Here is a 59004-nt window from a genome sequence, read left to right as displayed (position 1 = left end):
TTGAAGAATATGCATGGAAGGAAATACGTGAATCGGCCTTTTATACCAAGTTGGGCTTAATTGCCCGTGTATCTGTAACATATTAGATCGCATCTTAGTTTAGAAGTTAGAATCTTACTCGTGCACGGTTTGGTGTACGCCCACATTAGAAAGTCCCCCTGGACTATAAATATGTACCTAGGGTTTATGGAATAAACAACAACCAACGTTCAACCACAAACAAATCTCGGCGCATCGCCAACTCCTTCGTCTCGAGGGTTTCTACCGGTAAGCATCATGCTGCCTAGATCGCATCTTGCGATCTAGGCAGCACAAGCTCTGCCTACGTTGTTCATGCGTTGCTCGTATCGAAGCCTTTTGATGGCGAGCAACGTAGTTATCTTAGACATGTTAGGGTTAGCATTGTTCTTCATGCTGCATGCTTTCGTAGTGCAACCCTTGCATGTCTAGCCGCCCTTACACCTATCTTAGGTGTAGGGGCGGCACCCCGCTTGATCATAGTTTAGTAGATCTGATCCGTTACGATTGCTCCTTGTTCTACAAGGATTAGTTTAATATCTGCAATAGTTAGGCCTTACAAAGGGTTGGAGGATCCAGCTGGCGTGTAGGGTGGCGTTTGCTAGTCCTAGAACGGATGTTCCGGGGATCAACCTCGTGTTGGCTTTTAGGCCCCGTCTAGGATCGGCTTACGGTCACCGTGCGCGAGCGCGAGGCCCAATCGTGAGTAGGATGATCCGATTATGCGGTGAAAACCCCAGATCGTCGTAGATCTAATCAGCTTTACCTTGATCAAGCAGGACCACCATATATTCGGACACCCCGTCTGAATCATGGGTGGATCGGCTCTTTGAGCCGATTCACGGGATAACCTGAGAGCCGATCGAGGCTCGTATTTAACGTTTACGTGTGTGCCCCGCCGGAAACTAAGCGAGGCATCATCCACACCTTCCCCGACCAGGTATAGGTCGGTGGCACGCCCTTGTGATAAACATCGGCGCGTGCGACCAGGAGGCTTTGCGGGCCGTCGCTCGCAGGGACCGGGGCCAGCCGCAGCCCTAGTTGTTCCCGGCTCTACCGTGTTGCCCGTCTCTGCCCGCCGGGGGTTTCGACGTCAACACATTCTCGGCACGCCCGGTGGGACCGTCCACGACATCCACGACATCGCCATCTACATCCGAGATGGCGGAAGACACTCCGGTCACGTACGCGGATCTGCCTGATGAGCTCAAGAAGAAGCATGACGAGATCAAGGCAACCCTCGAAGCCGAACTCATCGGCTCCTTCCACCGAACCCGCTCCCATGGCGTCAGGTGGAAGGGTTTCACACCTGAAGGCGCACTCGATGGAGTGGACTTGTCCGCCCCGTCGAAGAACGCACCAGGTCGCCGCGGCAGAGATCAACTACATGGTGGCTCATTCGCTGCACCGCCACTCTGAGAGCCTGGTGAACACCTTGGAGCGTGTCGCTCTGCGCGTCGTCCAGGAAATCATGAGCCACCAGTATTCTCCATCGGGACCAGCTCTGGGGACTTTCAAGGGAGAGATGTCGCTCCAGCCCCAGCCGTTCGCATGGGCAGCACCGGAACTGCCGAACTCAGCGGCATATGTCGTCTACAAGGTTGGTGGTGATCCTAGTGACTACCAATTCCTACCTGAGCCGCCTAAGGAGATCCCGCACGGATACACGTGCGCATACGTACCAGACTGCAACGCCCGGGCACCTCGAACCAGCTGCAATATCAGCGGCCTCTGGAACGGCAGGAGGAACGTCAGGAGCCGATCCTGAGAAGCAATCGTGGCTGGCTAAGTACGCCACCCCGACGAACCTCCAAGGCCCAGCTCCCTGCAGCTTGGCTTAGAACCGGAAAAGCAAGCATGGCTGGTTAAGTATGCCACCCCGGCGAATCTTCGGGGTTCGACACCTTCAGCCATCACAGCGGATCAGATTTGTACAATTCCGAAAGATCGGTTCGGTATGATGCCGAAAAGGAAGGCGTTCGGCTACACCAAGCCGTACCCCAACAGCTACGAACTGATCCCGCTGCCACCCAAATATCGGCTCCCGGACTTCACAAAGTTCAGTGGGTCATAGGGGTCCAGCTCCATCGAGCATGTGAGCCGATATTTGGCACAGTCGGGCACGATCTCAGCGTCGGATGAGTTGCGCGTGAGGTTCTTCTCACAGTCCCTCACAGGATCGGCTTTCGGGTGGTACACATCGCTACCACCGAACTCCATCCAAACTTGGAAGCAGCTTGGAAGAGCAGTTCCATGAGCGGTATCATTCAGAAGCTTCCGAGTCTAGCATTGCCGATCTAGCACAGCTACGTCAGAAGCGCGGAGAAACTGTGACAGAATACATCCAGCGCTTCAGGAATCTTAGGAACCGATGCTATTCGGTTCGTATAACTGAAAAGGAAGCAGTCGAGTTGGCAGTAGCGGGCCTTGCAACACAGCTCAAGGACATGGCCTCCCAAGCAGATTATCCCTCGCCGGCGCACGTGGTTCGGAAACTTTCAGCATATGAACAGCGCCACCCGGACCTGTACCAAGACAAGTTCAAGCGTGCGTAGCCCCGGTCGATGCGAGAGGAAGGCGAAGTTCCTGCGGGAGACCAAGAAGTAGCAATGGCTGAGTGGACTCGGGGAGGAACCCCCGTGTCCCGCAAGTGGGTAAAGCCACCGGGCCTGCCCAGGGGATTTGATTTTGACGTGACCAAGACCGAGCAAATCTTCGACCTCCTACTCAAGGAAAAGCAGTTGAAGATACCCGAAGGTCTCAAGTTCCCCACGGCGCAAGAGCTGAATGGAAAGCCATACTGCAAATGGCATAACTCGCTCTCCCATGCCACCAACGACTGCAGGGTGTGGCGTCAGCACATCCAAGCGGCGATAGAGAACGGGCGTCTAATTTTCAACCAGTATGCCATGAAGGACGATACCCAGCCCTTCCCCGCCGTAAACATGGTGGAGTATGCTTGCCATGCAGGGTGCCAGCCGGGTTTCCTGTGCAATATCAACATGGTAGATCTTGGACACCACGCTGGCAAGGATGGAGATGAGGGCAGCTGCTCTCATAGCAAAGAAACAGAGGAAGCCGCTCCACGCGATCGGCTCCGCCAAGATGGCAAGCGCTACGTAACAGAGGGAGAAGTGAAGAACATAAGATATCAGCGACCTCTCTCTGATCACCTCCTCAACAAGTATGTGAGTCGAGACGACCAACGACGACGGTCCAAGCAATGATGATGAAAGAGATCGTCCGGCTAGAGAAGCCGAAGACATCGTCGGCATAATCGCGATGAGGAGGAGCACGAGCGTTGTGCCAAGGGAAAGGCAAAGGAGCGAGACGACGAGGACAAGCGCCGGGATTGTCCCTTCTTCGAGCACTCGCTGGGATTCAGGAATGAGCCGATTGCCCACGATCGGCAATTGCCCAGAATGCAACCGGAAGAAGAAGGAGGCAGCCAACGTGTCCGTGTTCGAGCGCTTAGGACCTCTCCCGCCACAGAGCAAACGAGCTGATTCCCCTCGGTTGGAAGATCTCGAAGATTCAGAAGACGAGGGAGAAGAAGAAGACAGGTACCACCGGCCAAGGTGGTGCCCTGATGGACTCAGCCGTTCCCAGAAACGCAGGGTTCAACGATTGCGCGGCCCGGAAGAAGCCGAGAGGTTATACTTGCATACATTGAGGAAAGCAAGGCCTGATTCGGCTGCGAAGGTTCAGCGAACCCTCGGATGAAGAGGGTCGTCCACGGAAAATGGAGTGGCGCCCCAAGCAAAGGAAAGCCGATGATGAAACATCGGCCGGCACAAACATGGTGCTCGTTCTTCCGACGAAGCTCGGTGCTCCACGGTTACACGATACATCCAAGGTGGACGACGGCAAGCGCACCAACATGATAAAATCAGAGATTGGGCTGGTTCTCGTCTACCGGCCCGGACGAGTAGCAAGAACACGTCAATGAGCAAACATGGCGAGGCTGATCCTTGTGATCGGCCCCAAAAATTTATGAAGGGACATTACAAAACCTTTCATCAAACAAGCAACATGGAGGCCGATTCCAGCAATCGGCCAAAATTATCCTCACCCACCATTCTGCCTGGGTTCAACATGTTATCCAACAGAGCCGATACCATCAATTCTCTTGACAGAATCGGCTCGGGGGGGGCACCCAGGTGGATAAAACACGGGGATGTGCAGTAAAATGTCTCATTCTTTGGTAATGAGTATTGGAGTATGGGGGCCGATGCACAAGTCGGCCGTAAAATTCTGAAAATTCGAAAAAAAATGAAAAAATTTCGAGCACAGCCGATGCAGCAGACATCGACTTAAGGATATGGAAGCCGATGCAATGGCCATCGACTTAAGAGGAGTAACTGTTACGATCAGAGGGTCAATGGAGCACTAATGAAAGAGCTCCTCAATGGAGTAGTCTAAGGGCTTAGATCCTCTCTTCAAGAACAATGCCAGGAGCAGCCTGGACGTGCGGATCAGGTCGAGGAGGGATCGCATCAGATCCACCAAAGGAAAGGAGCCGATCTGGCCGGCAAGAACTGAAGAAGGCTCGGGGGGCAGCTCACCTTGAAGGCTCTCTCGCTTTGAGAAGCCGATTTATGTTCAAATCGGCTGGCTCTGCATAAGAAGTTCCCTCAGACATGATCAAGCCCAGATCCATACAGCTACTTGGCGTATCCTCGTCTCTGTCTTGCCTTGGCTGAGACTCGGGGGGCAACAGGCCTGGTAGATGCTCTTTTGAGGAACCGATCGGGGTACCATCGGCTGATCTTCGTTGCAACCTTCTTCACAAAATGATGAGCGCTCGCTAAAAAGGATCTCTGAAACCGGTGGGAGGAAGTTAAGGGCTCTCTTGGAAATCCCACAGTATCTACCGGAAAGAGAATCATCAGGTGAAGAATGTAAGGGTAAATATCGAGGGACCGATGCGTTGCTATCGGCTCGTTATGCATTGGCAAGGACGAATCGGCAAGACCAGTATGAGGAGAAATCGGCTAAGATAAGCTAAAGGAATCGGCAAATCAGATTGGGAAAAGTTCTTCATTGATAGATTTCTTACATAAGAAGCCGATAGCCCTCAAAAGGAAGTACTAGGGGATACATGGCCCCATCTACTGCTATCGGTCCTATGCTAGATGTCCTATCTACGGGCCGTCGCTGCCCTCATCATCGCCGTCATCGCCGGTGTCGGCGCTGCTCCCGGCCGGCTCGTCGTCGCTGCTCCAGCGGCCGCCGACAGGACCTTCATTGTCCTCATCTTCCTCGTCGTCGTCGTCGTCGTCGCTGTCGAAGTCACTCAGATTCCCCGGCCAGGGGCAATGGCGCTTGGCCGGTGGTTCGTCGGGGAAGCTTTCGTCGTCGTCGTCCTCCTCTTCCCCCTCCTTCACCTCCTCGGAGGTGGTGAAGTCGTCCCAGGAGAAGCGATCGTCATCGCTCTCCTCCTCCGATTCCCCGTCGGCGAGGAAGCGGAGGTCGCTCTCCCCGTCTGTCGAGGATTTATCGTCTTCCGACCAGAGGGAGAAGTCATGGCTAGACTCCTCCCCGGCCTCGATGGCGCGGCGGATGTTGGCCGCATGGATCTCCGCCGGGTTTGGCTCCGGCGTCGGCGCGCGAGACGAAGAGGACTGGGTGGAAAGAGCCGATGAAGCGGAGGAGGAAGAAGACATGGTGGCGCAGGACGACTTTTGGAATGCTAATGCGAAGGAGATGCAGGATTGAACTGTGCGGAACGGTTAAATAAAGGGGATATAGTGGGAATTCAATGCCACAGCAGTTTCCGAGGAAGTGGTGCTTGAAAGAAAGAGAAAAGACTGCCAAGTCACGCGGAGAAGTAGAGAAGGCAAGTTATCATGATGACGGATACTGCGACGGTTCTGCCACGACATGACCCGATGAAAGAAAGGCATAATGATTTTGGAAATGTCATTTCCAAAACCAGGGGGGCATGTGTTATCACCAGAATTTGACCGAGTCAGAGGTGGGCCGTGATCAAGATAGATTTGAAGAATATGCATGGAAGGAAATACGTGAATCGGCCTTTTATACCAAGTTGGGCTTAATTGCCCGTGTATCTCGTAACATATTAGATCGCATCTTAGTTTAGAAGTTAGAATCTTACTCGTGCACGGTTTGGTGTACGCCCACATTAGAAAGTCCCCTGGACTATAAATATGTACCTAGGGTTTATGGAATAAACAACAACCAACGTTCAACCACAAACAAATCTCAGCGCATCGCCAACTCCTTCGTCTCGAGGGTTTCTACCGGTAAGCATCATGCTGCCTAGATCGCATCTTGCGATCTAGGCAGCACAAGCCTCGCCTACGTTGTTCATGCGTTGCTCGTATCGAAGCCTTTTTGATGGCGAGCAACGTAGTTATCTTAGACATGTTAGGGTTAGCATTGTTCTTCATGCTGCATGCTTTCGTAGTGCAACCCTTGCATGTCTAGCCGCCCTTACACCTATCTTAGGTGTAGGGGCGGCACCCCGCTTGATCATAGTTTAGTAGATCTGATCCGTTACGATTGCTCCTTGTTCTACAAGGATTAGTTTAATATCTGCAATAGTTAGGCCTTACAAAGGGTTGGAGGATCCAGCGGCGTGTAGGGTGGCGTTTGCTAGTCCTAGAACGGATGTTCCGGGGATCAACCTCGTGTTGGTTTTTAGGCCCTGTCTAGGATCGGCTTACGGTCACCGTGCGCGAGCGCGAGGCCCAATCGTGAGTAGGATGATCCGATTATGCGGTGAAAACCCCGGATCGTCGTAGATCTAATCAGCTTTACCTTGATCAAGCAGGACCACCATATATTCGGACACCTCGTTCGAATCATGGGTGGATCGGCTCTTTGAGCCGATTCACGGGATAACCTCGAGAGCCGATCGAGGCTCGTATTTAACGTTTACGTGTGTGCCCCGCAGGAAACTAAGCGAGGCATCATCCACACCTTCCCGACCAGGTATAGGTCAGGTGGCACGCCCTTGTGATAAACATCGGCGCGTGCGACCAGGAGGCTTTGCGGGCCGTCGCTCAGAGGGACTGGGGCCAGCCGCAGCCCTAGTTGTTCCCGGCTCTACCGTGTTGCCCGTCTCTGCCCGCCAGGGGGTTTCTGACGTCAACATCATGACATGTATGTGCATTGTTATGCCCTCTCTATTTGTCAATTGCCCGACAGTAATTTGTTCACCCAACATGCTTTTATCTTATGGGAGAGACACCTCTAGTGAACTGTGGACCCCGGTCCATTCTTTTAATACTGAAATACAAATCTGCTCGCAATACTTGTTTTTACTCGTTTTCTCTGCAAACAATCATCTTCCACACAATACGGTTAATCCTTTGTTACAGCAAGCCGGTGAGATTGACAACCTCACTCGTTTCGTTGGGGCAAAGTACTTTGGTTGTGTTGTGCGGGTTCCACGTTGGCACCGGAATCCCCGGTGTTGCGCCGCACTACATCCCGCCGCCATCAACCTTCAACGTGCTTCTTGGCTCCTCCCGGTTCGATAAACCTTGGTTTCTTTCCGAGGGAAAACTTGCTGCCGTGCGCATCATACCTTCCTCTTGGGGTTCCCCAACGAACGTGTGAAATACACGCCATCAAGCATATTTTCCGGCGCCGTTGCCGGGGAACCGAAGAAAAGCTACACCACAAAGATTTCTAACTCCCACGTCAACTACACGCCAAAGATATTTTCACGGCGCCGTTGCCGGGGAGATCAAGACACGCCGCAAGGGGAGTCTCCACTTCTCAATCTCTTTACTTTGTTTTTGTCTTGCTTTATTTTATTTACTACTTTGTTTGCTGCATTATATCAAAACACAAAAAAATTAGTTGCTAGCTTTACTTTATTTACTGTCTTGTTTGCTATATCAAAAACACACAAAAAAATTAGTTACTTGCATTTACTTTATCTAGTTCGCTTTATTTACTGTCTTGCACTCTATATTAAAAATACAAAAAAATTAGTTACTTTTGTTACCATGTCTAGCTCTAACTCGTTACTTCTTCGCCTCGAAGAATTAGTCTTCACTTTTAAACAAGGGGATGGGGAGAGTTTTAAGGATGCTTGGTCTAGAATTTTTACTTCTTATCGTAAAACCGAACCTCAAATGACTCTAAGTTTGCTCCTTAGTAATTTTTATTTTGGTCTTATGATTCGCTATAGATATGCTTTGGATACTTTAGTGGGAGGAGATTTCCTTCATTGCAATGGGGATCAAGCTTTTGATGCCATAAAGAAGTTGGTTGCATCACATGATTCAGCTAATAACTTTGATTCAGCCCTTATTAGCATTTATAATAGATTAAACAATCTCAAGATAAGTACATCTCGCCTGGATGACAACTATCACCATGTTCGTAATCGTCTTGAACAAGTCTTAGTGAACTCTAAACCTTCATTATGGGATCCTACTCGTTAAAATTGTTATCGGTGATCAAACTCTTCGTGCCAACTGTGATATTATGTCTGAATTTTGCCTTATACCGGAGAGCATTTATAAATCTTTGAAACTTTGGGGAGTTGATGAAGGAGGAGAAGAGATAACTCTCATTGATAACTCCGTTATAATTCCTAAGGGAATAGCCGCAGGTGTGCATACAACCATTCTTGGAAGAACAATATCCATTGATTATCTTGTTATTGAATGTGTAGGGACAGGAAAAATCACACTCGGAAGATCCCTGCTAAAACTATTGGGAGCAGTCATAGATGTGGGAGAAGGCATCCTGGATTTCACCTCTATACCGGGGGGGAATCATACATTTCCTAAATCAAAGAGAAAGAAAAACAACAAGAAAGGTAAGGGTAAAGCCCAAGGTAAGGATGATGCACCACTCTTCGATAACACTTGAGTTACACTTTCTGCGCCTAGCTGAAAGGCGTTAAAGAAAAGCGCTTATGGGAGACAACCCATGTTTTTACTACAGTATTTTTGTTTTATATTTGAGTCTTGGAAGTTGTTTACTACTGTAGCAACCTCTCCTTATCTTAGTTTTGAGTTTTGTTGTGCCAAGTAAAGTCTTTGATAGTAAAGTAAGTACTAGATTTGGATTACTGCGCAGTTCCAGATTTCTTTGCTGTCACGAATCTGGGTCTACCTCCCTGTAGGTAGCTCAGAAAATTAAGCAAATTTACGTGCATGATCCTCAGATATGTACGCAACTTTCATTCAATTTGACCATTTTCATTTGAGCAAGTCTGGTGGCCTAATAAAATCCATCTTTACGGACTGTTCTGTTTTGACAGATTCTGCCTTTTTATTTCGCATTGCCTCTTTTGCTATGTTGGATGAATTTCTTTGATCCATTAATGTCCAGTAGCTTTATGCAATGTCCAGAAGTGTTAAGAATGATTGTGTCACCTCTGAACATGTTAATTTTTATTGTGCACTAACCCTCTAAAGAGTTGTTTCGAGTTTGGTGTGGAGGAAGTTTTCAAGGATCAAGAGAGGAGTATGATGCAATATGATCAAGGAGAGTGAAAGCTCTAAGCTTGGGGATGCCCCGGTGGTTCACCCCTGCATATTATAAGAAGACTCAAGCGTCTAAGCTTGGGGATGCCCAAGGCATCCCCTTCTTCATCGACAACATTATCAGGTTCCTCCCCGAAACTATATTTTTATTCCGTCACATCTTATGCACTCTCGCTTGGAGCGTCGGTTTGTTTTTGTTTTTTTGTTTTGTTTGAATAAAATGGATCCTAGCATTCACTTTGTGGGAGAGAGACACGCTCCGCTGTAGCATATGGACAAGTATGTCCTTAGGCTCTACTCATAGTATTCATGGCGAAGTTTCTTCTTCGTTAAATTGTTATATGGTTGGAATTGGAAAATACTACATGTAGTAACTCTAAAATGTCTTGGATAATTTGATACTTGGCAATTGTTGTGCTCATGTTTAAGCTCTTGCATCATATACTTTGCACCCATTAATGAAGAAACACTTAGAGCTTGCTAATTTGGTTTGCATATTTGGTTTCTCTAGAGTATAGATAATATCTAGTATTGAGTTTTGAACAACAAGGAAGACGGTGTAGAATCTTATAATGTTTACAATATGTCTTTTATGTGAGTTTTGCTGTACCGTTCATCCTTGTGTTTGTTTCAAATAACCTTGCTAGCCTAAACCTTGTATCGAGAGGGAATACTTCTCATGCATCCAAAATCCTTGAGCCAACCACTATGCCATTTGTGTCCACCATGCCTACCTACTACATGCTATTTATCCGCCATTCCAAAGTAAATTGCTTGAGTGCTACCTTTAAAATTCCATCATTCACCTTTGCAATATATAGCTCATGGGACAAATAGCTTAAAAACTATTGTGGTATTGAATATGTACTTATGCACTTTATCTCTTATTAAGTTGCTTGTTGTGCGATAACCATGTTTCGGGGACGCCATCAACTACTCTTTGTTGAATATCATGTGAGTTGCTATGCATGTCCGTCTTGTCTCGAAGTAAGAGAGATCTACCACCTCTATGGTTGGAGCATGCATATTGTTAGAGAAGAACATTGGGCCGCTAACTAAAGCCATGATTCATGGTGGAAGTTTGAGTTTTGGACACATATCCTCAATCTCATATGAGAATAATAATTGTTGCCACATGCTTATGCATTAAAGAGGAGTCCATTATCTGTTGTCCATGTTGTCCCGGTATGGATGTCTAAGTTGAGAATAATCAAAAGCGAGAAATCCAAAATGCGAGCTTTCTCCTTAGACCTTTGTACAGGCGGCATGGAGGTACCCCATTGTGACACTTGGTTAAAACATGTGTATTGCGATGATCCGGTAGTCCAAGCTAATTAGGACAAGGTGCGGGAACTATTAGTATACTATGCATGAGGCTTGCAACTTGTAAGATATAATTTACATAACTCATATGCTTTATTACTACCGTTGACAAAATTGTTTCATGTTTTCAAAATAAAAGCTCTAGCACAAATATAGCAATCGATGCTTTCCTCTTTGAAGGACCATTCTTTTTACTTTTATGTTGAGTCAGCTTCACCTATCTCTCTCTCCACCTCAAGAAGCAAACACTTGTGTGAACTCGTGCATTGATTCTTACATACTTGCATATTGCACTTGTTATATTACTCTATGTTGACAATTATCCATGAGATATACATGTTACAAGTTGAAAGCAACCGCTGCAACTTAATCTTCCTTTGTGTTGCTTCAATGCCTTTACTTTGATTTATTGCTTTATGAGTTAACTCTTATGCAAGACTTATTGATGCTTGTCTTGAAGTACTATTCATGAAAAGTCTTTGCTTTATGATTCACTTGTTTACTTATGTCATTACCATTGTTTTGATCGCTGCATTCACTACATATGTTTACAAATAGTATGATCAAGGTTATGATGGCATGTCACTTCAGAAATTATCTTTGTTATCGTTTTACTCGCTTCGGGACGAGCAGTAACTAAGCTTGGGGATGCTTGATACGTCTCCGACGTATCGATAATTTCTTATGATCCATGCCATATTATTGATGATACCTACATGTTTTATGCACACTTTATGTCATATTCGTGCATTTTCCGGAACTAACCTATTAACAAGATGCCGAAGTGCCGCTGTCGTTTTCTCGTGTTTTTGGTTTCAGAAATCCTTGTAACGAAATATTCTCAGAATTGGACGAAATCAAGACCCAGGGGCCTATTTTGCCACGAACCTTCCAGAAGACCGAAGAGCATACGAAGTGGGGCCACGAGGTGGCGACACCACAAGGCGGCGCGGCCAAGGGGGCCCGCGCTGCCCTATGGTGTGGGCCCCTCGTCGGCCCTCCGACTCGCCCTTCCGCCTACTTAAAGCCTCCGTCACGAAACCCCCGATGCGAAAAACCACGATACGGAAAACCTTCCGAGACGCCGCCGCCGCCAATCCCATCTCGGGGGATTCTCGGAGATCTCCTCCGCACTCCCGCCGGAGAGGGGATTCATCTCCCGGAGGACTCTACGCCGCCATGGTCGCCTCCGGAGTGATGAGTGAGTAGTTCACCCCCGGACTATGGGTCCATAGCAGTAGCTAGATGGTTGTCTTCTCCTCATTGTGCTTCATTGTTGGATCTTGTGAGCTGCCTAACATGATCAAGATCATCTATCTCGTAATACTCTATGTTGCGTTTGTCGGGATCCGATGGATAGAGAATACCATGTTATGTTAATTATCAAGTTATTACATATGTGTTGTTTATGATCTTGCATGCTCTCCGTTATTAGTAGAGGCTCTGCCAAGTTGATGCTAGTAACTCCAAGAGGGAGTATTTATGCTCGATAGTGGGTTCATGCCTCGCATTGACACTCGGGACAAGTGATGAAAGTTCTAAGGTTGTGTTGTGCCGTTGCCACTAGGGATAAAACATTGATGCTATGTCCGAGGATGTAGTTATTGATTACATTACGCACCATACTTAATGCAATTGTCTCGTTGCTTTGCAACTTAATACCGGAGGGGGTTCGGACGATAACCCGAAGGTGGACTTTTTAGGCATAGATGCAGTTGGATGGCGGTCTATGTACTTTGTCGTAATGCCCAATTAAATCTCACTATACTTATCATGACATGTATGTGCATTGTTATGCCCTCTCTATTTGTCAATTGCCCGACTGTAATTTGTTCACCCAACATGCTTTTATCTTATGGGAGAGACACCTCTAGTGAACCGTGGACCCCGGTCCATTCTTTTAATACCGAAATACAAATCTGCCGCAATACTTGTTTTTACCGTTTTCTCTCGCAAACAATCATCTTCCACACAATACGGTTAATCCTTTGTTACAGCAAGCCGGTGAGATTGACAACCTCACCGTTTCGTTGGGGCAAAGTACTTTGGTTGTGTTGTGCAGGTTCCACGTTGGCGCCGGAATCTCTGGTGTTGCGCCGCACTACATCCCGCCGCCATCAACCTTCAACGTGCTTCTTGGCTCCTCCTGGTTCGATAAACCGTGGTTTCTTTCTGAGGGAAAACTTGCTGCTGTGCGCATCATACCTTCCTCTTGGGGTTCCCCAACGAACGTGTGAAATACACGCCATCAAGATGATATTCAACTAGATCACAAAGCTCATGATCACATAAAGATCACATGGGAGAGAGAGATGAACCACATAGCTACGGTAGAGCCCTCAGCCTCGGGGGAGAACTACTCCCTCCTCATCATGGGAGACAGCAGCGTTGATGAAGATGGCGGTGGTGTCGATGGAGATGCCTTCCGGGGGCAATTCCCCGTCCCGGCGGCGTGCCGGAACAGAGACTTCTGTCCCCCAAAACGGAGTTTCGCGATGGCGTCGGCTCTGGAACTTTTCTCGTATCGTGGCTTATTCGTGTCGAAGTTTTAGGTCACGAAGGCTTATATGGGCGAAGAGGCGGAGTCGGAAGGGCCCTGGGGGACCCACACCATAGGGGGGCGCCCCCCCTTGGCCGCGCCACCTTGTGGGGTGGGGGCCCCCTGGCTCCTCTCTGGCCCCTCTTCGGTGCTCTAGAAGTTTCCGGGAAAAATAAGATATTGGGCGTTGATTTCGTCCAATTCCGAGAATATTTCCTTTGTAGGATTACTGAAACCAAAAACAGCAGAAAACAGGAACTGGCACTTCGGCATATCATCAATAGGTTAGTGCCGGAAATGCGTAAATATGACATAAAGTGTGTATAAAACATGTGAGTATCATCATAAAAGTAGCATGGAACATAAGAAATTATAGATACGTTTGAGACGTATCAAGCATCCCCAAGCTTAGTTCCTACTCGCCCTCGAGTAGGTAAACGATAACAAGGATAATTTCTGAAGTGACATGCTATCATAATCTTGATCAATACTATTGTAAAGCATATGAGATGAATGCAACGATTCGAAGCAATGGTAAAGACAATGAATAAACAACTGAATCATATAGCAAAGACTTTTCATGAATAGTACTTTCAAGACAAGCATCAATAAGTCTTGGATAAGAGTTGACTCATAAAGCAATAGATTCTTAGTAGAAGGTTTTGAAACAACACAAAGGATGATTAAGTTTCAGCAATTGCTTTCAACTTGTAACATGTATATCTCATGGATAGTTGTCATCATAAAACAATATAACAAGTGCAATAGGTAAACATGTAAGAATCAATGCACACAGTTGACACAAGTGTTTGCTTCTAAGATAGAAAGAAGTAGGTAAACTGACTCAACATAAAGTAAAAGAATGGCCCTTCGCAGAGGGAAGCATGGATTACTATTTTTGTGCTAGAGATTTTCATTTTGAAAACATAGAAACAATTTTGTCAACGGTAGTAATAAATCATATGTATTATGTATAAGACATCTTACAAGTTGCAAGCCTCATGCATAGATTACCAATAGTGCTCGCACCTTGTCCTAATTAGCTTGGATTTACATGGATTATCATTGCATAACATATGTTTCAACCAAGTGTCACAAAGGGGTACCTCTATGTCGCCTGTACAAAGGTCCAAGGAGATAGATCGCATTTGATTTCTCGTTTTTGATAGATCTCAACTAAGGACATCCATACCGGGACAACATAGACAACAGATAATGGACTCCTCTTTAATGCATAAGCATTCAACAACAGATAATATTCTCATAAGAGATTGAGGATTGGTGTCCAAACTGAAACTTCCACCATGATTCATGGTTTTAGTTAGCGGTCCAATGTTCTTCTCTAACAATATGCATACTCAAACCATTTGATCATGATAAATCACCCTTACTTCAGACAAGACGAACATGCATAGCAACTCACATGATATTCAACAAAGGTGTAATAGTTGGTGGCGTCCCCATAAACATGGTTACCGCTCAACAAGCAACTTATAAGAAATAAGATACATAAGCTACATATTCTTCACCACAATAGTTTTTAAGGCTATTTTCCCATGAGCTATATATTGCAAAGACAAACAATAGAATTTTAAAGGTAGCACTCAAGTAATTTACTTTGGAATGGCTGAGAAATACCATGTAGTAGGTAGGTATGGTGGACACAAATGGCATAGTTTTTGGCTCAAGGTTTTGGATGCACGAGAAGAATTCCTCTCAATACAAGGCTTAGGCTAGCAAGGTTGTTTGAAGCAAACTCAAGTATGAACCGGTACAGCAAAACTTACATAAGAACATATTGCAAGCATTATAAGACTCTACGTTGTCTCCTTGTTGTTCAAACACCTTAACCAGAAAATATCTAGACTCTAGAGAAACCAATCATGCAAACCAAATTTTAACAAGCTCTGTGTAGTTCTTCATTAATAGGTGCAAAGTACATGATGCAAGAGCTTAAACATGATCTATATGAGCACAAAAATTGCCAAGTATAAAATTATTCAAGACATTATACCAATTACCACATGAAGCATTTTTTGTTTCCAACCAAATAACAATGAATGAAGCAGTTTCAACCTTCGCCATGAACATTAAAAGTAAAGCTAAGAACACAAGTGTTCAAATGAAAAAGCGGAGCGTGTCTCTCTCCCACATAATCATGAATTTATTCAGAGAATGAAAATAACAAAACAAAAATAAAAGCACACAGACGCTCCAAGTAAAGCACATAAGATGTGATGGAATAAAAATATAGTTTCACTAGAGGTGACCTGATAAGTTGTTGATGAAGGGGATGCCTTGGGCATCCCCAAGCTTAGATGCTTGAGTCTTCTTGAAATATGCAGGGATGAACCATGGGGGCATCCCCAAGCTTAGACTTTTCACTCTTCTTGATCATATTGTATCATCCTCCTCTCTTGATCCTTGAAAACTTCCTCCACACCAAACTCAAAACAAACTCATTAGAAGGTTAGTACATAATCAAAAATTCACATATTCAGAGGTGACATAATCATTATTAACACTTCTGGACATTGCACAAAGCTACTGAAAGTTAATGGAACAAAGAAATCCATCAAACATAGCAAAACAGGCAATGCGAAATGAAAGGCAGAATCTGTCAAAACAGAACAGTCCGTAAAGACGAATTTTTCTGGGGCACTTAACTTGCTCAGATGAAAAAGCTCAAATTGAATGAAAGTTGCGTACATATATGAGGATCACGTACGTAAATTGGCAGATTTTTCTAAGTTACCTACAGAAGGGGCTGCTCAATTTCGTGACAGTAAGAAATCTGTTTCTGCACAGTAATCCAAATCTAGTATTGACTTTACTATCAAAGACTTTACATGGCACAACAATGCAATAAAATAAAGATAAGGAGAGGTTGCTACAGTAGTAACAACTTCCAAGACACAACAAAACAGTAGCAAAATAAAACATGGGTTATCTCCCAAGAAGTGCTTTCTTTATAGCCATTAAGATGGGCTCAACAATTTTAATGATGCACTCGCAAGAAATAAGAGTTGAAGCAAAAGAGAGCATCAAAAGCAAGTTCAAAACTCATTTATTTCTAACCCACTTCCTATGCATAGGAATCTTGTACACAAATAAATTCATGTAGAACAAAGTGACAAGCATAGGAAGATAAAACACAAGTAACTTCAAAATTTTCAGCATATAGAGAGGTGTTTTAGTACCATGAAAATTTCTACAACCATATTTTCCTCTCTCATAAAAATTTCCAGTAGCATCATGAACAAACTCAACAATATAACTATCACATAAAGCATTCTTATCATGAGTCTCATGCATAAAATAATTACTACTCCCAACATAAGCATAGTCATTCTTATTAATTGTAGTGGGAGCAAATTCAACAAAGTAGCTATCATTATTATTCTCATCATCAAATATAGGAGGCATAGTATATTCATAATAAAATTTATCCTCCATAGTAGGTGGCACCAAAATACCACTATCATTATAATCATCATAAATGGGAGGCAAAGTATCATCAAAGTAAATTTTCTCCTCCATGCTTGGGGGACTAAAAATATCATGCTCATCAAAACCAGCTTCCCCAAGCTTAAATTCTTCCATAGCATTAGCAATAATAGTATTCAAAGAGTTCATGCTAATAACATTGCTATTTTGCAAACAAAGTTCCATGGATTTTTTAATTCTCTCTTCAAACACATCATGTCCTAATTCAATATAAAGTTTATAAAGATCTCTAACTTTTTTGTTGTTTTCCATTAAGCCTAACTAGTGAAAACAAGAAACAAAAAGATGCAATTGCAGGATCTAAAGGAAATAGCTTCGAGCACTCACACACCGGCAACAGTGCTAAGAAATAGCTTAGTAGTCGGAGGATGTGAATACCTTTTACCTTACTCCTAGCTTGATGTCTACGCACGCTTCTATTCCTGTAGACAGTGTTGGGCCTCCAAGAGTAGAGGTTTGTAGAACAGCAGCAAGTTTCCCTTAAGTGAATCACCCAAGGTTTATCGAACTCAGGGAGGTAGAGGTCAAACATATCCCTCTCAAGCAACCCTGCAATTACGATACAAGAAGTCTCTTGTGTCCCCAACACACCTAATACACTTGTCAGATGTATAGGTGCACTAGTTCGGCGAAGAGATAGTAAAATGCAAGTGATATGGATGAATATGAGTGGTAATAACAATCTGAATAAAATATGGCAGCGAGTAAACATGCAGTAGAACAGTAAACAAACGGAGTTTCGATGCTTAGAAACAAGGCCTAGGGATCATACTTTCACTAGTGGACACTCTCAACATTGATCACATAACTGAATAGACAAATGCTACTTTCTCTACACTCTCTTGTTGGATGACAAACACCATTCATTGTGTAGGGCTACAAGAGCTCCCTCAAGCCGGAGTTAACAAGCTCCACAACATTCGGTGTTCATATTTAAGTAACCTTAGAGTGCATAATAGACCATTGCAATTATACTGAGTACTAACATAGCATGCACACTCGTCACCGTCGGGCTATGAAAGGGGGAATAGATTGCATCAATACTATCATAGTAATAGTTAACTCCATAATGTACAAGAGATTACAATCATAACCTATGCCAAGTACTACATGATGCACACACTGTCAACATTACATCATGGAGGAGGAATAGACTATTTTAATAACATCACTAGAGTAGCACATAGATGATATTCAACTAGATCACAAAGCTCATGATCACATAAAGATCACATGGGAGAGAGAGATGAACCACATAGCTACGGTAGAGCCCTCAGCCTCGGGGGAGAACTACTCCCTCCTCATCATGGGAGACAACAGCGTTGATGAAGATGGCGGTGGTGTCGATGGAGATGCCTTCCGGGGGCAATTCCCCATCCCGGCGGCGTGCCGGAACAGAGACTTCTGTCCCCCGAAACGAAGTTTCGTGATGGCGGCGGCTCTGGAACTTTTCTCGTATTGTGGCTTATTCGTGTCGAATTTTTAGGTCACGAAGGCTTATATGGGCGAAGAGGCGAAGTCGGAAGGGCCCTGGGGGACCCACACCATAGGGGGGCGCCCCCCCTTGGCCGCGCCGCCTTGTGGGGTGGGGCCCCCCTGGCTCCTCTCTGGCCCCTCTTCGGTGCTCTGGAAGCTTCCGGGAAAAATAAGATATTGGGCGTTGATTTGGTCCGATTCCGAGAATATTTCCTTTGTAGGATTTCGAAACCAAAAACAGCAGTAAAACGAGAATCGGCACTTCGGCATCTCGTCAATAGGTTAGTGCCGGAAAATGCGTAAATATGACATAAAGTGTGTATAAAACATGTGAGTATCATCATAAAAGTAGCATGGAACATAAGAAATTATAGATACGTTTGAGACGTATCAGGGCCCACTCTGGTTCATCATTCTGCGCTTGCGGTTCTCATTGGCCTGGTTGAGCTTTCCTTCCATCTGAATGGCTGAGTCAACTAAGGCTTCCAGGTCGGTAAACTGGATGTTCACCAGCACTGTCTGCATCTCATCATGCAGTCCATTCAGAAATCTTTCTTTCTTCTTCTCATTGGTGTCGGTCTCATCCGGGGCGCACCTAGACAGAGTAATGAATCTGTCACGGTATTCCACCACGGACATCCTTCCTTGCTTGAGTTCGCGGAACTCGTCTCTCATCTTCTTAATCAGACCCGGTGGCACATGGTATCTGCTGAACTTGAGCTTGAAGTCCGCCCAAGTCATCATTTGTCCTCCATTCATTGCACGGGCACTGTTCCACCAGGCTCTGGCAGGTCCTGACAGATAGTGGTTGGCAAACAGTACTTTCTCAGCAGCTTCAACTCCTGCAACTTCCAGGTTGTTCTCCATTGATTGGAGCCAGTCATCTGCATCTAGTGGCTCTTCAGTCTTGCTAAACATTGGAGGATTAGTATTCTGGAAGTTCTTCAACTTAGATCCAGGATAATCATGATGTCCATGTCCTTGGTTGTTCTGGGCTATCTGCTGCAGTACGGCAAGGTTGGCTTGTCGCTCAGCTCTCTCGACTTCTCTATCCGCCACCATCATTTGTAGCATCTGCATCAGCGCATCTGGATTGTTGTTGCGGGTTGGAGGGGCCATCTGAATATTGAGGTAGATCATAAGATAAGAGGGAATTTTCTATGGCTTGTTTGGGTAAAGTTCAAAAAGTTTAAAACTTGAGTACTTGACATGTTGAAATCAAACAACACTTTCATTCATTCCAAACAACATTACAAGCTAACACACCAATGATTTTAAGAACCATTTCTTCATTCTACGATACAAGGGGACAGATACAAACTCATACCTACGCAAGTGCTCTAGTGATACTACTCCTCATCTGAATCCATGGGCTCCTCGTCCACTTCTATCGGAATGAAGTCATCCACTCCGGCTTCCATGAACTCATAGCCCTCCACATCAGTGTGGAAGTCCAGGTCTTCATCTTCCTCAAAGTCATCATCATCGCTTAGGTAGGCTGCATCATTTCCCTGGATGTCTTCACTTTCTCCTTCCAGGTCCTTCAGTTGGGTCTCATGTGCCTTGACAGTCTCCTCCAGGGATGCTATCTTGGCGCGGAGGTGAGCAATGGTGTAGTCCTTCTTCACATGCTGACGGCGAAGAGTCTTGCGCTCCTTGGCAAGGATCTTGATGGTATCGGTCTGCTGCGACTGGTGCAGGTACGTCTGGTTGGCATAGGCGCGGGAGTTGTCCAGCTCCTTGCGAGTCTCGCACAGCATGAAGTCAAGGTGCTCCACATGGTACTTCACTTCTGGGTGAGGTGACAGATCCATTGGCGCTCCCATTGAGTCATGCCTTGCAAGGTGGGCGAAGCGGGTTCCCTTGATCTGGTTCACATTCTGCCCACACAGACGGGCAAGTGCTTCCTGCATGGCTCGAGCTAGTCCATCCAGCCAGTTGTTCTCCCTCAAGGAGAACTGGATCCTCTCGGACATAGGTGGCTCCAGCTTCCCTCTCAGGTCTGCAACTACGACCCACTGCAGTTGCCCTCCAGGCTGATCATTGACTTGTCCTCCAAAGAACTCCGGGTGCGGGAGCTCGAGATACTCAGCTAAGGCCTCCAAGTCCCTCTCAAAGATCAGGCTTCCTCCGTTGCCCAGCTGGTAAAACTTGGTGTGGTTGAGCTGCTCCATCTGTAGGTGAATTGGATGAGTAAGTTAGAGAAGTGCAAGTGTGTCAAAACTTTATGTAGAATTACAAGGAAAAGTAGAGCATGGATTTCCCTTTTTGAAAAGATCTCAAAGACAAGAGTGAGAATAAGTTTTCAGAAATATTCACTACATTTGTTTTGAAACTAAGTTTTTCAGACGTCCATTCTAACTATGGCCTCCTAAGGTCAAACAATGGCTCTGATACCAACTTGTCAACACCCGGATTTTTAATTCCACATGCCTATTATGCCGTACATCGCAATCCCAGGAAGATTGTTTTTGCGATACATAATAAGTTCATATCACAACACATCATTCATTACAAACCATAATAGTCTTACATCAAAGGATCACATGATCCAGTCTTAATACAACAATTGATCTAAAGATCAAATACATAACACATAGCGGAAGATACGGAGTAGTGGTCCATCTGTTCCACAGGCAACGCTTAACGTCGGGAGGTAGTCCTAGTTATCGTAGACATCCTGCTGTCCACCTTCTTGGTACTGGTTCTCCTCTTCATAGTCTGGCCATTTGAATAGCCAGGGACAAAGCCATGAGTACTTTTAAAGTACTCGCAAACTACACTAATAGAAATACTAATAGCTCTAACATGGGTTTTAATCTCTAGGTTCATTTGCACAAAGCCAATTTCATAAACACTTACTAGTCAAGACTCTTTATTTACCTAGACTTACTCAAGTGGGAACATTAGTGTCATTCCCACAACTCTGTTGTGATCAAGTCAAGTTCACCTTTCAAGTCACCATTCATTTTTGGAAAATATCTGACAACGGAACAGTATGGCCATCCAACTGTCCATGATTGCGGACGTGGCTATTCGAATAGTTTAACACTCTGCAGAGGTCGTACTCTTGTGCCACAACTTTTGATTACATCCGTCAGGGATAGCCCTGAATCATCATACTCAGTATGTGGATCATCAACCATTAACCTTTCACTTACATACCCTAGTATAGGCACCTCCCCTATGAGCTTGGCCTCCTAGTGATGGCAAACTGCCATCCTAGGAACTGCAAAGGGTTTGGGTAGGACATTCATCTCTTTTTCATGTCATTTTATTTTCAGTGGAGGCAGCCTCAGCATAACCTCTATGACACTTGTTCAGAGGGAACCCATACTAACATACATAAATTTCCAGCTAAAGCCTTACCCATAATCAGGTATTGTGGGGGTACTCTAAAATTGGAATGGTATCGCATCCGAACCCAACCATCAGTTTTTATGAAATACACATTGTCATTCAGGGGTCATATTTACCTTCAAAACTTTCAATAGAATGACTCATCATTCCAAGGTTTTCAAAGTCATTTGATTCACAAGTTCCCATCTAGAGTAGTCAATTTTAGCTTTAGCACTAGCAACTAATCATGAGGGGTGCTATCTAAAGTTTAGCTTGCTAGGCTAAGTTTGAAGCTCTTGTGGTACTCTACATTTAGACACCAGTTAACTACAACAAGTAAGCCTTGCTAACCAAAATAAAAGTTTGCAAGATAAAAACTTGGACTTGGAAGAATAAAACTTTAAACAAAAATACTAGTGCCATGGTATCTTGCACTAGTAACTTGGCATTAGTAGAGCTTGCCTTGGTTGGTACAGTGATCAAAGTGTTCCTCTTCTTCTTCGTAGAAGACCTCCTCCTCCTCGTAGTCTTCGGTACTAGCGTCTATAAACAGATACGAGGTAACAATCATCAATCAATACTTAAGGGGACTAGTTAGCCTTAATGGCTCACTCAAGATGATCTATCATCATCACAATCATCACTCAACATCATACTAGGGTTTTCTTTATTTAGTGTTGGGAAAATAATTTCCTCTCATTTAAAATTACTAAGATTTAATATCCTCAAATAACAAAATATGAGGCCATGTAACCAAGGTCATAACCTCACATCAAATTACTTGGGAAAGTGATTTAAATGAGATGCTACATCTCATAGATTTGAAATATTAATTTTGAAATCATTTAAATGAGCTAGAAATGACTACATAGCCATTATTTGAATCTAGCCCATGATCATATGAAGTAACTATGTCATATTTTTGCATAATCAAATAGAGTTTTTGAAATGTGAATTATGAGAATTGGAATCACCTCAAAATTCATTATGGTTGATTCTTAATAATTGTTTGAATTTTGAAAAGGTACTGCCTTGTTATTTTTGTTGCAATGTCTCTGCAATGAATTAGGGTTTGAGACCAGTGGGATTGGCTAGATCTTTTCATCTACTTTCACACAAAATTGGAATCACCCAAATTGGATTTGTAGATTTGCTTTTATTCAATTTTGAACACAACAGCAGTATTTGAATTTGAATAAACTAATTAAACAGAATTCAAATCAGTGGGCTTCGGCTAGAAACGCTAACGGGCCAGGGAGTAAAAGAAAAACGGGCCGGCCCAGCAGCGCATCTCGCACGCGCGGGCGGCCTGAGAGCGGACCCCACATGTCATTGGCTCATAATTCCCGAATCGGTATGTTTGAAAGAGATCCGTCGGATTAGAATCAAGATCTACGGCTGAGGTTCATCGTCGTCAACGATGAGATCCAACCCTACTAGCGGTGAACCTAGGGGGTCGGCGGCTCACCGGAGGTCCGGCGATCGTCGGCGAGGTGGTAGAGCGACGTTGTCGACGACGGCGAAGCTCCTGGTACCGGCGGAAACTCCTGGGGTGGTGCCAGTCTCCAGCTCCTTCTGCGACGGCTCCGCGGTACTCCGGCGATCGATTGGGGCGGTGTGTGTCAAATTGGGGTGTGGCAGTGCTCGAGGAGGCTCAGTGAGAGGAGAGGAAGCGATTGGTGTGAAGAATTTGGGCGGGGGAGTGCTCTATCGGGCGAGAGGTGCTGAGGCTCACAGACATGGCGATGGTGGCGACGGTGCTACAGCGGCTCAAAGGCGTGGGCGTCTCGGCACAGAAAATGGTGGTCGAACGCGATAGGGCGCGTGACATGTGCTGGCAGTACCGTGGCGGACGTCGGCGACGAGGACGACGGCGACAGGGCTCTCCGGCTCGAGTGTTCATGTCTGGGAGGTTGTTGTGGTCCTGGTGAGTGCGTGTGCGAGAGGAGAGGGCGAGGGGAGGTCAGTAACGACGAGGCGAGCTCGTGTTCTGGCGTGCCCGTGGCCGTGGGCGTGTTCGTGCGCGCGCTGGCGTCACAGAGCGTCGTGGGCACGTCCTGGCCAGGGCTTTGCTACGCTCTCCTTGGTCGATGGCTTGTACCAGCAGGGTCAGGGGATGAAGGGCAAGCTCCAGGACATGGTGATGTAGGCCAGAGGTGAGTGGAGAGAGGGGTTGGCATGAGGAGTGGCATGAGCTCATGGCATGGGCTTGGCATTGCCATGATCATTAGTGATCATTGGTGCTGGTGCTTGGCTTGGTCCAGGGGATGCAAGAGGGCACTGTGGTTGACAGAGGAGTGATGGTTTAGGCAAAAATCCAAAGGATAATAGAGTGTATGCACATAACCAATTCTTGCACATAAGGTGTTTGTAAAAATGGCCGCAAGAACTTTGAATTTGAATTTTGCCAAAATATTTTATGGGTGTGAATCAAATAATATTTGGCACCTACTGATGTCCTTGGTTTGAAAATTGGAGAAGGTTTGGTGAAAATCAAATTTGGGATGATCTATAATCTGTTTCAAAGTTGCCACTTTGAATGCCATTTAAATTCATTTGAATTTGAATCAGCAAGGTTGGTCAACACCAAGTTGTTCACCTTTATGAGTACTATAGATCTGTGCGAAAAGATGAGAAGGTTTAGTTTAGGAAATAATAACCACAGGGGTTCGAAGTGGGCATCATGTTAAAATTGTCACAAGTGACCATTATCATATGTGACTTGATTTTTGATTTTATTTTTATTTGTTTTGATTTTCTTTGACCAAAATGTATTCCTTTGGGTTTCTTGAGTGTTCGGTTGAGTTTATTTAGGGTTTCAAACCATTTAATCAAAGTGGATCATGGCATAGGCCAAGATTTGCAAATATGGCTATATGCCCATATGTGCTTCTCTTTTTATTTTATTTTTTTCTTTGTTTCTCTTTAATTTTGAAAAGGGGTAGGGTTTAGGGTTTGGAATCATGTCCAACACTTCAAACAAACAATCATGGCAAAAATCACAACATACATGCATGATCACTATGCACACTAAGTAATTCAATTCAAATTTTTTGTTGGCTCCAAAATTTGGGAAAGGGAATTGATCTTCTTTATTGATTTGAAAAGTTGTGATGTTACACTGAAGCACCCCAAAAGCACGCTCAACATCTTTGCGTGCTGCTTCCTGACATGTTGCAAAATAAGCGTCCATCACCAAAGCTAGAGCCGGGATTGTCTTCATAAATGTAGCGTACATCGGGTAGATACCATCATCTAGATAGTACCCCTTGTTGTATGCGTGGCCGTTTACCTCAAAGTTCACGGCATGAGCTTGTCCCTCAGCTAGCCTAGAAAACACTGGAGAGCGCTGCAACACGTTGATATCATTGTTTGTTCCTGCCATGCCAAAAAAGCATGTCAAATCCAGAGGTCATGGTCTGCCACCGCCTCGAGAATGACACTGCACTCACCAGTATGCCCCTTGTAGATCCCTTGCCAAGAAAAGGGCAATTCTTCCAGCACCAATGCATACAGTCAATGCTTCCGAGCATTCCAGGAAACCCTCGTGCTGCATTATGTTCCAGGATCCGAGTTTTATCATCTGCCTTTGGTGCTCACAAATAGTCTTTGACAAACACCGTTGTGACGACTCGGCAAAACATGTAGAGAGTTTGTGAACATGTCGACTTCGCTATCCGCATGTAGTCATTGGTTGTATCTGGAGGAGCTCCGTATGCAAGACAGTGCATTGCAGCAGTGCACTTCTGGATTAAGGTGAAGCCCCACAAACCTGTACAATCTTGCTTGATCATGAAATAGTCGTCGTACTCCCTAACGCCGAAGACAATCTTCATGAACAGATCCTTGTTCATCCTAAACCGGCACCAAAATTCCTTCGGCGAATGAGCCGCGTCGTCGGCGAAATAGTTAGCGTCAAACAGCATGGCGCCGGCTTGACGATGCCGGTTGATGTTCCTCCTCTTGCCTGGCTTTGAGCAGTCGCATTGACGCACGCCGAACAAAGGCTGGCGAACACGGAGCAAGCTCGTCAGAATCAGCTACTGCTGTTGCCGCCGGGCAACCTCAGCGTTCTGCTCCTCCATGAACACCTGCACCATCATCTCGGCATTGTTGTCCATCGCGGCAATCCGATGAACACCTTGCGGGTGGGGTGATTGTGCAGCAATGGTCGAAACAGCAGCCGCCGGTCGAGGGGGTACGGCCGTGTCGTATCTATTGCAAGCAGGGGGCACGACGGCGACGGTGGCGATCTAGAGGGGTGGCAGTCGAATCGGGTGTGGGTGGGAGGTGGGGAAAGCGGTGTGTCTGGCTGCCATGCGGAGCCCACACGCGGTTTTTGACGTGCCGCGAGGCGCGGCGCGACCGATCCGCGCCCTCCAAGAAGGGGCTGGCATGGGGTTACCAGCTCTTCTATTGGGCTCGAAAACTAGCTGACGTTTTTTGGGGCGCGCCGGTATGAGCTTATTTTGGCCACCGGCGCCCAAAACGTTGTCGGAGCCGCTATGGGGCGCCCAGTGGAGATGCTCTGAGCGAGCAGTTCTTCCTTACTCGCGGCGTGTGTGCTGTGTACATATGTGTATATCTTGATCCTTGTAGGATGTCTCCAGCTTGTACACCGTTGTAGAGATTCCTGGATGGCTGGATAGATCATCCCATGACATGATCATGCATGCGTGTGTGCTGAGAAATCTGTTCATGCATTGGTATATACTCCCTCCGTTCCTTTTTAATTGACTCGGATTTAGTACAAACTTGTACTAAATTCGAGTCAATTAAAAAAGAACGGAGGGAGTACTTAGATAGTGATAAGGTTCGCTTGGATATGGACGATGGACCGAGAGGAGTTGAGATGGATGGCACTCCGAATATCCCAGTCCTAGCTGTGTGATTGACTTTCTTGTACAAAGACACATATCTGGAAGCTCCACGTGTTCAATTCCGTGCTGGCGAGCTGGCGTATATATATATATATGGAAGCAAAATTGTAGCTAGGCTCCCAGGCGGTGTGGCCATTCCTTTTGCTAGATCTGCACGCAGGGTATAAATTGGATACATGCATAAATGCGCTCGCTGAGTTTAATACAGTATACCCTCCTTATTTTCCTTGACCAAGCTGATTAATGCCTTCGGGTGGCGTTTGAATGTCATCAATACTTGCTAGCTTCTTCTTAACCGATCCGATTGATATATTTCTAGGAGCCTCCAGGTAGAGAGAGTCACCAGATGGACAGCCCATTGTTGGAGATGGGGAAGAAGATGGAGATGATCAAGCTTTTTCTTGTGGGGCTTTCCATCCTCCTAGGGTGCACCCAGGCGGCCGCCCATGGGCACGAGAGCAGCGGTGGTAGGAGGAGGCTTGCGGCGGCACCCAACCTGCCGGTGCCTATCACCCTCCTCACATCGGCCGTCAACAAGGGAGCCGGTACGTACATCCATGTGTCCTTCGGTTTTCGTTTTGTGTTATGTCCATGTCCAATGACAAGTCGGCAGACCAAACCACTTCAGTTTGGAAGGATTATAGTTCCAAATATATGTCCAATCCGATCAGTATCCTCACGGTCCTATTACGATCGCTCGCGAGTACCTCGATCTAGTGCGGCTGGCATGCATGCTGCAGGCTCCAATCATACTCATACCTCAAACAGAAACAAATACAACAAAAATGAGAAAAATGAACATCGAAATGTCATCCTTTTTTCAAGCAACTGACAAGTGTTTTTCATTTTTCACCTAAAATAATATTGCGGCGTAATTAATAAAGAATTAGGTGAAAACCAGTATCAGAGATTCAACTTTTCCCGCTTTCAAATCTAACATGTCAAATTCCACTATCGACCATCTAAATTTGCACCGAATATAAATTCAAACATTCTAAATGGTTTTTGAAATGCATATCTATATCGATATCTATGAATAATAAAAGATACGGATTTTTTGGTTGAGTCTAGATTTTATATTAAACTCCAATGCAATATCTCATGGATTTGGTAGGATCCTTACCTATCCTGTCTTAATTGCATATTAACTCCCATAAGGCTGGTCATAGTGGTAAGTATTATGTAGTAGTATCATGCATATGATATTTGTGTATGATACTATCTTTATAGTGGGTAGTATCATAGTCATGCTATATTTATTGTTTTTTAAAATCTCAATGCAAATTTGTGTACAAGATTTGTTTGGCATTAAATTTTCTTGTGATATGTGCTATGATACAGTATCCACCTATGTTACTCTAATCTCCTCTCTCCTCCTTAATTAGGTACCACATCATCATTTTTGTGAGTACTAGCTATGATACTAGCACTATGGTCAGCCTAATATGTAGTAGTATGTCCTATCAATCCATAAAATTATTAACATTAATTTGGCGCTACTATGCTACCCCTGCTTTCCCAGTTTAGTCAAACTTAGTAACGTTTGAACAGATATATAATTATAAAAGATATACTGAACAGATATACTGAAAAGATATCAACATCTATAAAAAGCAATTTTGTTACAATAACTATAAAAAAATATATGCATATATTACATGCATTTGGTATTGTGGATGTTGATTTTTTTTTGTATAATTGATCATTTTCACTTCGACTAAGCTCAAAGGTGCAAAGGTAATTTGGAACAGGGGATCAGTAGGTTGCCAAGGAAGATTGATTAAATTCTTTTGCAACATTTCAAACCATTTATCTTGTATGTATGATTTCCTTGATTCTTAAGTTTTAAAGTACATAGTATTACATATTTTTAACCACGGCTTGTATTATCTTTCCTACGATTTCCACGATTTTATAACCACGCATAATTTTGTTTTCAGTTACTTGAAAACTTGAGTGTTTCCTCGTTAGGTCCAATTTTTTTTTTGTATTACTACTGTGTGCCAAAGGGAGTAGAATTACCATGGCAAAATATGCCTATATTGCACGTGTACGGCTGCAGCTAGTATCCACATATATGTAACGGCAACGTATTTGTAAATCGATGGATGCAGTGTGCATCGATGGGACACCACCGGCTTACCACATGGACCCGGGCTTCGGTGCAGGGAAGAACAGATGGATCATCGACCTAGAGGTACTTACTTATACGTGTGGTGTGTCCCAAATCTGATACGTGCCTACTCCTCCCTCTAAATATTAGCAACTCCATGGTAAATATTAGCAAATCTGATACGTGTCGTTGCTTTTTCAAATTTAAACTAAAACCTCGTTAAAAACTACAAAGAGGAGGAGTACATTTTAGCAACTCCATGGTAAAGCTGTACGTACGTGCGTTCGTGCAGGGAGGCGGCTGGTGCGACAGCGTGGCCGGATGCCTGTATCGCAAGGCGAGCCGCCTCGGGTCGTCAAATCTTATGGACAAGCAGATGTACTTCGCGGGCATCCTGAGCTCCAGCCCTGTCGACAACCCTGGTACCTACACTCACTCCAGTCTAACTAGCTAATACTCCATCCGAGAATTCCATAACTTTTGTCAAACTAACGTTTGCGCATATATATGCATGTTAATTAGATTTCTACAACTGGAACCGGGTGATGATCCGGTACTGCGACGGCGCGTCTTTCGCCGGCGAAGGCTATGACGCCCGCAACAGACTGTATTTCCGGGGCCAGCGCATCTTCAACGCCGCCATTCAGTACTTCCTCTCCATTGGGATGGCCTCCGCAGACAAAGTGCTGCTGACTGGTACCTCCGCTGGGGCGCTAGCGGTGATGCTGCATTGCGACCAGTTCAGCACCTTCTTCGCCGGCCGGAGAACCACCGTCAAGTGCCTCGCCGATGCAGGGCTCTTCCTCGACGCGTACATGCTCATGCTCCAATTTACAATGCTCATCCTACACCAATGATTTACTGTTTTTCACCTGCCATGTCGTATGCATGCTTGCAGCGTGGACGTCTCCGGCGGCCGTACCTTGAGATCCTACTATGGGCGCGTCATAGCCACCCATGGAGTGGCTCAGAACCTGCCCAAGAGTTGCACTGCTCGTCTCGACGCCACATCGGTGTGTATATATATACTGTAGATCATTTGCATGCGTGCATGCACATGTAGTATTTGAGATCCCTATGTATTTGCACATGCTGATTGTTGTCCCATCTCATCTTAACTTACCTCCCTACCTTCCTTCTTCATGAACCCATGCAGTGCTTCTTCCCACAAAATATAATCGGCAGCATAAATACCCCGATATTCCTGCTAAATGCGGCCTACGATACATGGCAGGTACAGCAAGTTTTCTCACCTGACATATATCATCCAAATCTAGCTACTACTATACTATCTCCTTCCAAAGTTCCAATACACCTACATATACAGGCAATACATTCTGACAAGGGCAAATGTAATTCAGATCCGGGAAAGCCTTGCACCAAACATGGCTGACCACAACGGCGCCTGGCGAGCCTGTAAGTCCAACCGCTTAGCCTGCGACGCATCCCAGATCACATTCTTGCAAGGTACATACATTGATACAGTTTAAAATTGGCAATGCATCGTCCCACACGATGATGCTTGCATATGCTGGTCAAAAAGATGATCTGAATTCGGGTGTCACGTGTCTCGGACTATACTATGGGTGTAGCTTTCAGGGGCCAGATGGTGGCGACTGTTCAAGGTTTCTCCGGTTCCAAGCACAGCAACGGGTTCTTCATAAACTCATGCTTCATTCACGGCCAGTCCGAGAACCATGCCACCTGGAACGCAAATGGCTCTCCTGCTATTCAAAACAAGGTACCTGCTAGCAACCAGCTGTGTTTGAACTCGCTTATATCAAGCACTGGTACGTCCATGTAAATTGTGTTGTTCTTGCGTTTGCAGGATATCGGGAAATCTGTGGGTGACTGGTACTTTGGGCGGGCGGAAGTGAAGGCCATCGATTGCCCCTACCCCTGCGACAATACATGCCATCACGACATGTGAGAAAAACTGATTTGATAAAAACAACAAGGAGCAGTACACTACAGCAGAGTGATTGCTCTTACCATGTCTTGTACCAAGCTCATTTACTTTTTCTGTCAACTCGTTCGGCACGAGGCAAACGTGCAGATCCATGCAATTCGCTGCTGCTGCCGAATAAACCAACTCTAAGAGCATCTCCAGCCGCGTCGCCCAAAGCGTCCCAAAACGCGTCGGATTGAGCGTTTGGGGGACGTCGCTCCCCAGTCGCATCCCCTAAACAAAATTTCGGAAATTTTAAACTTAACGAGATTCGATTAGATTCGTCCAAACTTACATAGACTCGAACGAAATTTGACTAAATTTAAACTAAACCTAATCTAGAACCACTTGCGGCGGCCGGAGGCGTCGTAGTACTGCTGGAAGTTGTACATCTCGTCGGTGACGACCTCCTGCTTGACGCGCTCGGGGACGGGCTCGTCCTTCACCAAGCCGCTTGGTCCTGCCTCGCCGTCGTCGGTGAGGTCCACGAGCGGCTTGCCGGAGTCGCGGATGGACATGGCGATCGTCGTCTCGACGTTGCCCCTCCAGGCGTCCTTGTCGTTGAACGACGCCAAGAACGCCGCCCGCAGACCTGGGCAGTCCTCGGGGTCGTCGCTGCTGGCGATGAGCCGCTGCTGCCGCTCGTACTCCGCCGGCGGCGCCGCGCTCGCGACGCTTCCTCCGGCTCCTCCTTCACCTCCGGCTTCGGGATGAGGAGGGCGCCGCCGCGCCTCCCTTGCTGCCGCCGGCTGCCGCTGCCGCCACGCCTCGTATTCACGGGCGTCGCCGGCTCCTCCTTCACCTCCCGTTTGGGGACGGTGTAGGGCGTCGAGCGGTACGACGAGGACGGCGTCGATCACGCCGGTTCTGAGGAAGAAGAGTGCGAGGAGGACGAGTACGGCGTCGATGCCGTCCCTCCATTGCTCCGTGCCCGGCTTCGGCGGCGGCGGGACGCCAATGCCGTTCACGGCCATCTTCTAGCCGCCGCTGCTTGGCAGCCGCATGTCCGGCGGGACTGGATATTGGGCGTGGTACAACGCCCACGCCTCCGGCACGGTTAGGCTGCCGCGGCCGAAGCCGTTCGCGGCGGCGATCTTGCGGGAGGACGAGGTCGACATTGTCTGGAGCGGCGAGGAGAAGATCTGGGAGGGGGGAGGCGACGGCGACGAGAAGGTTTGGGAGCGGTGAGAGATTGGGACGAACCGCATGGCGTCTTAATGTACAGCGGCGGCAGCAGGGTGGTTGCACGCAATAACGCCGGCGCGGACGGCCACACGGCCATGCACGACGAGACACGTCCCTGCGTCGCATGGGAAAACAGAGACGCCATTAACGTCGCTTGACCAAAGGTAGGCGACAGAGTTTTAGGCTTCCGAGCCGCTAACGCGTCGGGCCCGCGTCGGTTTGCCTCGCTTTTCGTTGTGTCCGGCATGCCCGGAGCGTCCCCTGTGGGACGGGGATGGGCTCGGGGCCGGACACCGTATCGGGGCGCGCCGAACAAAATGGTCTTTGGAGGACGCGACTGGAACGTTTTTTTGGTCCGGCGCCTCCCAAATTGCTTTGGGGATGCGGCTGGAGATGCTCTAAGATGCTGAGTTTTGCTAAAGTCTCGAATAAACTCGAGGACAACGCAACGCTCAAGATCAAGGAAGGTGAAATAGTCACTGTACTAGTAGATGAGCTCAAGCACATCCTGCAGTCACTTACCAAGACCAAGTAATTACAGCCAATGAGCACTAATTACATTAATACAAAACTGTGTGCTCAGGAACTCAAAATCTTAGCATTAACAAGCTTTGATTTTGTACAACCAGTAAAACTGATGCTACGCATACTTGAGATGCTAGATGCAGGAAGCTAACTAACGATTGGATCTGACAATCCAAGGAAAAATTTACATCTCATGGCTGTGTCCCAGAATGACGCTGGATTTTTCAGATTCAAATATGTAATGTTGTTCTCCCGCACTGTAAACCATGGTATAATGTAAAGGGACCTATACACCTGAGGATTCATGACACCAAACCGTAGCTACAAGGAAGAGCAGAAGAAAAAAAACCTCGCATCAAACTTAAGATGCAGCTTGGGCTGCACCGAGTTTCTTAGACGCCTTCTCTACTTTCTTTTTTGGATCTTTCTTTTCAGAATTTTCCTCATCTTGCTTTTTCATCACTGGTTTGAACTGTTCCAAAACAAAGGATAAAGTCACTAGAGCACTGGTCTGAAGCGCATTCAACAGCCACAAATGGTGATACAAGTGCTAGGCAGTCCAAATATAGACATGTGAAAGCTAAATGAGATATGACCATTGCTGTACAAAGAAGAAAGGAGAGGAAAACGGCCTAGAATCTAAGGCAAGTGAAGCACAGTTATGCAGAATTCAAGAAACACAATTAGCTACACAAGGCTACAACCTTAATTACTATATAGAAGTATAGTTGGTTTCACAATGACACTAGTAACAAGCTATGTTTTTGTTCAAAATTGCATAATGCTGCACAGGGGACTCATGTGTTGATTAAACCAAGAGAGTTAATCAGGTAGCAATCCCAGCCTCTTAAGTTATTCTTTGAAATGTTAGTTATAGGTAACAACAATGATAAAATAATTTAGCAAAAGAGAAAGGAGGAGAATTTTCGGACATTCGGAGTGAACAAACCTGATACACAGAATAAATAACATTTCTCCGGATTTGAGCCATCATATCCAAGAAAAGATTATATCCTTCAAGTTTATATTCGATAAGGGGGTCTCGTTGAGCATAGCCCCTCAATCCAACAGCTTGTTGCACAAACTTTAAAGCTTGCAAGTGTTCTTTCCAAAGCTTATCAATATTGCTTAGAATTAGGAATCGCTCGGCTTCCTTCATCAAGCCTGGAGCTTGCTTCTCCACGATTTCCTGCCAAAGTTGCTGAGTTAGGATACAAATAAGTAACAAATTACAATTATACTTTTGCCAAAGTTGCTGAGATAATTAGGTTTGGAATACACTAAGTCCATTGTTTTCTCATGTGTCATTTTGAAGAAAGCAACTCAGATCTTTGAATTGAAATCTGAAGTGAGGAAAGCTGCTGCTTAATTTCTCTGTTGAGATTTGGTTGACACCTTTTAATAGTAAGATATAGTGACCTGAACTGGTAGAATGATATAAATACCATAAAGTATAGTGAAACTTTATTCTTCTTCTCATCGGTTAAAATTATTCTGCATTACTCTAACCATTCTATAAACTTTCAGTGCCTATCATGCAAGAAACTATACTCATGGAACCAGAAAGAGGAACTAACAGATTTTTGGAAGTATGCTTCACGCCCTCGGGTACGAAGGTACTCCTGTAAATCCTCATAGCTTGAGCATTTACTCTCCAACACTTCTGGTGTCAAGTCATTTAGTAGGTAACAATACCTAGAGAAAAAATAGAAACATTACAAACGAATCACTCAATAGACCTCTGAAATATACATGGTATCGGAAAACTCACTGTTGAACTTTAGCTATCAGCTTGCCAAGGTCCCAACTTTCCCTTGGGGTATCAGGACCTATGTTTGCCTGCAAATAGGACAAAAAACTTGCATCAGCTCACGATAACATAATGGTTGCAAACTTTCAAATGAAGTTGTAAACTTTGACACAAATGTTTAGGAGAAATTACAAAAATAAATCTGTTATGAACATAGTGGTGTCTGGTAACTAACCTCTAGTATGTCGTCCATCGTTAACTCAGCATATTCCACAATAAGTGATTCCAGACTACCAGATGCAAGAGCACGTCTTCTTTCTGCGTATACCCGATCTCTCTGGCTATTTAATACCTCGTCATACTCAAATAACTGCTTCCTGATATCAAAAAGTAGTTCTCAACTTTCCGTTGAGCTTCATCTAGGGCCCTTGTTAGCATCTTTGATTCAATAGGAAGATCTTCAACTCTGAAGGCTTGCATCAGACCCTACATGAAATGGTTGGCAATGTTTTCAGAAAACTAAATGTACACCATGTTTTACTCTCATGGAGTGTCGAAATATAGTCTGAAATAATCCATATGTGCTGAATGGTGCAGTAATTCTTATTTCTGAGTGTACCTGATACACTCTTACAATCTTGCAGTATAAATATTTCATATTTTGGACGCAGGTTTGAAAGAATGTTCTTCTTTCTACACAAAAAGAGTCCCTTTGCTCCTAATTCACTAGTTTGTACAAAGGTACTGGACTTTTGGATTTTTATAAAGTTTCAGAAGATGACTAAAGTAGAGCGTGATTGGTCTTGTAAGTTCCAGTTTTACTACTGCCCTACATAAAGCTTGTGACTGATAGTGAAACAAATAATTTTATTACTCTTGGAGCCTTCGAGGTACTAGCTAAACAGGTTTGGATTGGAAGCGGATGTGCATAGCAAAAGAGTTACATGAGGTTCTGTTTGTTGGCTAAGAAGGGCATCCAGTTTATTGCAAGCAGAAACAACTGTTTGAACTCCATATGCACCACTAACTTCAATAACATTCTGATGTTTTATTCTGAACAATTTATGAGACCTAGTAGTTACGAAAGAGAGGTAGGTGCACTAGTTACAATTTACAAAGCCATGCGGTGCTTTAGTCACCCAATCACTGACATCAAGATGATCCAAGTGGGAGGACCGGAAAAGGAGGATTAACTAGCTTGAATTATACAAAGAATGGCCTTCTTTCAGTGAAATCAGCCTACCATTTAAAGATAAACATGAGAAACAAGGTGTGCATAAAGGGGTTAGTTCCAGTTTGTGCAGCATATATAAGGATTGGTTGGCACGGGATGTGAACCATTGCTAGTAAAACTAAGGTGCATGTGTGGAGGCTGGTGAATAATGACCTGGCTCTAGGTTCAGAACTGCAAAGGAGAAAGATTAAGGATGGCGTCCGGTTTGTTGCCTTTGGTCGAGGGGAAGATGCTACTAGCCGGTTCTGGTTGTGCCCGCATACATCCTGGACACGGAAACTGGTGAACGATAAAACAGGAACCAGTTTCACGTCTCCTCCTATGACTGTGTGAATGGCTCGTGACCTGAATTATTGGCTGCTGGAATGGTTTGGGGAGCAGAACAAACATGACCTGCAAGCAATCTTCATGGCCCTCTTATCAGTTGTGGCAGGCCAGGAACAACGCTAGGGAATCTGATGTACAAAGAGATAGTGTCTAACCTGAATGCTCTAAGAGCTGTGGCGGCTAGGTCAGGATGAAGGGAACGAGTCCCTTATAAAGCATCTTCAGAACACTCTCTAACATGGGCCACATGGGCCAAGTAGGTAAGTCACACAGCCAGGCCCAATACCTCTTCAACACTCCCCCTCAAGATGGGTGATAGATATCTATCATTCCCATCTTGTCACATGCCAGGTTGCATTCTCTGGTTCCCAAACCTTTGGTTAAGCAATCTGCAATTTGTTGCGCTGATCTGACATGCTCTATCTTAATGATCCCATCATCGAGTTTTTCTTTGATGAAGAATCTGTCTATCTCAATATGCTTTGTTCTGTCATGCTGCACTGGGTTATGTGCTAGGTTAATAGCAGACACATTGTCACACCATACATTTATGCAGCTATTCTTCAACACCTTTAGTTCACTTAACAGATTCCTTACCCACAACATTTCACTCAGCCCTTGAGACATGGCTCTATATTCTGCTTCAGCTGTTGATTTGGAAACCACTTGTTGTTTCTTGCTCCTCCATGACACCAAGTTTCCTCCAAGGAAAACACAATACCCCGAAGTTGATCTTCGGTCATCTAGGCAACTTGCCCAATCAGCATCACGAGTATCCATCGACATCAAGATGTCCGTTGCTCTTGAACCACAAGCCCTTTCCTGGAGTTCCTTTCAAGTATCGCAAGATTCCGCAGATCGCTTCAAGATGTTCACTTCTAGGCTCATGCATATATCTGCTCACTACACTCACTGCAAAGGCAATGTCTGGTCGTGTATGACATAAATACAACAGCCTCCCCACTAGTCTCTGATATCTCCCTTTATCCACATGATCCCCTGATTGTGCTGTCACTTTATGATTTTGATCAATTGGGGTTGAAGCTGCACGACAGCCCAGCATACCAACATCACTGAGAAGATCGAAAGTATACTTTCTTTGAGACAGAGCTATTCCTTTTGCTGACCTGGCCACTTCTATACCAAGAAAGTACTTTAGTCGGCCAAGATCCTTTACTTCAAAGGCCTTACTCAAACACTTCTTTAGCCTTGCTATCTCTCCTTCGTCATCCCCGGTAATAATGATATCATCCACATACACCGCAAGAATAGTAATCTTTCCCTTAAAATGTCTATAAAACACTCGTATGGTCCCCATTGCACTGTCTCTGTATCCCATGTCACAGGCCGCACGCCTGAATTTGTCAAACCAAGCTCTCGGGGACTGTTTCGATCCATAAAGAGATTTTTTCGATCTACATACCTTGCCTGTGGTTTCGAGTCGAAGAGAAGCCGGGTGGAATTTCCATGTAAACTTCTTCATGCGGATCTCCATGTAGAAAAGCATTCTTAACATCAAGTTGGTGTAACGGCCACCCAAAATTTGTTGCACATGATATCAAAATCCTCACCTGTGTTCATCTTCGCCACCGGTGCAAAGGTCTCATCATAATCGATGCCATAGGTGCCGGTGTACCCTCTTGCCACAAGTCTTGCCTTGTATCTTTCAATCTTTCCTTGTGCATTTTGTTTCACGAGTGTAAACCCATTTACAATCGACAACCCTTTTTCCGTTGGAAGAGTTACTAACTCCCAAGTTTTGTTCTTTCTCAATGCCTCGTAGTTCTTCCAACATGGCGACACGCCATTTTTTGTCCTCCTTTGCTACCTTCCGGTTAGTTGGAATAGATATCGACCGTAGGGAAGCAACAAATGCTTTGTAGGAAGGAGACGGGGCTTCATATGACACAAAGTTGCCTATGTCGCATTCATCATATTTTTTCCGTAGTCTCCCAACACAAGCCCGAGTTCCTTTCCTTAAAGCAATTGGTAGATCCATTTGTCCTTCTCCCATCGTTGTCGAGTCCCTAGGTCAACTTGACTTTCACTCGATGAAACGATCTCGAAGTTGTCCCGATGTTCAACTTGTAACTCTTGTTGTTCCCCCGAACATGTTGCGCACCCACCTGTCTTCTACTATAAACTTGAAGATTTTGTTCCTCATTCAGCCTTCTCCATCTCTGCGGTAAATTCTGGCCTTCTCCATCTCCATCCTGTCTTCCTGGAATGAGACCCACTATTGGTTGAGGTTGTGATTCTGAGTTTGTCTCCCCTCGCATCAGTTCACTCTCTCTCTTGACCAGTCCCGTGAGTCTGGAAAATGGTCAAGATCTTCGAATAATATGCTCGGATCGGTCTTCTCTCCATAAAATGGTTCGGATTCCCGAAAAGTGACATCCATGCTCACAAATGTCCTTCGTTCTGAAGGGCTCCAACACTTGTAACCTCTTTGTCCAGAAGAATACCCGAGAAAAATACATTTCAGAGCTTGAGGATCCAGTTTGCTCACCGAGGGCCTGTGATCTCTAACAAAGCATGTGCATCCAAATAGTTTTGGAGGAACAACAAATGTATTATCCTTCGAATTAATTCACATGGAGATTTCATACTGTCACCCTCAATGGTGTACGGTTGATCAAATAAGTTGCGATCAGGACAGCTTCATTCCGGAGAAATTTAGGCACATTCATGGTGAACATTAAGGCCCGAGCAACCTCCGAGTATGTGACGATTTTTCCTTTCAGCCACACCATTACGTTGAGGCGTATCCGGACATGATGTTTGATGCAAGATTCCCCGCTCGGACATGAAAGCACCAAATATTTTGTTAACATATTCCGTACCATTGTCGGTGCGAATAGCTTGTATTTGTACATTGAACCGATTCTCGCACAAGAGCATAGAATTTTTGAAACACGGGAACACTTCATCCTTGTGTCGCATGAGGTAGATCCAAGTCATCCGTGAGTAACAGTCAATAAAGGTTACAAAATACTTTGCGCCACTTATAGATACCACTGGACATGTCCATACATCAGAATGAACCAACACAAACGGAGAGATACTTCTAATCCCCTTACTCACATAAGAGGTTCTAGTGTGTTTGGCATACTCACAAGCATCACACTTGAGCTTGCTTCTGTCAACACCCCTCATTACATCAGGAAATATTTGATACATTTTGTCAAAAGAGACATGTCCCATTCGACAGTGATGGATTAGAGCTCTAGTCTCCTTGTCTTCGGTGGCGACCACTAGTCCTTGATTCCCATCCTCGCTTGGCACGCTGCGGTCCATGTACCACAGTCCGCTATGCCTCGGTCCCGAGCCCCAAGCTTCCTGCTCGTCACCCTCTCTCCGTATCGAGCACATATATCTCGTTAATGGTCACTTGGCGATCAATCCGATCAACCACGTGCCTCGAGAGACACTAAGTTCACAGGGAAAGGCGAGGCACATATAACACCGATGATAGTTCAATAACGAGATTACATTTAACCGTCCCAACTCCTCTAATAGGTTGTCGTTGTGCCATCCGTCGTATGTATAGTTTCCGATGTGTAGGAGAATATTGAATATAGGACTCAAATTCCTTCGATTTCCAAGTAACATGTTTGGATGCCCCCGAGTCTAATACCCAGCCTCTATTAATTGAATGTGCTGCTACTCGATGCATTTTCGGTATTACCTTTATTGGTGTCGACAAAGTTGGCGAAGTTGCCAAAGCTTGAAGTAGTAGCTTCGATCCTCTCTAGGCTCTCCGGTTACGGGTTGTTTGCCTTCACTTGATGCAGCCATATTTGCCCTATGAGCCCCTTCTCCATGCCAAGGACCAGACAACCCGACCCACGGCCACCTCTGTTGTTGTTGCCAACCCAACCACGACCACCTCGTGGTTGTGGCCACCTCTCGTGGTTGTAACCGCCACCTCCGTAGTTGTATCCTCTTCCTCTTCCCCTTATTGATGAAGTACGAATCTGCTCAAGTGCCCCGATTCTCCACGAGTAAAACAGCTCTCTTGTTTCGTTCCTTGTTGTCATTGCAAAGCGCGCATTGCGAGAGGCCGTTCGCTGCGTCCAGCAGATTTTAGACGGACCTCCTCTTGTGACATGGCTGAGATAGCTTCATCAAGGGAAGGAAGCTTGGGCTGGTGCAGTAAGGTAGCACGTCTGCTCTCAAAACAGGAGTTCAGCCCCTTCAGAAACTTCATCACACGGCGGCGTTCCACATATTGTTTAACGAGTCACCACACACTCCGAATGAGGAAGCTCTAGGGGATCACGGTGATCCAAATCGGACTAGCAGACGCCGCAACTCAGCCACATACACCATCGAGTCCTTCTCACCTTGACGCAAATCGTGCACGGCATCCTCAATCTCAATCTGCGCCATCGACATCAGATTTCCCTTTCCCGAGTACATTTTCGACAAAGTACTCCAAACCTCCGCGACATTTGGAAGCCCCTCAACTCGAGCGACAATAGAGGGGGTCAAAGAGTTCGACAGACCAAGCAAAAATCAAGGAGTCTGTCGCACTCCATTTCTTCCTGTCTGCACTCCCCTTATCTTCCGGTTCGACGAAGCACTTCCCCGAACATGCCCATCCAGTGCCTTTTGTCCTCGAATGAGCAATGCTCTCCTTGACCAACTCGGGTAGTTGCTCATCCCTTCTAACTTTACCTCATTTGGCATGAGCTCCACCTTCTGCACCATCTCTCGCTTGTGAAACACGAGCAGCACCCCTTCGGCAGAAGTGCTCTCGACATTCTTGGCCACGAGAAGCTGGGCCAGCTTCTCAAGAGCTGTTGTGAGCTCGTCCCCCATCTTGCACAAGCACCAGCAAACACTCCTCCAGTCCACTTCCTCTCGAGCACGAGCACCACCGGAACCCACGCCACCTCCTGAATCGAGCACCACCACCCGTGCAGTCCTCCCGGCTCCACCTTAGGCCACCGCTGCAGTCACCATCGCCACCTCCATCGCCCCTTGCTGCGATACCATGATGTACAAAGAGATAGTGTCTAACCTGAATGCTCTAAGAGCTCGTGGCGGCTAGGTCAGGATGAAGGGAACGAGTCCCTTATAAAGCATCTTCAGAACACTCTCTAACATGGGCCACATGGGCCAAGTAGGTAAGTCACACAGCCAGGCCCAATACCTCTTCAACACCTTCAAATCGATATATCAGGCGCTTGCTCTGGTGGAAGAATGGTGCAACCTTCAGGATGAGAGATGTCGGCTGACTGAAGGCGAATGCTGATGGTGCCTTTCAGTTAGGGAGTGCCAATGGAGGCAGTGGTGTTCTGATATGAGATCACCATGGCCAACTCCGTGCAGGAGTGTGCCATTTTTTCACCTCTGTTGCCTACCCAGAGTGCACAGAGATCTTAGCTTCCAGGCGTCGGTCAATGTGGCGAAGGAGATCGGTGTTAGGAGGCTCAGGTTGGAAACAGACAACACCTGTCTATTCATGGTCCGCTGGTGGATGAAATAAAGGATATATGCTGTGAGGCGTTGAATGAAGTGGCACCTAAGTTAGAAAGGCATGGCTGCGAGAATAAAGTAGTACTACTTGGTTTAGTATTCCTCCTCGCTGTATTGTGAGTTGTCTGAACTAGGATTGTAAACGAACGAACAATGAATGAATGAATGGTTTCTCTCAAAAGAAATATGGTGTGCTTTAGTTAGCAATGTATGGACTCTGATCTGTAGGGTCCCACCTTCATGGATGAAGAATATACAGATTATCAAATAGTAGAAACTTCAAGTTGGCCGATAGTTTATTCATCAGAAGCTTTAGGTGAAGTCAAGTAAATTGTGCAATACAACCGAATCGACAGGAAATAGTTTTGATGCAATACAATCGAATCAACTGTACTTTGTGCAACCTTTGATATTGCTTTCATACTTCCTAAAGAATACAATAAAGGAAGAAATAACGCATACCTGTATGCGGTCACCTCCAAATATGCGGAAAATATTATCCTCAAGACTAAGAAAGAAGCGAGAGCTCCCAGGATCCCCTTGCCTGCCACTTCGACCACGAAGCTACACCAGATAAAAGCAAACCAATCAAATGGAATGATGGTATGATACCCAACCAAGTTTGAAGTAATCATACCCCTATGGAAAAGTTAGTGTTTTGGAGTACAACATATATATATTGTATCATAGAGAAATAGTATTTTCATTCTCGAAAAATAAGGTAGTGTTTGTTCTTCAGTAAGTTAACCCCATTGTGATCCCCAGTGATTTATTTCTGTTCGATTAGCTGAATCTAAGGGCCCATACCACAGTCAAGCCCGTGATCCCATGTTGACGATATATCCTTCATTTGATGGCCTATCTTGCCTTAATTAGATCACTATTATAATTGTTACTCCCTTCCTATACTCGAAGTCATGTATGGATTTATATATGCAACTGAGAAAATAGCTGGCCTCCTACTTGCCCAACTAACTGCCAATAGTTTGTATACTATTTATTCTGAAATAAATAGCCCCAAGCCCCTAACAAGGACGATTTCATGTTTTTTAGATGAACTGCTGCAATATATTAATTCAACACAGAATCCAATACAATTGGTTCCTAATACAGCTTGGTGCAACACCAAACCAAGTTTTTTTTTGCGGGGGAACACCAAACCAAGTTTTGCACAGCTTATTCCCGCAGCATTCTTTAGCTAAACCATGCGCCGTTTCATTCGCTGATCGCCGCGCCAATCGAATAGAAGAAATCGCCAAAAATCAAAAGGGACTTTATTTCTTCAACTACCGGACCGTAGATAGTTTGATCCTGCTCATCCCTTGTTAGCTTGGCAGCAACTCCCACACTGTTTGTCTCCAGTACCACTTTCTGAACCTGAGTTTCCTTCATGAGGAATGAGACCCCTTCGACATGCCAGCAACTCCCGCTCACAAAGCCTCCATGATGGTCTCTGATGACCATACAATCCCCTCCAACTCCTTCGCGAGTGTGAAACTCCCCATCTGCATTCACCTTCCTCCATCTAGGACCAGGAGGGAGCCAGCACTCTTTAGGTTTTGCAGTGGCAGCATTCGGTGGAGTCTGAACATTCCGCCATTCATCCACAGCAGCCACAGTTCTCATAGCACCTGTCTTCGGATCAACTAGCATCTTTGTCTCTCTCGCATCATTTCTTGCTTGCCATAGATTGTAGATCATTGTCAAAGCCCATGACATCTGAAACTCAGTGGACTTACCTACATGCTGATACTGGAGTTAGAGTTGTATATACTTGTATTGTTCGGTATTTTTTCCCCGTTGTTTAAGGGTTTGCTTGTGTATCTCACTTGATCCTTTTGCCATTAAAACCAGATTGTTCTTATTTTTCACCTTGAACAGTTGAGCTAGTTTCTCCAGCAGTTGCCTGGTACCTTGATTCTCCATCATTACTGAAGATTAGTTTATTGCAGTGGTCCCTCGGCTCACACAGAAAGCCACATCACTTCTCTGCTCTCCTTTACTCTCTTTCCTCTTCTCCTTGATCCAGGCTTCGTCTCCTCTCCGCTCCAGGCCAACAAACCACCACCAACGCACCCTTCTCCCTTTATTTCCAATCCAAACAGCAGCAGCTCAGCAGACAGTCTTCTCCTCCTCCACAAATAATCCTCCCGTGCTTCTTCTCCTGGCTGCACACGCACCAAGCGCCAAACGCCAAACAACTATCATCTTCTTCTCCCCTGTTTCCAAGCCACTGCACCTCCGTTGCTTCTTCTCCCATGTTTCTTCCCGAAGCTACGAGCAGCACTTTCAGCAGCTGTCTCCCTTCACCTAGACAGCCAAGCCGAATCGATCTGCAGGTCATAGTAACGTGCTGCCAGCCCCCATCTCTGAACCTCTGCACGCGCACTCACAACAGCACCTCCGCCTGGCCAGCACTCCGCCCAGGACTGCCTCCACCTAGACCTACTTCACCTAGCTGCACAGATGGACCTGGACACCCGGAGCTCCACTGCAATCCCGCTGATTCACCGCCGGCAGCCACCATCACCCATCGCCGTGTGCTCTGATACCATGAGGTATTTGGGGGAGATTTTTTGGATTTTTCTCACTCGCTTGCTAGCTACAGCCTACAGGTACAAGTACATATACACTAGGGCATACCTTTAGCCAAATATATATACGCACACACTCAACCCAACAGAAGTACATCCAGGATCTTCTTGCTGATGCTACTCTTACTGATGAGCATAATGTTGCTCAATTTCCATCCTCTGAGCTTCTGATGGTGAGCCTCTGTCTGATCCGACTCGCTATTGCCATCTTGTTGGGAGTCTTGTCTATCTAGTTATCGCTCGTCGGGATATCTCATGTGCAGTTCATATTCTGAGTCAGTTTGTATTTGCTCCTACTCAGGTTCCCAATGGTCGCCTTCTTCGGGTTCTACGATATCTTCATGGGACTGTCTCTTGCCGTGTTTTCATTCAACGAAGTTTGTTATGGCTTCAGGCATATTCGGATGCTACTTGGGCTAGAGACCATTCAGATCGTCGGACGCTTTGTGCTTACTGTGTACTTCTTGGTGATTCTCTCATTGCCTGGAAGATGAAGAAACAGAGTGCCCTATCCGTTCGGGTGCAGAGGCTGAGTAGTGAGCTATGGCTCTTTTGACAACAGAGGTGACTTGCTTATGGTGGTTGCTTGAGTATTTTGGTGTTTCGGTCACTACACCAACTCCTCTTCTGTCAGACAGTATAGGTGCTATTCGTATTGTGCATGACCCTGTAAAGCATGAGCTTACCAAGCGCACTGGTGTTCATGCTTCCTTTGCGCGCTCTTGCATGCAGGATCAGGTGGTTGCTCTATAGTATGTGCCTTCCAAGTTACAACTTGTGCATTTCTTCACAAGGCCCAGACTAGCACAACACAGCTTCTAACTCTCTTTGTTGATTCACCATGAGATTTAGGGTTGGGGGAGGGCGTTAGAGTGGTATATGCTTTCCATATATTAGCCGTGCATTATCCTGATTGTCTAAGGGTTTTTTTTGCAGATTTACAACACCTATATGTGTGTACATATATGCCTATGGCCTCACTGAAATACAGGTTGCATATTTCGTCACAAAAATGGCAATATTGCCCCATATCTTTTTCCTCATGAGGCAATAAATTTGTTGCAACAATTTTGGAGTACGCGAAATTTATTGCTAAAGTAGAAATGATGTTCCATACAAGTGCGTGCAGCTGTACATTAAAAAATTGGAAGTGTGCAAGCAGCCAGAGGACTGACAAAATAGGTAGGTGCAAGCCAGCATATGAGTAATTAGCTCTTTTTCATTGACATTCTTAAGGAAAAATAGGAGTAAATGACTAAAACTACCTTGAAAGTGTAAAAGGGCAAGAACTTCGAGCGAAAGTTGGAGAGGCTATTAAGACATATTCTGGAACTGAGAACGTATGTTACCTGATTGTCAATTCTGCGCGACTCATGTCGTTCAGTGCCTACTACATGAAGCCCACCTGTTGCGATGACCTGAATAAGTAACAACGATACCATGAGCAATTTATCATATGGTCTTCAATACCATAGATCAACCAATAAATATCGTTTGGGTTGCAAACCTTCTTCTTTTCCTCCTCTGTGTAAATCTTAAATTCATCTGATATCTTCATGAATGCGTTTCTCAGAGTTGCAATTACTTCATCACGTGTTGGTCCCTGCCATGGAAAAAAAAAGCATTGTTAGATCTCATGTAAAACGAAATATCCGGAGACAAAAATACATACTAGTCAAACAGATGATAATTATTAGTTCAAACATGGCTTCCAAAAACTGTTTCATATGGCAATCAACAATTTGACAGGCTCAAACAATGCAAATGTGTGGCCCCAACATAAGCAGCTTGGTAAAATAATTACTGTATAAATTTCTGAAATTCTCCAGCACTCGAATTGAATTACCAATATTTCTTCACAATATGCATACAAGTTCCACAAGTAGCTTGAAACAGGAAGCAATTACAAGGGTCCTGAAACTAATTTCAATGTGGATTTCCTCTAGGCTGCTCATAAGACTATCTGGGCAGTTCCAAGTGGTAACTGGTCAGTATACAAACTCTAGAATTAGGAACAAAAACTAAGAAAAAACAGACAAATATGAGAACTAGCTTTCAGTTCTTCAGAAAAAATTGACTTGTCGCCAATCATGAAATATTGACAAGGGCAGAGTTTAAATCAACCACGGGAGTAGTTGAAGTAATCAAGTGATTTTGATGACAATAAATTGGTTGATTATCTTAATCCGATTCCCCGGCGAGGATTCAAGTAAACATGTGGTAAACAACTCTACTGCAACTTAGGAATCAAACTGCTTTTTTTTGGCAAATTAGGAATCAAACTGCTTTGTTACAAAGGTATACTAATAAGTTAACCACAAGACACTCGAGGACAGAATTATAAAAATACATCATAATATTCTTCTGGATAAATTTGTGTGCTGACCAGTTGCCACTTGGAACCGCCCAGATACTCTTATGAACTGTTTCAGTATACATCAACTAATTAACAATATAATGTCAGATGTCCAAGCCATATGTACAGATGGTAGACCATTTTCTACTTATTTCTTGATTATCATCAAAATATACTATGCATCAAAAAAACATTTGGAGATGGACACTCGAGAATAAACCCAAATATTTCTTAAACATTTCAAGACTTCGTGATAACTTCAAAAGGCCTACCTTCTCACATGAGTAGGAGAGACGCTCTTCAGCTTCTAGCTCAGGTAATGATTTTTCTCCCCATTCTTTGACAGCCACTTCGACTGCATCTTTGACAAATGATAGTGTATCTTTTGAAAGTTCACATGGGAACAAGCTTTCATTTGTCTGAAAGAGGGGATAAGTGCAGTGAGCCATTGGGACCTCAACTTCATCACAAATTAAATCATAACCAACAATCTGAAGAATAATTCACAGAATCTTGAAGAGCACTAGTCAGCAGATGCTAATCCATATAGCTACTGGACATATATAGTTCATTATCTCTACCTTCCATGTCTTTCTTGGTGGAAGCTGCTTTTTGGATACAATGACACCATCAATTGGATCAACAATTCTGCAACATTATTTCAGAAGCAAAAGAAAAATATAAGCAATGTTGGACATATGTAGAGGAAAATAACTAGATGCAGCGTCTATGATGCTATTTGGGAAAATTTTCTAGCAAGGATTTTTTTGCCAAGAAAGAGAATTTTTATTAAATAAAGATTCTAGCAAGGAAGGGCGGGCCTGGTGCAGCGGTAGAGCCTCACCGCCTGTGACCGAGAGGTCCCAGGTTCGAGTCGCGGTCTCCTCACATTGCACTTCGTGAGGGTAAAGCTTGCCACTAACACCTTCCCCAGACCCCGCACAGTGTGGGAGCTCTTAGCACTGGGTACGTCCTTTAAAGATTCTAGCAAGGATTTCAAATACCTTGGCATAAGCATCTCACGCAACTTCAACCTGGCCATGAATTCGGCATTGCCTCCAAGGATAATATCAGTGCCACGTCCTGCCATATTGGTGGCAATTGTCACTGCACCAAGGCGTCCACTCTGAGCTACAATCTCTGCCTCCCTCTCCACATTCTCTGGTTTAGCATTCAGGACCTTCAACAGAGAGTTCAAATAAGCTTGAGAAGACTTTTCCAGATCTTAGGGAATTTAACAGGCATAAACTGGAGGGTGGGATGACAGAAACTAGACAGCATTTAAACTATCAAACTCCATTTAACTGAAAGTTCTAATGAACTAAATTTTCAAAACAAAAACAAAAAAGAAATAGTTATCTATATGGAGTGCGAGAAGGCAGAAACACTATTTTGTAGTATTTTGCAGATTCCATTACCATAACAGTAATGATGCGGAGGTATTGTTAGCCTGAATGTAATCTTTTCATGGTGTGACCTGCCCATATAGGTTGTGTGCAGGCTGTAAGTGAATAGCACACATAGGTTGTGTGCTTGCTGTGTGTGAACAGGGCACTTGAGTTGTGTCCTGTGTGAGTGAACACTGCACATAGGTTGTGTACTAAGGTTGGCTAGTAGAAGGGGCTAGCTTAGTCATGAAGTATCTAGGGTATGTAGGGAGAACTCTAGAATAGGAATGTTCTAGAGTAAGATATTTAGGAGTAGTATGAAATATCTAGAGTTTTGTAGTCTGAATATCTATTTGGCAATTGGTTAAATGGGGTTGCTAAGAAGGATAAAGGCCACATTAGAGTGGGTGTGTGCGCTTTATTTTGGGCTATCTGGAAGGTTCGAAATGATTCTCTCTTTAACAAAAAGAGTTTTCCATCATTTTTGCAGGTTGTTCCTTTGGTTACCCATTGGATCCATATGTGGTCCTTTATTCAGCAGGAGGATGTGCGACGAGACATGGATATTGGGTGCAACCGCTTGGCGATGGTAGCACGGGATTTCTACAGCCAGTGCGGCTGGTGTACTGACAAGCGGCTCACATGAAGATCTTGTGGCGGCTTGTTCTTTTTGTCATTTTTAGATGGTTGGTTTTCGTAGAAACTTTGAGTGATCCGTGATATGTAATAAGTTTGTAACTCAGTATTTCAATAAAGTCAATAAAGGGCCGTATGCATCGATTGATGCAGAGGCTGGGGTTAACCCCGTATCGTAAAAATTCTAGAGTTTGTAGAGTATTCTAGAAGTATGGTTTAGGGTTTGGATTGTGCCACATGGCAACAATCTAAAGGGTCATGTACAAGTATAAATAGGTCCTACCGTCCTATCATAGGTTGTTGGGGCAAGCATGGGGTCCTAGCATAGGTTCCTGGGGCAAGCATGGGCTGCTAAGTCTGTAAGCATTCATTTCCCAGAATTGTGTAGCATCCATTGCTACAAAAGCTAATAGAGGAAGAAGGCATATGTTGCCTAAAACTATAGTGTGTTCTCCTCTGTAGTTCTAGTCCTTCATTTTCTACTTTTACTCAAGAGAGAGAACAGAGAGAAGAGAGAGCAGAGAGGGAACACTAACATTCCATACTGTTTCTCAAGCTAACAGGCATACCTCATGAGGAATCGCTGCTTCACGTAGCTGTTCTGACAAAGTTTCACTTTGCTCGACACTAGTTGTACCAACAAGCACAGGACGGCCAACTTTATTCATTCTTGATATCTCCACAACAGCAGCACGCCATTTTCCATTTGTTGCTCTGAAAACAACATCTGAATCGTCCTGAAAAGGAGAAACATAGTTGAACATTCTCAGAAAGGGGACATGCTAAGTTGAAGTGAAAGGACAAATCTTTCACAATACTAAAATTAAACGTGTAAAATCCAATAAGATGGCAAGCACCTTCCGTATCATTGGCTTATTTGTTGGAACAACCGTAACTTTTAGTTTATATATGCTCTCGAACTCCTGTTTTTCTGTAGCTGCAGTTCCAGTCATGCCACAGAGTTTCGGGAACTGTCATGAAAAGTATCAGTTTCCTGCCAAATAAACGACTGAATATCTCCAAATAAAAGGAAGAGAGTGATGATCCAGCACAGTGAGCCATATATTCTTCATCACATTTACGATTTACCACTATCTACGAAAATGCTCAACATTGGCTAGTGACTGTGAAAGCTCAGTTACCATTGAAGATCATCTGATCAGTCGATGATAATTGGCTCTTACCATTTTGCACAAGTAGGTATCAATAACTTCTAAGCACTGGAACAAAAGGATTGTCACTTGCCTGGAGAAAGAAGTTCTGGTAACTTATAGATGCAAGGGTTATTGTTTCATTCTGTATTTGTACACCTTCTTTTGCCTCAATTGCTTGGTGGAGTCCATCACTCCATCTTCTGCCCTGCCAAAAATAACAATATCTGAAACATGGAAACTAATGTAAAACTCTTTATATTTATATCACAATTTACAGCTCAGATTTTACATTTATACTAAATTTTGGCCCTATCCCTGAGATACAATAATTGTTTCAAAATAGAATGATCTGCACAACTTGTGTGGACTCAGAACACAAACCATCCGAATCATCTGATTGGATTATATTTAGGAATAAGTGATCACTTGAGGCTTGTGTCTTTTTCTCTCCTTTTCCTTCAGACATTGTGCGGATGACTATCCATGACTGAGTCCTCAATCAGTGTGCGCATGCATAGGAAAATGCTAGTAGCAGAAGATTTTCTAGTAGCACAACTGCACATGGATTCACAATGCCAAGGTTTGCTATAAAGGATACAACAAATAGCCCAAGCTATATATAGCTGTCAAACAAATTGCTTGAGAGATCAGCTGAGTATGATTTGAGATAACATAAATGCACTAACGAGGGGTCAGTGGAAAGAACTAATTTCGGGGATGGTATGATGAATGGAATTTTTAGATAAAAACAGAAACCCCTCTCCTAACATGTTTTCTACTCCACGCTATGTTAGGATGATCCACAGATGTTTGAAGAAGTGTATGTGAAGTGCATCAATCATATACAAATGTAACATAGTAATTAGTCAATGACTTAATTTTGGGCTATCAGATGGTAAAATTCTCTTACAGCACTGAGAACAGTGATGCAATACTTACTGCCATAACTCGACCTGTGAACTCATCCACAATAAGCACTTCCTTGCTACGAACGATATAATTGACGTCTCTGAGGAAGAGCTCCTTGGCTTTGATAGCATTTAAAACATATGAAGCCCACTGTTCACGAGGATCATATAGATCATTTATGTCCAGTATTTCTTCAGCATCAGCGTAGCCTTGTTCTGTTAATAGAACATTTCTCTGCTTCTCATCGACCTGAAAAATATATTTTTATAAGAAAAAAATTAGATTGTAGCAATGAACTGATAAACAACAGTACGAATACAAGAACAGGTTAAGGGCCAGGTGAAAGATATAATGTATGAGCAATATATGTTCACACTATACTGTACTATTTAGAAGAGAATAGCAATAGAATACTTCTTTAGAGAACATATAAAAACCAATTGTGCATCTTTGCATTAAGCGAAGAAGCAGAATAGTTACAACAGTTAGAGCCAAGACAGCGACTTCCCACTCATAACAAAACCCAATGGTAAGTATGTTGTAGAATACTATTACCAGTATTTTGGATAATACCATCTCGATTCGCAAAAAAGGATAATACCATCTCAAATAAGACAACATGTGAAAGTGTATTATGAAAAATATTTTACATGGTTCGGCTAAAATGATATGTTTCATGACCTATCTAGAACAGAATATACATTCTGAGATTCAACAGGGATAAGAAATATTCATGTAAGAAAATAGGGATATGAATTAGTTGCGCTCACAGTGTAATGAATATCCTGTTCAAAAGCTTCAGCTATTTTTGCTGCTTTGTAATACCGGTCACTTGGCTTTTCAGCAAGGCCAGATATTATAAGAGGTGTTCGTGCTTCATCAATGAGGATTGAGTCAACTTCATCTATCACACAGTAATTGAAGTTCCTCAACACAAGCTCATCTACAGTCTGCAAATGAAGATTAGATTAAGTGCAGAAGCTGTGAGCTGTGTGTCCCTTCGCCTATGACTAGAACAGGAAGAAATGCAATAGTGGCCCTTAAAACATGAAAACGCAAGCATGCACAATCAAACATTCATAAACATTGTCCACAATGGGAGAGGTGTACCATCGCAAGGTTATCTCTTAGATAATCAAATCCAAGCTCACTATTTGTGACATAAGTAATATCACACAAGTAATTTTCCCTCCTTTGCTCAGGTGTCATGTTCTCTGCCAAAATGAAGAGTATTTGCTCAATAAACATCAATAACAGATAAAGAAAATAAATACATGGTGCCAGTAAAATAGAAAACTCAAAAAATGTGCTAGATGGGCAAATGAAGCTGTTGCATAGCCAGCGGTGACAGGCTAACAAATTCAGGATAATTATCTCTAAACATCCATCTCAGCTGTCATGCTTCTTCTGGATCAGAATCAGACAAGTAAAATTATTGGGTTACTTTTGCTCTTTTCTGGTACATCCCAGTACTTCCACGAGCACCTCATTGCATTCACAACAATTCAGTTGGTAGGGAAGTATGCTTAATTTTGTTTAAGATATTAGGGTGGGGTTGCAAAAAGAATGTTTGAAGTATTAAGGTGGATACTGAACAAACTGTGCAATTTGGAGATGGCACAAACAACAATAATGAACAATGTGAAGTGATGACCTACGTTGAATTAGGCCAACCTGCAGTCCTAGAAATCGGGGAACTTGACCAACCCACTCACAGTCACGCCTGGCGAGATAATCATTTACAGTGACAACATGGACTCCTTTCCCACTTAATGCATTTAAGTAAGCTGGCAGAATAGCCACGAGTGTCTTCCCCTCTCCAGTCTTCATTTCTGCAATCTCTCCCTTATGCAGAACCATGCCACCAATCAACTGCACATCAAAGGGGCGAAGACCAAGAACTCTCTTGGAAGCCTCCCTCACAACAGAAAATGCTTCCTGCAAAAGCCGATGAGCCGTAAAGATGCTTCCACCTTGAAATATCTTATTTTCAAGAGTTGAATAGTTCATGTATTGCATATATCACAGAACAAAATTATTTTGCAATTTTCTGAATAATTCAGCAGGCTAGTAGCTACTACGGAAGAATAGTGTGGGTGACTCATCAATTGCTTATTTTCTGAATCCAACAACGCTAAAAGTCAGTTGGATCATTTCCAAGTTGTACACATGTTGAAGTCATCCTCCTTCTTCTTCTTCTTCTATAAATCTAAATGAATCAATTTGTCGCAATTCTTTCAATAATGAAGTGGCGAAGTGAGTCATATAGTTCACGAGTTCTTCAATTTTAATACTGAGGTTCTACAATTTATACATTATATAATTTAATAATTTTTACTTTATATGAGATCAAATAACATGCATTCTCATTGGATGGTTATTTCTATGTCCATTTGTTGCACTTCGAGATCAAGTTTATAGCATTTTATGTTCAATTTGCTTGATCCTGTTATGGCATTATTTGATAGTCCAGAACAAACGAACTGCATTTTGTTAAACATATTATGCTGCGGTTACTCCAAAGGTGTAAAATATCAAAGTTGTTGACAAAAAAAATCAATTAGGTTATAACAACTTTGAAGATGAGTAACAGTTGAACTTAACTACTTAGGTTGAAAGTATTTAGGTTCTGTAATTAACAGTATACTTGAAATGCAATACTGACAATAAAATCACTAGTCAGATACATGTTTAACTCCTAAACTACCTTCTTCTCACACCTTGATAGCAGTAATGTTAAACTAACTAAGTTCTTGTGCGCCTGGCAGTAAGTGAAATAAAATAGGAGTCACCACAGTCACATTTTAAACTATAGTTGCGGCATGGTTTGATTCAGTAAGTAAACAGTGTCAAGCAACCTCTCAAAAAAGAAAAACAGTGTCAAACAACCCAATTCATCGGCAGGACACGATCTAATTACCAGCTCTGTATACATTTCCACTGCCTCCAACCGGACTGAAATCTAGAGTGGAAGCATATACAAGAGCTTGTTAGTGATTCTGGATGTAGTTGTGTACGTACGGGGAGGATTGAGTCGAGGGATTCCCCGGCGCGCGCGCGCTCCTGAAGCGCGGAGGTGCGGGCGCGGAGTTCGGCGTCGGAGAGCGCTGAGACCTCCGGCTCCAGCCTGTTGACGAGCGCGACGGTGTCGCTGTACTTCCTCCTCGCCGCCTCCCCGTCGTCGCCGCCGCCGCCGCCGAACATGCCGCCGAGCAATCCCCCCAGCGCCGCGGGCGCTACCTCGCCTCCGCCCCGCCGCCGCAGCGGGCGGCAGCGCCGGCGGAAGAACTGGACATGACCAGCGCCGCCGACGCTACTCCAGGGAGGAGACGGGTGGGGAAAGTGGAGGGCAGTGGCGCAGGTGGCGGTGGACGGAGGTGCCGTCGCCATCGCGGCGCGTGGTCGCTGCTCTTGGCTTCAGCTCCTCCGCTTGGTGTGTGGTCTAGTGCAGTGAGGCATGCACGGCCACAGCCACAGGCCGCCGCGTGCTCTGAGTCTGAGTGATGGGCAGTTGTGGCTGTGGATGATGGGGCGAGGTTGGAGAAGAAGGATAACAACTCCAGCACACATATGTAGTTTTCTTTTTTAAAAATTAGGGGGTTGGGCTCCCAAAAACCTAAATTTTCGTAAATTTTCGAATCATCAGTTTGAAAACGGGCACCCGCTCAACGAGCTCACTTTTGAGGGTGACAAAATCCCACTTTTTCATTTTATCATTTCTAGTGTAAAAATTGAAAATCATGAGCTGTTGGATAGGGTTTGTGGTGTCACCATCGTGGGAAGAGAAATTTCCATTGGTATGTGCATCAACTTTACCTACTAAACTCTCTGATCACACACCTATTTTGATCAAAACAGGGGATAGACCTAGAATGCCACCAATTTTCAGATTTGAAAATTGCTTGTTCTTGAGATCTGACCTGGAGAGTGTGGTGAGTGGAGTTTGGAATAAAACATACTTTGGAAAAAAGAAAATAGATAGATGGCAAAAGAGATTTGAATGTTTGAGGAAAACTTTGAAAGGTTGCAATCTAAATATAGAAGGGGAATACAGAAAGAAAAGAGGGAACCTTGCTCTTCAGTTGGATGAAATTGATAAAAAAAAGGGGGAACTATATGGCCTAGCACAGGTGGAAATAGTTACCAAAAAATCAATTCAGTCCCAATTAAAGATAATTATTAAAGATGAAGAAATCAAATGGATCCAGAGAGCAAAGGAAAAAAATTGCTTGAAGGAGATAATAACACTAGGTATTACCACTCAAAAGCAAATGGGAGAACGAGGAATACTTTGATTATTAGTCTAAATCAGGATGAGGGTGTCATAGAAGGACAAGAAAATCTCAAGAGATACATTAATGACTTCTATAAAAAACTCTTTGGTAATCCAGATATAACTAATATTCGTTTTAATGATGTTGGGATAGATAGACTTGATTGTGAACTTCTCAGAAAGGATTTCACTATAGATGAACTAAAAGGTGTTGGGTTTGAAATGGCAGCAAACAAAGCAGCTGCCCTAGATGGGTTCAATGCAGAATTTTATCAAAAAAATTGGGAGCTAGTTAAACATGATCTTTTTGGTTTGTTAGCATATTTCCAAAATAGAGAGCTAGACATTGCTAGACTAAATTATAGGGTGATAACATTAGTGCCAAAAGGGAAAGATGCAGACATAATCCAAAAATACAGCCTCATTTGTCTCTTGAATGTATCCTTCAAAATTATAACAAAGGTTTTGGTTAATAGACTCATCCAAGTAATTTGGAAGATTTTTTGCTAAATCAAACATCTTTCATTAAAGGTAGGTATATCATGGAACGAGTGAATGTCTTACATGAGGTGTTAAATGATATACACGGGAATAAAAAATCTGGAGTCCTCTTCAAGATTTGATTAAATCAAATGGCCTTTCCTATATCAATCAACGGAGGCCAATGGATTTCCAACCCAATGGATGGATTTGATTATGAAAACAGTAACTAGTGGTAAGGTGGGGATTAACGTGAATAGAGAAATCGGTGCCTATTTTTCAACACACCAAGGTTTAATACATGGGATCCCCTCCCCCCCCCATCTTTGACATTGTTGTTGATATTTTAGCAGTTTTCATTAAAAGGGCATACGGTGAAGGTTTGCTGACTGGACTAGGTACAGATCTGGCAGAAGGAGGGGTGGCAATCTTGCAATATGCAGATGATACTATCCTCCTCCTTGAGGATGATCTGGAACAGGCTAGAAACTTAAAAGTTATCCTATGTTTGTTTGAACAAATGTCAGGACTAAAAAAAACTTCCATAAAGTAATATCTATTGCCTAGGAGAGGCTTTAGAGAGAGAGACTTCGAGAGAATTTCACTTGTAAATCTGGACTACTTCCTATGAAATACTTAGGAGTGCCTATCAACAAGAAAAGACTAAAAAAATCAGATTGGGACCCCAATGAAGGGAAAATGAGGAATAAATTGGGGCCATGGCAAGGGAAAATGCTGGTGATGGGGAGGAGAGTTACTCTGATCAAACCTTCACTGACTAGTGTCCCTCTTTACATGTTCTCCTTTTATAGAGTACCACGTGGGGTGAAAGAAAAAAATGAATAGGATCAGAAACAGTTTCCTTTGGGATGAAAGTGAGGATAAGAAAAAAATACCACTTGGTGAACTGGAAGACACTGTGTATGCCAAAGGAACAAGGGGGTTGATGGGATTCGTAGCATAGAAAACAAAAAAAATTCCTACCGCAAGAACGAATAACAAGCCAAGATCTAATCTAGTAGATGGTAGCAACGAGATGTATGTGATACTAACCCTCGAAGATTCCAAAGCCTACGAGATTAGATCTCGTGGTTGATGTAGTCGATCACTTGCCGCTTTCAAAATCGCGTAGAAGATCTTGACGGTGCCACAGTCGGGCAGCACCTCCGTACTCGGTCACACGTTCGGTGTTGATGACGACGTCCTTCTCCCCGTTCCATCGGGCAGTGGATGTAGTAGATCCTCCTCGGAATCCCGCCAGCACGACGGTGTGGTGAAAATGGTGGTGGAGATCTCCTGCAGGGCTTCGCCGTAAGCGTTGCGGGAGAAGGAGGAGGGAGTAGCTAGGGTTTGGGAGAGGGGGTGCTCTTGGGCGCCGGCCTTGGTGCCCCTTGGGTGGTGCGGCCAAGTGGTGGTAGCCCCTCCCCTCTCCTCCCCTTTAAATAGGTGGAAATCCCTAGGGTTTACCCCAAAACCACATTGGAGTCCAACTCCAAAACTTACCAAATTTGGGAAACCTAGACAAGGTGGGATTCCTCCCCTTCCTTGTGGTGTGGCCGGCCACCTTGGTGGAGTCCACCATGGACTCCACCTTCCCACTTGGTGGGTTGGCTAGGGCTGGTGGAGTCCCTCCGGGACTCTACCTTCCATAGTGATTTGTTCCGGATGATTCTAGAAACTTCTACAACCTTCCATAAATTCACCGGACCACTCGCAAACTTGGAATGTGACTTCCTATATATGAATCTTATTCTCCGGACCATTCTGGAACTCCTCGTGATGTCCTGGATTCCATCCAAGACTCCGAACAACATTCGAACTCCATTCCATATTCCATATCTACTTAAAACGACATCAAACCTTAAGTGTGTCACCCTACGGTTCGAGAACTATGCGGACATGATCGAGACTCCTCTCTGATCAATAACTAATAGCAGGACCTAGAGATCCATAATAGCTCCCACATATTCAACGATGACTTCGTGATCGAAAGAACCATTTACATACGATACCGGTTCCCTTTGTCACGTGATACTTTACTTGTCCGAGGTTCGATCATCGGTATCTCCATACCTAGTTCAACCTCGTTACTGAGCAAGTACTCTTTGCACTCAAATGCGAGTGGTATGTCATCTTTTGTGACCTAGTCACATGCTTGCAAGCTAATCATACGACATTCCACGAGAGGGCCCGGAGGTATATCTATCCGTCATCGGGATGGACAAATCCCACTCTTGATCCATATGCCTCAACTCACACTTTCCGAATACTTAATCCCATCTTTATAACCACCCATTTACGCAATGGTGTGTGATGTAATCAAAGCATCCTTCTGATGTAAGTGATTTACATGATCTCATGGTCGAAGGACTAGGTAACTATGTATCGAAAGTTTATAGCAAGTTGAACTTAATGACTTGATCTCATACTATGCTTACTATTGGTGTGTCCATCACATCATTCGCCTAATGATATGATCTTGTTATTAATAACATTCTATGTTCATGATCAGGAAACCATGATCATCTATTAATCAACAAGCTAGTTAAATGAGAGGCTTACTAGGGACTCTGGTTGTTTACACAACACACATGTATCAATGTTTCCGGTTAATACAATTATAGCATGGAGTGTAAACATTTATCATGAACACTAAGATATAACAATAACTATTATATTATTGCCTCTCGGGCATATCTCCAACAGTCTCCCACTTGCACTAGAGTCAATAATCTAGTTTACATTTGTAAAGATATAACACCTTGGCCTTCTGGTGCTTATCATATTTTGCTCACGGGAGAGGTTTCAGTCAACGGATCTGACATGCTCAGAAACGTATGTATTTTGCAATTCATTTGCGTCTCAACGCATCACTCATTTTCCAAATGAGTCGGCATTAATTATATATGTTCAGTCTTCTGGTGGAACCTTAATTCCGCGGTCTGAAATATGTCACTAATATTGTCACACACAATATAGTTTCAAAGTTCTGACACTATCGGAACTACACCAAGTTCTCAAAGAACTCCTCGACTTAAAACTCCGCAGTCATTGTCAAAACAATGACATACTCCTACTCGTTTGTAGAATCCGTCACAATATTTAGAACTCATCTAAATCTAGCATAGACTTCTTCTAGCTCATTGTGCTACCTTTTAATCAACACTTAGCCTAATTGAGATTTTATATGTGACCAAACTAATATCGGTGCAACACCTTACATCGATTTGTTTGTCATTACCCCATACAAAACTATATATATCATTGGTTCTTCTAAAACACTCAAGGATATTCTTACTGTTGTCCAATGATCATTACATGAATCATTCTGGTATATGCTCATAACACTTTAGAGCACAGGACATCTGATTTTGTACATATTATTCGTGATCTAAAATCACTCATGTGTTTTTCCTCATCGAGTGTCAAATACACTCAAGTCTTGTTAAACCTTCACATGGAAAAGAACACCTTCTTAATATTTTTATATTGAACTACTTCAATATTCATTCTATGTACTTTAACTTAAACTTATTATGTGTTTCAATCTATCTTCATAGATCTTGACACTAAATATGTTTCGATCCATATCCTTTCATTGAAGTTAATTTTCAATGAAACCTTCTAATCACATCAAGTACATGATTACATTATTTATAATCAACGATATGTCATCTACATAAAGTATTATAAATATGTCTCAAGTAAGCTCCCACTTAATTTCTTGCAAATGCAAGCTTCTTCATCGTTTCGATGAAATCATAACTCTTTGATCATTTCATCACTATGAAGATTCCAACTCCCTGATACTCACTTCATCCAATGAAGTTTGTATACCTTTCTAGTATTCTACGGACTAGCAAAACTCTCAATTGTATCTTGTATACACCTTTAATACACACTTCTGTTAAGTAATGTATTTTGCCATCCTACTAGCATATCTCATAAAATAAATATGTAGCGATTACTAGAACAATCCGCATAGACTATAAGCATCATTGCTGAAGATCTAATCTTATCGTAGTCAACTCTTTGAACTTTGTCGTAAACAACTTTTTGACAAGTCGAGCTTCTTAAAGGATATTCCATC

The 59004-nt window shown here is 44.1% G+C and overlaps 2 protein-coding genes and 1 long non-coding RNA gene across 3 annotated transcripts; 1 reads left to right on the top strand and 2 right to left on the bottom strand.

The window, feature by feature from the left end:
• The first annotated feature begins 26896 nt into the window (after positions 1-26896).
• On the top strand, positions 26897-30737 carry LOC124666838 (pectin acetylesterase 3-like). The gene is made up of 9 exons (XM_047204169.1): positions 26897-27103; positions 28673-28755; positions 28964-29093; positions 29194-29482; positions 29570-29684; positions 29828-29905; positions 30033-30138; positions 30264-30412; positions 30500-30737. The coding sequence occupies exons 1-9, from the start codon at positions 26905-26907 to the stop codon at positions 30599-30601; spliced, it is 1251 nt and encodes a 416-aa protein (XP_047060125.1). The 5' UTR covers positions 26897-26904; the 3' UTR covers positions 30602-30737.
• LOC124666839 lies at positions 30144-30771 on the bottom strand. Its single transcript, XR_006991062.1, has 2 exons — positions 30664-30771; positions 30144-30570 (listed from the first exon to the last, which is right to left on the bottom strand). It is a non-coding gene; the product is annotated as an uncharacterized LOC124666839 (long non-coding RNA).
• A 1525-nt stretch (positions 30772-32296) lies between these two features.
• On the bottom strand, positions 32297-53613 carry LOC124660522 (protein translocase subunit SECA1, chloroplastic-like). The gene is given in 20 exon segments (XM_047198343.1): positions 32297-32801; positions 33279-33518; positions 33907-34024; positions 34101-34168; positions 34315-34469; positions 34472-34565; positions 41587-41688; positions 45068-45136; positions 45226-45321; positions 46347-46493; positions 46656-46722; positions 47079-47254; positions 48668-48835; positions 48956-49069; positions 49344-49457; positions 50192-50410; positions 50932-51111; positions 51272-51375; positions 51820-52099; positions 53183-53613. Coding segments are annotated over 20 exon segments (2991 nt in total). The 5' UTR covers positions 53552-53613; the 3' UTR covers positions 32297-32690.
• Positions 53614-59004: the final 5391 nt, after the last annotated feature.

Source organism: Lolium rigidum, chromosome 6, assembly GCF_022539505.1.
Source record: "Lolium rigidum isolate FL_2022 chromosome 6, APGP_CSIRO_Lrig_0.1, whole genome shotgun sequence".
Taxonomy (NCBI): Eukaryota; Viridiplantae; Streptophyta; class Magnoliopsida; order Poales; family Poaceae; genus Lolium; species Lolium rigidum.
The sequence above is the reverse complement of the archived record's forward strand: the minus strand, read 5'-3'. Positions and strand labels throughout refer to the sequence as shown.

Excerpts from the sequence above, each read along its gene's own strand:
- LOC124666838 (XM_047204169.1), top strand. The coding sequence starts at position 26,905 with ATGGACAGCCCATTGTTGGAGATGGGGAAGAAGATGGAGATGATCAAG. Across the intron at positions 28,756-28,963 it reads GATGGATCATCGACCTAGAG|GGAGGCGGCTGGTGCGACAG; the intron begins GTACTTACTTAT and ends GCGTTCGTGCAG. Across the intron at positions 30,139-30,263 it reads CCAGATCACATTCTTGCAAG|CTTTCAGGGGCCAGATGGTG; the intron begins GTACATACATTG and ends CTATGGGTGTAG.